At 43.0% G+C, this 54,125-nt stretch overlaps 1 protein-coding gene and 3 long non-coding RNA genes across 5 annotated transcripts in view; 3 read left to right on the plus strand and 1 right to left on the minus strand.

Moving 5' to 3' along the window:
* The first annotated feature begins 820 nt into the window (after positions 1 to 820).
* On the plus strand, positions 821 to 19,993 carry LOC122459985. The gene is made up of 3 exons (XR_006280985.1): positions 821 to 2,678; positions 19,200 to 19,209; positions 19,982 to 19,993. It is a non-coding gene; the product is annotated as an uncharacterized LOC122459985 (long non-coding RNA).
* Positions 19,994 to 25,870: 5,877 nt separating this feature from the next.
* On the minus strand, positions 25,871 to 27,840 carry LOC122460008. Its single transcript, XR_006281022.1, has 2 exons — positions 27,728 to 27,840; positions 25,871 to 25,916 (listed from the first exon to the last, which is right to left on the minus strand). It is a non-coding gene; the product is annotated as an uncharacterized LOC122460008 (long non-coding RNA).
* A 17,540-nt stretch (positions 27,841 to 45,380) lies between these two features.
* LOC122460010 lies at positions 45,381 to 48,326 on the plus strand. Its single transcript, XR_006281027.1, has 3 exons — positions 45,381 to 45,492; positions 47,439 to 47,441; positions 48,286 to 48,326. It is a non-coding gene; the product is annotated as an uncharacterized LOC122460010 (long non-coding RNA).
* Positions 48,327 to 48,661: 335 nt separating this feature from the next.
* The window catches only part of LOC119841601 (killer cell lectin-like receptor subfamily B member 1B allele C), a 19,216-nt gene continuing 13,752 nt past the window's right edge, over positions 48,662 to 54,125 (plus strand). Inside the window, exon 1 of one of the 2 annotated variants that reach the window (XM_038369163.2) lies at positions 48,662 to 48,955. In XM_038369163.2, coding sequence (XP_038225091.1) covers positions 48,874 to 48,955 — 82 coding nt within the window. In that variant the 5' untranslated portion in view covers positions 48,662 to 48,873. The remainder of the gene's footprint in view (positions 48,956 to 54,125) is intronic. The other variant, XM_043513626.1, reaches the window with a different exon arrangement.

Genomic DNA, 54,125 nt, shown 5'->3' on the forward strand with positions numbered 1-54,125 from the left:
GCAGAGAATGGGGGTGTCTGGCCCAGCCAGGGGAGCAGCTGGAGCAGCAGGGAGAGCTTAGGGCCTAGCAGCAGCAGGAGTAGCAGCTTCCCACCTCCCTCCAAGCTAGAATGCTATGGGAGAGCAGTGGCAGAGAGAGATTCGCTCCAGGCTAAACAAATCCCTGGCACCAGGGTAAGTGAAATGGCAGCTGCTCCAGGTCAATTAAGACACCTGGGGCCAATCAAGAACTTTCCAGAAGGAGGGGAGAAGGCTAGGTTGATTGGGACACCTGAAGCCAATCAGGGGCTGGCTGAAACTAGTTAAAAGCCTCCCAGTCAGTCAGGTGGGTGTGCATGTCAGGAGCTGTGGGATTAAGCTGGCCTGTTGGAGAGTTTGAGTAGTACACACCATATTATGCACAAGGAAGGAGGAACTGAGGTAAGAGTGAAGTGGAGCTTGAGGAAGTGAGGACTGCTGTGGGGGAAGTAGCCCAGGGAATTGTACATGTCATGTTTCTAAAAGGTCAGCTACCATAGCTGATACTATTAGGGTCCCTGGGTTGGAGCCCGGAGTAGAGGGTGGACCCGGGCTCCCCCCTGCCCTTTGCCCCCTGATTAATCACTGAGACTGGGAGACAACAGAGACTGTGCAAGGAAGGATAACGTTTCCTCACCTCCCTCGCTGGTTTACGATGAAAATGGCTCAGTAGACTGTGACCCTTATCTCTAGAGAAAGAAGGGTTACGTAGAGGGTCACAATGAGCCTCTGAGGCTAGTGAAATCTGCAAGGAAATGCAGGACTCACGGAGGCAAGGACAGAGCTTTGTCACAATATCTAAGACATCCTGGATGGTAGTGACAAATTGATTTAGAAGGTTTAACATAATTTCACATCAACTGCGATATTCCATGCAAAATGAAGGAAACACAACTTGAATTCTGGTGAAATTATACATAAAAGTATATTTAGGTATCAGACTCAGGTCTCACTCACAGCCACGCTTCCTTCCCTTATGAATGTGCCAAATCTGTGGGCATGACTGTGCTGCCCTTAACTACTAAAGCACACTCTCTTCCACAGCTGTGAAGATAACCCAGATATTCTGGTAACTTTCTACTATCTAGCATACAGTACTTAATAGTTGTGTAAGCCATTTGCAAAGCATGTGCAGTGCACCCTTCTCACAATTAGTCCATACGGAGGATAACAGCCTACCACTGTTATTAGTTACTTCTTTAGCTCAAAAGGTAAAGTTTTGTGCTGTGGATCTAAAACTCCTCTGTTGAAATCCTTTTGATGACCTATGTGTGAGGTCAATGTCATTCCAGATAATAAAAATTTAGTCTATTTTAATGTTTCTGATAAAATATTAAAATTACATTCAAAACCCACTACATTAAAAGTACATTAAGGTTTCAGAGTCCATCACTTAAATGGAAATGCCAGAAATTAGGTTATCCTGTAATTATGAAAAAATGTTTATTATTTGATCACATATTCTTTGTTCTATGGGACTCCAGACTCTTTCAATGCATATGCTAGACAGTAAATGAGGCAGAGTGTTGCAAAAAGAGAAAGGACTTTCTCCTGTGTTCAAAGCATGTAACTGGAAGGCAGAAGTGGGGGATTTTGGCTCTGCTACAGACCTCTTATATGATGATAGACTCATAATACATATGCCCAAGTGGGATAAATTAAGATTGCATGAGCAACTTTAATTCTGGCATTGCCCAATTTTTGAGTGCTAGACTTTGCAACCTTAACATTTATTTAATGTAGTGTTTTATATGTAATTGTAATTGTTGTATATAATAGAAATTCATAAATGCATTGCATTTACTATTCAGTGAAATTTTATTGCATAATCATTTAAATGAGAAATACTTATATTGCAGCATCCACCCAAACTCTGAAACATCAGAAGGTCCTTCATTACAATTACTGTTACATACACTTTTGCAGAGTCCAGGGAAAACTATACATGTAGGATCCAGAGCAGTGAATGGGTGTCATGTGCCCAGACTAATCAGACTAAGTTCAGCTGTCCACCAGCAGAACAAATGACTACACAAGAGCATTATTAAATGTACTTAGTAGACAAATTAAATGGAAAAATTAAGATTTTCTCTAATCCCACACAGTTTTACACCTCTTATGGGCTACTTGTTACAACATTAAATAAAAAAAAATTGGACAGAAATGTGATCAAGTTGAAAGTGTCCAGTTAAACAAAGAGTGCAAACCAGCCATCTCTCACACATTTCAGGAGATACGAGAAGTGTATATATACAGTCTAATACTTTACATTTTCACAGGTCAAGACCCTAGTCCATACAATGGATAGGTTCCCCTTTAGGTGCTTCCATTGGATATGATGGCAGTGAGCTGATCAGACATCTAGCAAATAGGAAAGCTGGGTCTATGGTAAACGGCACACTATGGCTTTTTTTGTTTAATGATACACTCCAGTTTAAGAGACTGTATGCTTAAATAATAACATTTTGTTAAAATGACACAAGTCCCTGAATTTTCTTTCTTGCATTCCGTGTTGAATTGCAGTGAATTCTGCTGCCCTGAGACTCATTATCAGATGTAATCCATGCTTGAAGAGGAATATCCTACTTCACAGGATTAATAATGCTGCTGCAAAAAAGGGAGTGAGAGAAGGTTACTAGATGATGGAGAAGAAAGGAGATGTCCAGGGACTTGCAAGTCAGCTTCTTATTGGAGGAGCAATCAGTGATGGAATCTCGGTACATACATTTACCGCAAGGTGATTATTTTTCACTGTGGACAGCAGTCCCTGAATAGAGGTGGCCATAACCAGCATCCAAGCAAATCCCTCTGCAATCAGTGCCGAGTTCCTAGAGAGCAAATCTACCTCAAGAATTGACTCTAGTTACAGAGATTAAGGCAGAGAACAAACTCCCTTGCTGCTCATAACAGCTCCCCCCGAAAAGAACAAACACGACAACATTTTCAAATACTGAACAGTGAACATACTAAGGCTTCTCACTATTCAAATGTGCTTACAAACCTCTGTTATCAGGAGCGCTAAATTTCTCGGAATGACCTTATGACGATTTGCTGTGGAGGGTGGGAGTGGAGAGAGGAGAGAAAGGTATTCAGCCATTCTTGGTTTTTTGGTTTTTTTTTTTTTTTAACCATTCATTATCAGTGGCACTAACTGCACTTATCGACTGTTATACAGCACCAATCCCTGCTACAGTTGGGGAGGGAGGTGCTGTTTATGCACAAGGTAGTGGCAGATGCTGCCTGAATTATAACTGGAATTGTGTTTTGATTGTTTGCATGCACACAAAGCCATAGAGACTTTCATCTAATCCTTTTCTGTGTTGTAGAGTTCTGTCGCATTGAAAACTAGCGTGCTTTCTGCATCAGTTTAACTGCATTTTCCCCCGCCCTCTTGTGTATTCCTGGGACTTGGATATTTCTGAAGTTGGGGGGTTGGGGTTGGGTGTGGGACCACCCAACATGCCATCTGTTTCTCACACTAGGAAGGAGGGTCCACACACAAGAGAAGGAAAAGACAATGTTTGTTAAAAGTACTACATAGAATGTGTAATTAAAATTTCTTTAAAAAGAAAGATCAACCAACCAAAAAATCTTCAAAACACTAAGGGAACTCATTCATGAACACCAGTCAGATGTTACTGTCTCTGCACCTGCCTCCTTGTCCTCCTCCTGACAAGGGGGGAATGACAGGGGAGAAAACTGGAGATGTTTCCTCCACAGGGCTTGGGGGGGCAGGTACTTGGTGGGGTTCAGGGACTACTGCAGGCTCATCGTTCCCCTACTGGATGTGAGGGGTTTTGGGTACCAGTGGAGGGTGTGGTCCCAGAAGTCCTGCAGGCTCCATGTTCTCCCCCTGGTCACTGGGATAGTTCTTGAAAGCTGATCCTCTGGCTTAGCAGCACCCTCAGAGGAGGTGGAGATTTATGGACATGTTCAGGGGCCTAGGCTGCAGGCAGATCCCAAACTCATTCAGCCACCAGTTCAATGAGCCTCTCCCTTAGGGAATGCTCCCAATTCCTTCTGGCGTGCCTTCTGCTCCAGGAACCGGTTCATTAGTGTCTCTTCTTGCTGAAAAGCGAAATCCTCCCATGCCCTGAGGAACTCAAACTTCTCCCAATTCCCTCCATCCCTATGAGCAGCTCTTCCAGGGTCCTTCTTCCTCTCCTGTCTCTGTAGTGCTGCTCCTGCCCCCCCCCCCGGTTGCATGGTTTCACCTCAGGAGCTGAAGATCCTGTCATTTCAAATACAAGGATAGCACTATATTTTTTTTTCCTTTCAAAGAAGCTGAGAAATCCCCCCATGTAATATAACTTTGCTGTAGAAAGCCAAAATTTTGATGCCTTTCAGCATTCCAGGAACCAACTGTTAGACTATCCTTGGCTCCCAGACAACTTCTGGCAGCCCATGAGGAAGGAGCAGAGGCTATTAATGGTAAGGAAAATTTACCAATATTTAAAAAAATAAAAATGTTGATAGGGTGCTTCAGAGGGTCCTGGGGCTTCATTACTGGTTGGCAATGTCTTCTTCTTTAAAGGCTGGCCAACATTTGGAAAACATAGTGGTTTTCAACGCACCAGAACGGAATAGAGGAGGAGATCCGGTGATCTATGCCAGCGAGATGCTTCTGCTGAAGGTCAAATTTTCAAATTTTAAGGCCATTGCTGAACGGAGGGGGTTGGTCAGCTCTGAAAGTGGACCAGGCAGATTTATGCTGTTGTTGAACTTCAAGACCCTGACTGGAGTTTCTGCTACACCAGACATTTGCTGAAATACATTTACAGCACTGGGAGGTAACTTGACTGGAAATTGACTATATTCTCAACTAGCAGGTGGAGTTTCCACACCAAGGAAGATGTGAACCATGAATACCGTCCGCACCCCACCCACCCCAGCATCATAGAAAATCCTACTCCTATGCTCACAACAGGGAAATGGACAGGGCAAGAAGGAGACACCCTCCACAACTTTTATTTGGTTCTCTTAAATTTCAGATCAGCACCACAAGTACCTCGGTTCTCCAAGGCAAAGGGACACTGCATTGTGCTTATCCAACTGCCAGACCAGCTCCTTCACCTAACCCGGTTTCCTATGGCATGAGCAGCATGGCTTGGTGTAAGAAGCCAGACACCAGAGTCAGGGGTGCTGCAATCTTCCAACAGAGCCAGGAATGCGGTGACTAACTTTCTGTCAGAGAGCCAAAGTGTTCCACAACCAGATTAAGTTCCTTTCCCAGGATTAACCCTTTGCCCACCTCAGCCACACCCTGGGAGGGATTGCAGGCCTAAATTATTTATCTCCTGTCTTAGAGCACATGGACAGCTCCCTTGGTCACAGAAAGGTTCTAAAGGACAGCAGATAACTTCTGCTCCTCCTGGGATCCCCATGCCAGAGCCAGACCTTTGTCAGCCTGGCTAGTCTGAGGACGAGATATCATGTAACAGGGAGGTGCTAAGGTCCCAGCATTCTAGTTAGGAGGCAAGTATCAGAGGAGTAGCTGTGTTAGTCTGTATCCACAAAAACAACGAGGAGTCTGGTGGCACCTTAAAGGACCTTTAAGGACCTTTAAGGTGCCACTGGACTCCTCCTTGCTTTTTCTAGTTAGGAGGGGCATTCCCCTGTCAGATTAAAGCTCTGGTTTTGACCACACTTATATCATTTTTACATCAGTGCAACTCCACAGATTTCAATAGTAACTTTGCTTTACACCAACATGAGAGAACAATCAGGCTTTGAAACTTTAAAAAATGAAACAAAAACATAAGCACAATAATTCTTGTATTAGTTTGCTGTTTGTCGGGGAAGATTATATTACACACTTGTAATTTTTGTGAACTGACACTAGAGAGAGCTGGTGATCAGGGGAAAGGAGGTTTTCTTTGTAGTCTCACTTGTCCTGTTTACCAAGGTTCCTGCTGGCAGGAGGCTGCTGTTTTCAGTGGGGCCTGGAGAGCCTAGGATGGAGAACAGCTGGACCTAGACTAGTTCAGTGGTACAGACAGATCTGGAAGCTCAGAGTTACGGAAAGGGAAGGTGTGGGAGAACTCTGAAAATGTTTTTAATTCATGGAAGACTCTTCATTTCACAGTCTGTATTTAGCTACAGTTCAATGGTATTTTTGTTCTTGTCTCACTGTTCCCTCCCCATTCCACAGATACATATATTCCAAATATCTCCAAAATATATTAATTGCTGTTTATTTTTGTCTAATTGTTTATTTGGATTAACACATCAGACTACTAGCAGTTCAGGTCTTTGGACCCCAAAACCTTGCAATCAGCATACTTTTAGTGACATAGTCTTCTATTTTTAGCTGTCCATAAACTATTAGCAAGTATTTTATTTATTGTCACTACTCCTTACATGTAGGTTTTCTTTCTCTCCCCACTCCAAACACTCTGATTGGGTATGTACCCCACGCAGGCCCTGAAAGGGTTAATGTGGGCCTGAGAGGCTAATTAACACATCTGGCAGCACCTGAGAGAGAGAGCCAGAGAAAGAGCTCGCCTCCCGATTTCACTGATAACCGAGCCCAGTGTGGAAGGGGCTGGGTGGTGATTATAAAGCCAAAAAGGTTGTAGTAGAAAGAGGCTGAAAGAAAACAGAGAACATGAGAATTATAATTAAAGCTGCTGAAAAGTGTTATGAACGAATGACTTCCATATTTTCTGAAGTGAAGGAAATAGTGAAGGTTAAAAGAACGGTAGTGACTGTTTTCAGCTGGAATGCCTACAGTCTACTAGCAGATGGGCAGGAATTAAATAAAAATATTACTGATATGAAAACCAAGCCTGATGTAATGTGGACACAAGACACTGGGTCAATAGAAAAGCTAGACTATAAAATCCAGGGATATGGTGTGTATATATAGACCTCAGAGAGAAATAGGAAAGGGTGGTAGTGTCTGCACCTTCATGAAGTAGATCCTGAGCTACTTTGAAGCAGAAGCTAAGTATCGAGTATACTGCTACTGAGATACTGATACAAAGCAATTCTGCTCCTCTAAGACTTTATAATGTCTATAACCCATGCAGGAAACTTGAAACTATGGAACTGAAAGAATTAATTGTGGATGTCACATGCCTGCTCATGATCTGTGGTGATCTGAATAGTCACAACAGATTATGGGGAAGTAAGAAAAATGATAAAAATGGAAAATGTTTAGAGCTATTCCTTGAAGAGAATAATTTAGTAATATTAAATGATGGAGCACCTACCAGATTCAATGCAGTTGATGGAAGCTTCTTTAGCTTCTATACTATAAAATTCAGCTGGGAAATTTACCGAGAGAAGGGAATTAATTACATATTAAGGAAATAGGAAATACCAAAGAGGAGGATAATATCCATAGGCGTAGTTTGACTTCTATATCTGGGAGGGAGACAGCTCCTGTCGGGCCATGGGGCTGCATGTGAGGGCCACTATGTTTCAAAAAGTCAGCAATGACAAGGATCAGAGGATAGAAATTAGGAAGAGGAAAAGAACATTCATTAAGGATAATTATGAGAGGATGAAGAGGTGGGAGGAGGATGTGGATATTATTTTAATGAAAACTTTAGTATGAGAGAACTCCAGAACATGATAAGGAATAAAAGCACCTAACCAGGTAAGGATGGATTAAGCTTGAAATGCTTTAACTTCTTAGTGAAGGAAGCATGAGTGTGATACTAAAATTCCATAATATCATATGGCTAAAAGGCGAAATAGCTAATGACTGGAAACATGCAATTATTGTCCCAGTGAGGCAATTGGGTAAGATGTGCTCAGGTCCTGAGGCATACAGACCAATTGGCAAACCAAAGTATTCATGATACATAGACATGGAAAAAGCCTACGATGTGTCACGGAGAGAAGGACTTCTTCATAAAGTGGCCTCCATGTGTGTTCCAGGAAAATGTACAGATGGAAAAGGGACTTCTTGAGCAAAAGAACTATACATCTCTGAATAGGGAAACCTTTTTCCAACATATATTCAATTGCAAATAGAACTCCACAGAAGAATGTAATTAGGCCAACCCTTCTTAATATCATGATAAATGACCTCCTTAAGATGAGATGAGTACAGGAATAGGGATCATGTTATTTGCTGATGATTGTGCCATACGGACCAAAAGCAGAAACCATGAAAGCACCTCCAAAAGATTCAATGATGCACGTGAGAGAAGTGCAGAAAAGAGAAACGGGTGGGGGCTTCAGTTTCTCCATAGACAAAACTAAGGGAATGATTTTCACAAAAAAGGAAAATCCAGAAAGATGTAAAGTTATATCTGTATGACCAACAGATAAATATAACGAAAAACTACAAATTCTTAGGTGTGATATTTGATAACAAGCTCACTTGGAGGGACCACAATGAAAATATTAAAGATCAGTCCAAAGGCAGAATTAACTTACTTAAAAGTGTCTGTGGAACATCCTGTGGCGTGGATAAGAAAATAGTGGTAATGCTAGAAAGTTAGTCCAATTATTGAGTATGGATGCCAGGCCTTTGGGTTAGCAGTGAACGTAAATCTAAGAAAATTAGACTATGTCCAAGCATAGGCAATGTATATTGATGTGGTGCATTTATTACTATGCCACTGTATGTACTACAGATAGCAGCCTGTGAAATGCCCATCATGCTTACAAGGAAGCTTTTGGACTTAACCTTTGACTAAGTAATAGTGAAGATGACATCACAAAGCTAATATATAATGATTGTTGGGAATTAAGTGGAGATTGGGTAAGACAAAAAAAATCAAAATTCCCAAGGTAAGTAGAGTACAGATGTGATAAGGAATATTGATGGAAATAGAAGATTGAAAAATCTATAGCTATGGGGAAATACTCTTTATCCCCCCGAGAGAAACATGGAATTATATAATGAAAGAAATGCAACAAGAATAATGATAAATATACAAGATATAGCAAATCAATAAACTGGTGATAAGTGTGAACACTACTGCCAAATATATACAGACAGCTTCAAAGAGGAAGAAACAGGAAGAGTGGGAACAGCTTTCTACATGCCTTCACTCAGACTCAAGAAAACCATAATGCTATCTAACTTCGTAGCTATCTTTACAGCTGAGCTAAGAGAGACTATTCTAGCCCTAAATTGGGCTTTAAATGTGTGGCTAGCTGCCGTAACCATCCTGACTGATCCAGACAGCAGGCAATATACAGTGGTAAATCTGAGAGCAGAAATTATATTCTTAATGAAATATTACTGCTAACAACCAAACCGTTACAATTGGATATAACCATAGTAATAGCATGGCTCCTGGCACATGTAGGGATAGCAGACAATGAACTGGTGGACAAACAGGCAAAAAGTGCTATTAATCATGAACAAGTTGACCTAGGAATCCCCTTAAGCAAACTGGAATTTAAACATCTATTCAAAAATGAGCTAAGGAGGGAAGGGCAAGAACTGTGGGCAAATGAAAGAAAGGGGAAAAATTCTTAGACCTTTGCTCACCAGTTGAAAATGTTGATATGACCCAAGCCCTGAGAGGAAGACTGAAGTGACTCCATTTAGAATTCTAACAGGACATTGCAGGCTAAATAGTAATTTATTTCTAATTAACAAGTATAAAGATGGATTATGCGTAACATGTAAGGTCCAGGAAATGATAGATCATATTCTCTGGGATTGTAAAGACTGTACCAGTGAAAGGAAGTATTTATATAGAAAAGTCAGAGGTCTTAAAGTAACAAAATTTTGCTTGCAACATCTATCAAGTTTCAGAGTAGCAGCCGTGTTAGTCTGTATTCACAAAAAGAAAAGGAGTACTTGTGGCACCTTAGAAACTAACAAATTTATTTGAGCATAAGCTTTCGTGAGCTACAGCTCACTTCATTGGATGTAGCTTATGAAAGCTTATGCTCAAATAAATTTGTTAGTCTCTAAGGTGTCACAACATCTATCAAGAATACAAGGAAAAGGGAGCCTAATAAAAAAAAGCTCTTCTGCAATTCTTGAAGGATACCAGGAAAGATGCAAGACTCTAAGTCATGAAGAAGATACAAAGTACAGTGCATGGTGGTAAAACACTCAGGAAGTGAGTCTTGTATGCCACAAAAGCCGGGAAGAAGAAGAAAGAAGCTACAAGCAGAGTCTGCAGTCATGCTCTGGGGGATGGAAGCGGTTCAGGGAGGCACCAAGGAGTCTGAGGGAGAAGACCTTAGCTGCCAGCTACAGGGTCCCGGACTGTAATCTGAGTAGAGGCAGAGCCTGGGTTCCCCTATCAGCCACCAAGAAAAGTGAGGTGAAACCCCTTGAGATAAGGGAAGTAAGGACCATGGAGCCGAGAGAGAGACATAAGACCTGCCGTAAGGTCACTGGACTGTATTACTCTGGAAGGTGCCCTAACAGGGGTGGACTATAGCATGACCTGGCCAGAGGCCCAAGTTGCAGGAAGAGAGACTGCCACAATAATGGAGCAACCATTGGTATGGGGTGCTAAATGGTGACATACCCACTATGCTAAGCGTGGCCATGAGGAGGTGCTCATGTGGTGAGTGAACCCCATTACAAACACATATACACCTTCTCTTGCCTTCTCACTATATTTCTCTTCTGCCTTCTTAGACCCCAAATTCCCAATTTTGCGACCTAAACTAGTCTCGGATTAGCCCTGTTGTGTTCCTCTCCCTGTGATAGTCCTCCATTCAGGAGCCAGTCCCTGTCTGCTTCCATACAAGAGGATGCAGCTTCCCTCATTGCTGCTTTCTGGCCCTACTTCCCCAAAACTCCTCCCTCCCCATGGTTATACCTGCCTGCACTGGGAAATGGTAAAGACTGAGATTTTCTTTTCACTGACTTTCCTCCGACCCTGGGTTTCTCTCTTCCTTTTAAAAACATTAGCAGGGAACAACCCATATCACTCTTCTTAAACAGAGCCAATGACTGCCTCTGCTTCCAATGGGTTTAGGTAATGTCAAGGCTCAAAAATTCAGGAACGGTCTTCTAGCCAGGGGTGAAAGTAACTTAAAGGACTTACCAGTACTCCGGAGTCCTGAGCAGGGGGGCATGGCCTTGACCAGAAGAGGCATGGCCTCAACCGGAAGAGGCGGGGCCTTTAAATACCTGGGTCCTTTAAATCAAGATTTAAAGGCCCCAGGGCTGTGGCTGGGAGCCCCCAAGCCTTTAAATCACCCCCAGAGCTACCAGCTGCAGAGGCAGCTGGGAGCCCTGGGGCTCAGAGGTGATTTAAATGGCCCCGGGCTCCGGCCACCGCTACCACAGCAGAGCTCCAGGCCCTTTAAATCACCGCTGGAGCCCTGCCGCTGCTACCCCGAGGCTCCGGCAGCAGGGCTCGGGTGGCGCTTTATAGGGCCCGGGGCTCTGGCTGCTGCAGGGAGCCCGGGGCCCTTTAAAGCACCAGCCTGGTCCAGCCCGGCAGGGCGTACTGGCTCTTGCTGGTATGCCATACCGGACCAGACCAGCTTACTTTCTTCTCAGCTTCTAGCCAGCTGGCTGCTCCCCTGGAGTCAGAAAGGGAGAAACAGGAACAGAGAGGGCTTCTGCTCCAATGGCTCAGCTGTGGTTCACCAAAGGGAGTTCTGCTACACCCTGATTTTCCTTCTCCAGCCCTCTCCACGCAGCCGTTATTCTCCTTCCTCCACATATTGTTCCCCATATTCTGTCTTTAGCATGCTCCCCTCACATCTCCAGTCCACACCATAAAGGCTAATGGTGAAATTGAAAAGTCGGAGTTTTGCTATTTAATTCAACAGAGCCAGGATTTCACTCTGAAGGTAGTAAGGGGACACCTTGAATACTGTGTGCAATTCTGGTCACCCCACTTCAAAAAAGATATATTAGAATTGTAAAAACAACAGAGAAGGGCAACAAAAATGATTAGGGATATGGAACAGGTTCTGTACGCAGAGAGGTTTAAAGAACTATAGAGGTCTATAAAACCATGACTGGTGTGGAGAAAGTGAATAGGGAAGAATTATTTACCTCTTCACATAACACAAGAACCACGGATCACCCAATGAAATTATAGGTACTAGGTTTAAAACAAATACACAAGGAAGTACTTCACACAATGCACAGTCAACCTATGGAACTCTGTGCAAGGGGAAGTTGTGAAGCACAAAAGTATAACTGGGTTAAAGAAAAAATTAGGTAAGTTCATGGAGGTCCCTCAATGGTTGTTAGTCAAGATGGTCAGGGACACAATCCCATGCTCTGGGTGTCTCTAATCTTCTGACTGCCAGAAGCTGGGACCGGACAACAGGGAATGGATCATACAATAAATTGCCCTGTTCGGTTCATTCCCTCTGAAGCCTCTAGAGCTGGCCACTGTCAGAGGACAGGATACTAGGCTAGATGGACCATTGGTCTGACACAGTGTGGGCTATTATTATGTTCATAAATAATCGCCAGGTAAATTCTCTCCCACACATACATAAACTCCCCTGCGCACAACTCATTTATCATATTCACCTATACTCATCCCCCACCATCAACACACCTACATTCCCCATCACATTCACCAGTCAATGTGCAACTGAATATGGTCCATGCTGTTTATAGAGATAAGAGATAAGCAGGTGGTGGTATGGTAATAACAGTTGTACTCAGGGTTTGTGTTTTGTCTTGTGCTGTCTTCATCTGGATATGTGAAAATTGTATTATTATGATGGAAAAGTGGGAACAGAAGAAAAAATGATGGTGAGAAAATTCTCTAAAAATTCAGCTCAGGTGGAGACCCAGCATGGAATATTTCAACCCAAAAGGTTAAAGTTTTGAAAAATTATGAGCAACTGAGGATAGGGAGGTGGTAAAAGTTATAATGGAAACCAGATTGCTACCTTGATTATAGAAGGTGCATCTAAAACTTCTATAATATCCAAATGATGTAGCATTCATTAAATCAGAAAGTTATACTCCAATACTACCCTCAAACAGTTTGTTTTGCAGGCAGCCTGGCCTAGTGGATAGCACACTGGACTGGGCCTAAGGTGACCTAAATTCTATTATTCCCAGCTCTGCCACTGGCCTGCTGGGTGACCTTGGATGAGTCACTTTGCATTTCTGTGCCTCAATTTCCCCATCTGTAAAATGACAACACTGACCTTCTTTGTAAAGCACTTTGAAATGAACTCTGAGCTATATCAAAGCCATGTATTGTTATTGTGTAGGATGAGACCTACTTATCAAACCAAATTGGAAGAAAATCAGTTTAGAAATTTCAAAGCTATGAAAGATTGAATTCAGCATGCCTCCACCAAACATGCCTCAAGTCACAACGGGCACAAATTCACTACTAACCAAGTATGATCATTTATTTTCAGATGTTCAGAACTTAACTTACAACCACAAGTTTTGAAAACACACACGCACACCCCCCGAAGCAGGGGGTGGAGTGGGGAATAACTGTGTGCTGGAGGGGGCTGTCATCAGCTGCTGGTTAAAACTATGTCATCAGTTTGAAAAGAAGTGTGGGCTGGTTCCTCTCTCTCTCTCTCTCTGACTCACCACATCACTGTATACTGTTAAAACAATCATCTCATAGAACTTGGGGATCATCATAACCATAGAAACCTATGGCTGGAAGGGACCTCCAGAGCTCATCTAGTCCATTCCTCGCTGCTGAGCCAGGATTAAGTGTACCTAGAACATCTGTTCTTAAAAAGCTTCACTGACTGTGTTTCCACAACTTTCCTTGGTAACCTGTTCCAGTGCCTAACTACACTTATAGTTAGAAAGCTTTTTCTAATATCCAACCTAAATCTCCTTTGCTGCAAACTAAACTGATTACCTCTTGTCTTTCCCTCAGTGTATATGGAGAACAATTGATCTCTGTCCTCTTCATAACAGCTATTAACATATTTAAAGACTTTTGAGATCCGTCTTCAGCCATCTCTTCTCGAGACTAAACATGCCCTATTGTTTCAAACTATTCTCATAAGTCATGCTTTCTAAATTTTTTATTATCTTAGTTGCTCCCCTTTGGATTCTCCCCAATTTGTGTATGTCTTTCTTAAAACAAGGTGCCCAAAACTGGACACAATACTCCATCTGAGGTCTCACCAGTAGTAGTAGAGTAGGAAAATTACTTCCTGTGTCTTACAGATGATGCTCCTGTTGGCACACCCTGGAATGATATTTGCCTTTTTGGTAACAGCATCACTTTGTTTACTCATTCGATTTGTGATCCACTGTAATGCCCAGATCCTTTTCAGCAGCACTACTGCCTAGCCAGTTATTCTCCATTTTGTATTTCTGCACTTAATTTTTCCCTCCTAAGAGTAGTACTTTTCACATGTCTTGACTGAATTTCATCTTGTTGATTTCAGACCAATTCTCCAGTTTATCAGGGTCATTTTGAATTCTAATGGTGTTCTCCAAAGCAAACCCCTCCCAGTTTGGTGTCATCATCAGATTTAGAAACATATTCTCCACTCCATTATCCAAGTCATTAATGAAAATAGAGACTAATACTTGAACTGGATGCTGGCTAGTCTCTGCAAGACCCCTACTAGATATTTTTTCCCAATGTGACAGTGAACGATTGATAACTACTTTAAGTACAGCCTTTCATCCAGTTATGCACCCACTATATAGAAATTTCATCTCTAAACCATATTTCCCTAGTATGCTTATGAGAATGTCATGTGGGATTGTGTCAAAAGCCTTACTAAAGTCCAGATATCACATCTACTACTTTCCCCCCTATCCATTAGGTTGGTTACCCTGTCAAAAAGGGAAATTAGAGTAGTTTAGCATGAATTGTTCTTGATAAATCTATGCTGGTTATTACTTATCATCTAATTATCCTCTATGTTTTAATAAATTGATTGTTTAACAATTTGTACCAGTATCTCAGTATCAAAGTTAGGCCAACTGGTGTATAATTCCTTGGGTCCTCCTTTTTCCTTATTTTGAAGATAGGTACTATGTTTGCTGTTCGCCAGTCCTATGAAGAGCAAATTTATGGTCTTTAGGGAATGTACCTGATAGCTCCAAGGATCAGATACTTAAAAAAATACATGGAAGGGGAACATTCTTACCGGCTCTTACATCCCATCTCAAGCACCTTCACACATGCACTTCAATTCACACAAGTCGAACACCACTACACTTTTCAGAGTAGCAGCCCTGTTAGTCTGTATTCGCAAAATGAAAAGGAGTACTTGTGGCACCTTAGAGACTAACAAATTTATTTGAGCATAAGCTTTCGTGATCTACAGCTCACTTCATCGGATGCATCATGAAAGCTTATGCTCAAATAAATTTGTTAGTCTCTAAGGTGCCACAAGTACTCCTTTTCTTTTTACTACTACACTTGTCAATATACTCAGTATATAAAGTATAAGGATTTTCAGCAAACCAGTAGTTCATTATACGTTTCTTTGCCTCGTGCTGCTGCTTCTTTTTCTGGTTAGGTGACAGAGAAATTTTGTTTCAATGGGAAAAAATATCCATAAACAGGGCCTAGACTCCATTGATTTTTCTCTGACCTGTGTTGCTCTTCCCCCTGCACCACACACAAGGCTGTTCTACTACAGATGGGCCTGAAGTGCAGCCCCAGGAAGGGAGAAGTAGCATTAGGATCCAGCCTTTAAAGCTTGGGTCTTTCTCTCTCTCTCTCTCTCTCTCTCTCTTTCAGCTCATTAACCAGGAAGCAGAAAATTTAGTTATGTTTTCAGAAAAGCAGAAGAAACCTGGAGTGATGGGCTCACCAGACACTAACCACAGTTTCTGTGACAGCATGTGTTCAACTTCACATCTCTGCTCACACTCTGCTCTTCTCACACAGTGAAAGACTCGCTTTTACACCCACAGAGGATGGTGTCACTTGCAGGCACTAACCTCACTTCCTGTGAGTCTTTTGCACACCAGTTGGAGCTGTTCAATATGCTAAAGCTAGAGAACTGTTAGCTGACAACTCGTATAACCGTTGATGCTTATCAACAAAATCACAGACAAAAAATCTGCTAGATATTAACCCCTATAGCCCATCCGTGAAGCAGTAAAGATTGAAGTGTTTTGCCACTTGGGCATAGGCCTGAGACAATGTGCTATCTGCTCTGGAAATGTCCACCTGTATTTCATTGTTTCAGAGTCATAGCATATTTTTCTACAGCTTTACACTCTTCTGAAGACACATGAGCACTGTCCCTTTGTCCCACAGCTGCAGAGGATTTTAACTCCAGACTAAGAAATTGTTTTTAAATGGAAAGTCACATCTTTTGCTTTTAATAATGACATTGTTTTGTCCAATAATGGTTTATTTTTAAAAAATGGATGTGAGGTGTATTGAAAACTGAATTAAAATTATAAGCTATCACTTAACATCTGTAAAGAGCTTTCAGCTCATGCTTGCAGGCTTGGGGGTTCTGTAAGGAAGCATGCAATCTGAGCCTTGAGTAGTTAGTCTGCAGAGAGCCAGCCAACAGTCAGGTGGAGTGAGTTGTGCCTCACTGATTTAGGGAGCAGCCTGCTTTGTTTTTCTCTGTTTTGGGTTCTTGTGTATTATCATTCAGAATTCTAAGAAATAAAGTAGTGTTACATTCCAACCTTCCAGGAAGAGTATTTGTTTTTAATCTAACTTTCTTGTATGTACCCCACAAACATAACAGGGTGCATAAAGCTGAGCTCCTAAATCCATGCTCAGGCACTCAAGTAAGTGGCCTGCTTTTCAAAAGTGCTGTACTTTCAATAGCTCCAGAGGAAATCATACTGACAGAGAGCAACAAAGAGCCCAGCTGTGAGTTTTTCACTGGGTTTCTTTGTGCTGGAGGAAAAGGGAGATTTACAATTGGATTGTTCCCTTCTGGGGAAGAAGGGAATAGAAAGACACTATTTTGTTTGGTTTCAGAGTAGCAGCCGTGTTAGTCTGTATTTGCAAAAAGAAAAGGAGTACTTGTGGCACCTTAGAGACTAACAAATTTATTTGAGCATAAGCTTTCGTGAGCTACAGCTCACTTCATCAGATGCATCCAAAAATGCTCACGAAAGCTTATGCTCAAATAAATTTGTTAGTCTCTAAGGTGCCATAAGTACTCCTTTTCTTTTTACTATTTTGTTTGTTTTGCCCTCCTCAAACAAGAAAAGGATTTACAGACCTGGGTTCCTCTCCATTCTGGAAAAAAGAAAAGGAGTACTTGTGGCACCTTAGAGACTAACAAATTTATTAGAGCATAAGCTTTCATGAGCTACAGCTCACAGCTCACGAAAGCTTATGCTCTAATAAATTTGTTAGTCTCTAAGGTGCCACAAGTACTCCTTTTCTTTTTGCGAATACAGACTAACACGGCTGCTACTCTGAAATCTCCATTCTGGAGCGTCTTTGTTTTTGTGTGTTCAGTCTGCTTGAGGACACTAGGCTCTTCTTAAATGAAAGGAGCTAAGGACTGAGGGCTAGATCCACAAAGGGACTTAGGCACCTCACTGCCACTTTAGGTGCCTAAGTCCAGCATTTATTTGCCACTGAGATCCTCAAACTCAGCTGCTACCTAAACCTGTAGGCCTCTAAATTGCTTCTAGATGCCTAAATTTCTGCAGGTGGACATGTGCACAGTCACCTGAGTCCTGATTTTGCTGAGCTGCTCAGCACCCTAGCTCACACCAAAGCCCTGGAAGGATTCACAAACTAGGCATTCCTCCACCTATCTCACCTGCAGGGCTTCATCCAGTAGCGGTTTTCAGAGCACATCTAAACCACACAAAAGACAGAGGAAAAGGAGTTGATGTTGGTTGTGCCAATTGCCCCATAGTTCGAGCACTCACCTGTAAAATAAGAAACCTGAGTTCAAGTCCCTGCTCCATGTCAGGCAGAATGGATGCTTTGAACTCAGGTTTCCTACATGCTGGGTGAGTGCTCTGGATATAAGGCGGCAGTGGCATCACCACTGCTGCCTCCTCTTCCTTTTGTGTGTGTGAGAAAGGACTGACTTGGCCGACGTGACTAACTCCAGAAGAAAGTTCATGGCTGCGAATCCCAAGCAGAAGTAGTCTCCTTTGGGGGGCGGGGGCGGTCTTAGGCCTGGCCTCTCCGCATAGCATTTCCCACTGGTTAGTTCAGGCAGCTCCCTGCTCAGTGTGCTGGTTTTGGAGGATCCCATTCTTAGGCACCAGCTCTCCCCATGCTTTGTAAAGGGAGTTTGGACATCTAACTAAGGGATGTGGCTTCCACCAGGTGGTAGGTGCCTAAACGTTCTGAGGCCCCTGAGGCTTTTAGACTCAGATCCTCAAAGGTATTTAGGCACCTTGCTCCCACTGAATTCATTGGATCTGGGCCTTAAAAGTACTGGATACAGGAACTGGGTGGTCCAAATAATGGAAAGTTTGGCTGTGCTCTAGGGCTTTCCTCAGGGAACATTGTGGTTATGAGGAAGAAGTAGGACTCTTGAGAACCCATAAAGTTTAGGAGGCCAACCCAGACTCTTGCTGTATTCCAGGGAATGCAGCTGGAACTCATGGAGCGGAAATGGCTGAAGTAGTGCTTTTTTCCTATAAGCAATGAACCAAAAATTGACCCCGTGACACACCCAGTAATAACAAACACTAACAAATAGTTTGAGACAAATGGCATGAACATCTTGTCTGACTTAACTTTTGTGTATATATATAATAAAGCCATACAACGGTAAAGCTTTAAAGTCATGCACTGACCTGAGCCAAAGCATTTGAATTCTGAGCACATTAACACTATGGAAGAAGGCTGCCTAAGCTGTAGATAGGAGTGAGATTTCCATGGACTGAATATTCCATGGGCAAGGCACTATCTGCTATTGTGGCTGGTAAATCAGGGAGTCAGACCTGGTGACCAGAAACTGATTGAGGACAAGGCCAGGATTGGCCATGAAGGGGTTGAAAAGTACGAGGAGAATCATGAAGGCAGAAGCAATTAAATCTCAAGAGAAATATTTATTGCATGGAAAAATCTGCAGCCATACAAACCTGTCCTAAACGTAACAGGAATCCACTTTTTCGTTGTGCAATGCATCAAGCACAATACAAGAGCGTTGCAAAAATTATATTCACCTCTTACCCTGAGGTGAGTAATATTGTCTTTGTTTTCCAGTATCTGTCATAACTGTAAGTGCAAAGTGAGTAGATTTTACACCTGGGCTGCTAAATATTCCTGACAGTCTTGCAAGTCTGCTTTATGAAATAAGTGTAACAGATAGTGTGAAACAGCCACTTTCTCAAGATATGTGAGAATCTGCTCCATTGCAAGGCATGTGACAGTTTGACTATGTTGTAACTCAATAAAAATGTGCAAAAAATTACGTATTTTATACCACTTCCCATAAGGCAGCTTTTTTATCCTACCTCATGTATATGGCCTTTGGACTCCAGTACACCTTCTAGTCTCTCAAAGAGCCATTCCTCTCACACATCATGAAAAAATCAGTCACCTGACTTTCTCCCTTTGCCCTCCCCTTTTCTGCAGACAAGGGACTAGATTCTCACTGGGTAATGACTCTTTTGCACCTCTCAGGAGACACAAAATAGCCTTAATTCAACCATAAATGCCCAGCAGACAATTCCGCTGGCATAGAAAAACTGCCATCTGGTGTATGTGTAGCCAAGTCTTGGGTCTCTATCCCCACATCCTCTGCTCCACCATAGCAATCCTCCACTGGTGCAGCGTCTGTTAAGGACCTATGAGATCGGTGGAACTGAAAGCCACCTACAAGCAGCATTGAGTTCGGTGTGGGCTGGAAACACCACCTAATGCCTCCCACACTTTGTCCTGCATCCAGGAATTTTTATCTGAAGGATGCATTCAATTCCCCCTGTGATAGAGTCAGCTAGAGCCGGAGCCAGGGAGTGGGGGCTGCAGGGAAGCCTACTCTTGCTGTCAGCCTGTATTGCACAGTATTACCATAAGTACACACCATGGTGAAAGATAAACAGCCCAGTGTGTGTGTCTGTGAAACCATCTGAACTGGTCAGGCAGTGTGGTTGATGACGTAGCAAGGGAGCTGCCCTGTGGGCTTGTTCAGAGTGAGTAAGTCCCTCAGCTGATGAGCATACATATGGGACACCTGCGTGACGGCAGGAGATGTGGGCACCATGGACAAGATGCTGTCCTGACTAGTGGAACAACAAAAGGAGATGCAGCAGACCCAGCAGGTGGAGAGGCAAGCACTCCCAAATTGGCAGGCAGTTGCAAGAATTCATCAAGTGGCAACGAATGTTGCAAGAATTCATCAAAGAGCAGGGCCAGTTATAGCAACAGCTCCTGCAAAGGCTGGTGAGTGCTAGTGAGGGGACTGGGAATCAAATAGTGGACCTGGGACTATATAAAATGGCCCCAAGGGATGACTCTGATGCCTTTTTATTAATGTTTGAGCAGTGCCGGATGGGACAAGGTTGCATGGGCACTTCAGATGGTCCCTTATCTGGCCAGCAAGACTCACGCAGGCTATATGGCCCTGAGCGAACACCTGTCGAAAGACTATGATACACTGAAGGCTGCTACTTTGGACAGAGTTGGCCTGTCAGCTGAGAAATACTACCAAAAGTTCAGGGCAGCCATGTGAGATGGCAGGCTATGCCCCAGCAGCTTTGAGCAGAAATTGTCAGACTGGGCCACACGATGGTTGCAGCCAGATAGATGGGACACTGAAGTCCTAATGAACTCCATTACTCTGGAGCAGATTATACAGAGCCTTCCTGAGACTACAAGGGTCTGGGTTCAGAAGCACCAGCCAGAATCACTAGAGGCAGCAGTGAAATTAACAGAGGAGTATGTGGAGATGGACTTTCCATTAAAAGAGCTCCGTACCCTGATGACCGAGAGCAGGAGAAAGAAGGTTGAAGAACCCCATGCAGCGAAGCCCAGAAAGGAGATGTAGGGGCAAAAGAGGTACCAGTAGTCTGCTACCAGTGCCGGCCGAAGGACACATAAAGAGAGACTGCCCTTACAAGGACTCCAGGTTCATGGAGTTCTGTGAACAGGCATAAAAGGGGAAGTAGGGATAAGAATGATTCCAGTCAATGTAGGCCAAAGAACAAAGAGGGCCGTTGTGGCTTCAGAAGCAGCATTTTCCCTCATATGGAATGCCCAGGTGGCAACAGGAGGGGGCAACGCTAACAGTCTATTGTATACATGGGGAAAAGAGCACTTATCCTGTGGCTGTCATCCCCTTAGAAGTAGAAGGGAAGTTTTGATGGCAGTGAGTAGGGATGGTAAAGTCATTACCTTACTCAGTAATGTTAGGGACTGACAGGACCCCATTTTCCTTAGGTAAAAAGGGTAGGCAGTGGGGAAATGGACCCAACTGGTGGGTCCACATGAGAAGCCCACAAGTGTAGATCCTCCAGGGAGTCCTCCAAGTTCAGTGTGTGATGACCCTATGCATAAGGAAACAAGCTCAGAAAGAGGTGGCACACTGGAGGATTTGTGGGGAGGAGAAAAATCCAAGATGGGGGCAATGAAGCAGGGAATGACAGAACAGGGATACTGGAAGACAAGAAGGGTGGAGGCTCAGCAAATGTCCAGAAGGAATAAGCCCTGGACCAGACACAGGGTAATAAACAAGCTGAAGAGAGAGATGGGGTCCTGACATGGAAGTTTTGCTGGGCGAACTTAACCCAACAGTCCCAGACCAATGGCAAGATAAGTCAGGGGAAGAGAGAGGTCTTGAAATTGTGGCCCTAGAGGGACAGTGCACATGGGTAGATATAAGCCCAGAGCCAAGTAAACTGGGAGGAAGACCAGTGGGATGTGATGGGTGTGATGACCTATGGGCCAAGGCCGAGCTGTGGAGGCAACCTCCACCCTCAAAGTGTACTTCTATGGGTGGAAGGCAGGAGACCCTCACCCGTGGTCCAATGAGAGCCATCCCCAAAGAGCACAGGAACTCCAGTGGAATCCCAACCTCATAATGAGGCATGAGGGTAAGATATGGGCAGCAAAGAAGGCCTCATTTAGAGGCAAGAAAGGGCCTCAATTGAAATAAGGAAGGAGGTATGTGACAGGGAGCTATCAGCAGCATCCTGATCACTGATATTGCTGTAGTCTAAGGAAGGCTGCAGGCTGAGCTGAGGGCACTTATACACCTGTTCAGTTGAGGAGTGAGCACTTGGGTGACAATCACTAGCTAACAAGGTAATTGGGGAGAATATAAGGGGAGGAAACAGGAGGCATGGGGCAACTCAGAAGGAGGCTTGTAAGGGGGTTGCTGGAGCTGGGGAGTGGGGACTGCAGGGAAGCCTATCCTTGCTGTAAGACTGTATTACATAGTATTACTATGTAAGAGGCGAATAAATACACACACCTTGGTGAAAGATAAACAGCCTGATGTGTTTGTGACTGTGAAACCATCTGAACTGACCAGGCAGTGAGACTGAGCTGCCCAGTGACACGCTCTCCCACCCCCATAGCCATATGTGCTGAGATATAGTCACACTAAGTCCCAGCCACCCTCTCTGCTCCCTTTTAATGCTGCATCAAATAATGCTTTGTTTGATCAAATATACTGTGGTTTAAACATCTAACAGCAAGGGAGTTCAGGTATTACAATGCCCAGCTGCCCCTAATACAGTCAGTGATACACATCACTGCTGAGTATTTTAGCTTCTGTGGAATCTTGTTCTAAGGCTTAATCCAAAGTCTATTTTAGGGAGCGTGGTCATTTCATCTACTTCACTGGACTTTGAATAAAACCCATTATTATTTATAGTCAAATATCTCAAAGTCTAAGAAGATGTATCATTCTATAAAACACATTTTATCATACACACTGTAAGGAGAGGGATCACTTAAGATGAGCTATTACCAGCGGGGGGGGGGGAGGAAAACCTTTTATGGTGATAATCAAGGTGGGCCATTTCCAGCAGTTAACAAGAACGTCTGAGGAACAGTAGGGGGGTGGGGGATGGGGGAATAAACATGGGGAAATAGTTTTACTTTGTGTAATGACCCATCCACTCCCAGTCTCTATTCAAGCCTAAGTTAGTTGTATCTAGTTTGCAAATTCAGCAGTCTCTCGTTGGAGTCTGTTTTTGAAGTTTTTTTGTTGAAGAATAGCCACCCTCAGGTCTGTTATCGAGTGACCGGAGAGATTGAAGTGTTCCCTGACTGGTTTTTGAATGTTATAATTCTTGACGTCTGATTTGTGTCCATTTATTCTTTTACGTCGAGACTGTCCAGTTTGACCAATGTACATGGCAGAGTGGCATTGCTGGCACATGATGGCATATATCACATTGGTAGATGCGCAGTGAATGAGCCTCTGATAGTGTGGCTGATGTGATTAGGCCCTATGATGGTGTCCCCTGAATAGATATGTGGACAGAGTTGGCAACTGGCTTTGTTGTAAGGATAGGTTCCTGGGTTAATGGTTCTGTTGTGTGGTCTGTGATTGCTGGTGAGTATTTGCTTCAGGTTGGGGGGCTGTCTGTAAGCAAAGACTGGCCTGTCTCCCAAGATCTGTGAGAGTGATGGGTCATAGAATCATAGAATCATAGAATATCAGGGTTGGAAGGGACCCCAGAAGGTCATCTAGTCCAACCCCCTGCTCAAAGCAGGACCAAGTCCCAGTTAAATCATCCCAGCTAGGGCTTTGTCAAGCCTGACCTTAAAAACCTCTAAGGAAGGAGATTCTACCACCTCCCTAGGTAACGCATTCCAGTGTTTCACCACCCTCTTAGTGAAAAAGTTTTTCCTAATATCCAATCTAAACCTCCCCCATTGCAACTTGAGACCATTACTCCTCGTTCTGTCATCTGCTACCATTGAGAACAGTCTAGAGCCATCCTCTTTGAAACCCCCTTTCAGGTAGTTGAAAGCAGCTATCAAATCCCCCCTCATTCTTCTCTTCTCCAGACTAAACAATCCCAGCTCCCTCAGCCTCTCCTCATAAGTCATGTGCTCTAGACCCCTAATCATTTTCGTTGCCCTTCGTTGTACTCTTTCCAATTTATCCACATCCTTCCTGTAGTGTGGGGCCCAAAACTGGACACAGTACTCCAGATGAGGCCTCACCAGTGTCGAATAGAGGGGAACGATCACGTCCCTCGATCTGCTCGCTATGCCCCTACTTATACAACCCAAAATGCCATTGGCCTTCTTGGCAACAAGGGCACACTGCTGACTCATATCCAGCTTCTCGTCCACTGTCACCCCTAGGTCCTTTTCCGCAGAACTGCTGCCGAGCCATTCGGTCCCTAGTCTGTAGCGGTGCATTGGATTCTTCCATCCTAAGTGCAGGACCCTGCATTTATCCTTATTGAACCTCATTAGATTTCTTTTGGCCCAATCCTCCAGTTTGTCTAGGTCCTTCTGTATCCTATCCCTCCCCTCCAGCGTATCTACCACTCCTCCCAGTTTAGTATCATCCGCAAATTTGCTGAGAGTGCAATCCACACCATCCTCCAGATCATTTATGAAGATATTGAACAAAACGGGCCCCAGGACCGACCCCTGGGGCACTCCACTTGACACCGGCTGCCAACTAGACATGGAGCCATTGATCACTACCCGTTGAGCCCGACAATCTAGCCAGCTTTCTACCCACCTTATAGTGCATTCATCCAGCCCATACTTCCTTAACTTGCTGACAAGAATGCTGTGGGAGACCGTGTCAAAAGCTTTGCTAAAGTCAAGAAACAATACATCCACTGCTTTCCCTTCATCCACAGAACCATCCTTCAGGATAGGTTGTAGATCCTTGATGATGCGTTGGAGAGGTTTTAGTTGGGAGCTGAAGGTGATAGCTAGTGGTGTCCTGTTATTTTCTTTGTTGGGTGTGTCCTATAGTAGGTGACTTCTGGGTACTCTTCTGGCTCTGTCAATCTGTTTCTTCACTTCAGCAGGTGGGTACTGTAGTTGTAAGAATTCATGATAGAGATCTTGTAGGTGTTTGTCTATGTCTGAGGGGTTGGAGCAAATGTGGTTGTATCGTAGAGCTTGGCTGTAGACAATGGATCGTGTGGTGTGATCTGGATGAAAGCTAGAGGCATGTAGGTAGAAATAGTGGTCAGTAGGTTTCCGATATAGGGTGGTGTTTATGTGACCATCGCTTATTAGCACCGTAGTGTCCAGGAAGTGGATCTCTTGTGTGGACTGGTCCAGGCTGAGGTTGATGGTGGGATGGAAATTGTTGAAATCATGGTGGAATTCCTCATTCCATCATGTGCCAGAAATGCCCCTCTGCCATGTACATTGGTCAAACTGGACAGTCTCGACGTAAAAGAATAAATGGACACAAATCAGACATCAAGAATTATAACATTCAAAAACCAGTCGGAGAACACTTCGGTCTCTCCGGTTACTTGATTACAGACCTGAGAGTGGCTATTCTTCAACAAAAAAACTTCAGAAACAGACTCCAACGAGAGACTGATGAATTGGAATTAATTTGCAAACTGGATACAATTAATTTAGGCTTGAATAGAGACTGGGAGTGGATGGGTCATTACACAAAGTAAAACTATTTCCCCATGTTTATTCCCCCATCCTCCACCCCCCTACTGTTCCTCAGACGTTCTTGTTAACTGCTGGAAATGGCCCACCTTGATTATCACCATAAAAGGTTTTCCTCCTCCCCCCCGCCCCCGCTGGTAATAGCTCATCTTAAGCGATCCCTCTCCTTACAGTGTGTATGATAAAACCCATTGTTTCATGTTCTCTGTATGTGTATATAAATCTCCCCACTGTATTTTCCACCGCATGCATCCGATGAAGTGAGCTGTAGCTCACGAAAGCATATGCTCAAATAAATTTGTTAGTCTCTAAGGTGCCACAAGTACTCCTTTTCTTTTTGCGAATACTGACTAACACGGCTGCTACTCTGAAACCTGTAGGGTCTCAGCCAGCCAGCAGGGTTGCATTGTTTCTTGAAGATCCATCCATTTAAAATGGCAGCTATCGTGGAGGATCTTCTCCTTCCTTTAGAAAGCAGCACAGTTCTTGCCATCTGCATTTCCTCTTAATGCCAACCTGAGGAGAAAAATTAGTTTAGAACTTTGTATTAAATAAAAACATAGGGGACAGAGTTGGGGGTGAGTGAACCAGTTGTTTTTTGTTTTTTATTCAGGTGCTTCGCAGGTGCAGGCACTTTCAGTTCCATTTAAGTGGATGGTTGATGTGTTCACAAGGGATCTGGGAGCCCAGGGTACTTGGAGGAGGAATGCAGCAATTTCTATGCCCATATGGATCATCATTAGAAAGAGGAGAAATAACTTATATGAAGCAGAAATGTTGAGCCTCAGTAGTGAAAAGGTGGGGAGGGGCTGTTCAGCCAAATCAGTTCCATTGCTGGTTCGCACAATAGGCATGAGGTTCAGCCCAGATGCTTCCTTCTTTCAAAAAATGCCAAGTTCACAATGGTGATATTGGAGATGAGCAGATGAGGTTGTTCCATGACTACAAATTCAAGTGCTCTCCTCTACTAATAGCAGGTGGCATCAGGACCATTCTAAAGTAATATTAACTTTGGCCTGATAGCCACCAAGTAGGGATGGTATGCATGTGGTGGCTCTGAACAACCATAATCCTTTGACCATATGTTAACGGAGACTAAGGCTCAACCACTAGCATTGTATAGATCCGCCAATGGAGTGGGCTGAAGAATTTAACAAAATTAATAGTATTATTCAGCCATCTCTATCCTCCAATACACTTCTGCATTTCTCTCTCTGTTGCTTATTCTTTTCAAAAATTCATAGATCTAAGGCCAGAAGGGACCACAGTAGTCATCTAGTCTGACCTCCTGTATAACATAGGCCATAGAACTTTCCCTAAATAATTCCTAGAGCAGATCTGTTAGAAAAACATCCAATCTTGATTTTATAATCATCAGTGATGAAGAATTCACCACACCCCTTTGTAAATTGTTCCAGTTGTTAATTACTCTAGCTGTTAAAATTTATACCTTATTTCCAGTCTGAATTTGTTTAATTTCAACTTCCAGCCATAGGATTATATTATATCTTTCTCTGTTAGATTGAAAAGCCCATTATTAAATTTTTGCTCCCCCATGCATGTGTTTACAGACTGTAGTCAAGTATTAATATTTAATATTAATATTAATATTCTCTTTGTTAAGCTAAATAGACTCAAGAAACTCAATCTATCAGTATATAGCATGTTTTCTAAGTCTTGAACCATTCTCATGGCTCTTCTCTGAACCCTCTCCAATTTATCAACATCCTTCTAGAACTGGAAACAGTATTCCAGCAGTGCCAAATACAGAGATAAAATAACCTCTCTACTCCTACTTGAGATTCCCTTATTTATATATCCAAGTTGCCCCTGTTTATGCATTCCATTAGCTCTTTGGGCCACACCATCACACTGGGAGATCATGTTCATCTGATTATTCATCATTACCCCCAAATCTCTTTCAGAGTCACTGCATCCCAGGATAAAGTCCCCCATCATGGCCTACATGGAATGCCCACCTTGCCCAAAGCTATCTGATTTCTAAGGACTTATAAAAAGATAATTAACTCCACTTTAATACCAATTAAAGAGCCATGGAATGCAATGATCAGAGCCTGGGGAACAGGTTTTAGTTGTCATTGTTGCTTTTCAAAGATCCTAGCTTTACTTAGTACAATCAGTCTTTGGGAGATTGGCCATGCTGTGGATTTTGGAATCTAAGCTGGATCTAAATGCAATACTATTATTGCAATACTAGATTTGTGATTTGGAATATAGCCAGCACAGGGCTATGGAGTCCAAGGTGTATCCGTATTTAAAATAAAAAGTAACTTCACACTTAAAAAATATCCTCCAGAAATCTCCACCTATATCCTTTTCATTGGGAGTCATCAAGCCAAATCTGTCTTTTCTCCATCTCCGTTTAACCCAATCCAGAAATATTTAGCCTTTTCTTATCTGGTATCTGTACATTCCTGTGGAGTAACCAGAAATACATTACTCACTGATGAAGCATTTCAGCTCTGCTTCATTCTTTATCATATCATTTGCTCAGTTTTAACTCAGACCATTAATATGCATGAAGTCAAGAACATTGTCTCAATCATAGCAATAACTAATTTGGTTAAAACAACATTAGAAACACATGGCAATCCTTATAACATCTTTCATACTGTCCCCAGGGAAACCTGACTCATACAAAAGGGCATTTCCAAAAGTCCAAGGTTTAGATAAAAAATCTGTTCTCCAGGGCTTTGGGTTCTCAGGTCTTCACAGAATTCTGAGGCAGCTTTTAGACTGCTATATCAGATCACCTTCTGAAAGGAATCTGCCTTCTATAATCTGAAGGGGACAAATGATTGATGCTCTGTTGCAACAAACTCCCTTCCAGCAGCAGAAGCAAATCTCTTCATCCAGAATGGCTGAGGTGGGTAAAAGGCTCCTGACTCCTCCACCAATCTTCTGCACCTATCAGAGCTGAGCGTGCTTTCCAGAGATTCCATTTGCACCAGATCACAGCCAGAGAGACAAAAGGCCAGACTGAGTTGGTATCCTCCCAAGTGGGGCTCCTGTTTGCCAGGAGCTAAGGGCCCATTTACATCCTGTTTCTCAGAGTGAACCTGCTTGCTCAGAGGTTCATATAAAATCTAGAACATATGTGTTTTTCTTAGTGGTTAAGGAGGTGAGCCCTCTCCAAAACGCTTCATAGGATTATGAGAGGATTTGTGGCAGCCCCAGTGGATCTCAGCCCACTTTCTCTTTCACCTTTAAAAAGACAAGCCCAAACCCACGAAAGTTAAATGCAAAATATCCTATCTTAATGTAAAATTGAGGCTGAGAATTTAAATTTAAATTTAAACTCAGTCAGGAAATTCAGAGTTAAATTATCTAATAATAAATCATTCAGAGCACACACACATACGCTGCAGTTCTGATTACCAATTAGGTTATCTTCATGGGTGCTTATAGGATATGGGAATGAGTTAATGCTCCCAGGAGAACATTACTATTTGAATTTCCTCATTTATGAGTTTAAATTCTCAACCTTAATGTTGCATTGATGCCATTTTTTGCATTTAGTTGCCTGTTTGCAAGGTTCAAACAGCTACATAATTGAATGAATGAAGCTTAATGCTGCCCTCTAGATAGTGGCATTCATGTTGCTGAGGTAAGGTGATTACAGTACCCAGCAGAATCAGTGCAGTCACCACCAGAGCAACTTAGAACCAGCATGAATGCTGAAAGCCAGGGCCTGCAAATGAGAAAAATGGGATGTATGGCCACTGGGAGGCATTCACGGACAGAGGACAGTTCTCTCAGGATGGACTTCATCTGAGTAGGGAAGGAAATAGACTTCTAGGATCGAGGCTGGCACAACTGATAAAGAGAGCTTTAAACTAGGAATTAGGGGGAGATGGATGGGAGATGTCCAGGAAATCTCTACGCCAGATTTTAGCATTGAGAGGGAAGAAGACGAAGTAAGAAAGGATACAGCCGTGGGTAGGAGAATGTATATAAGGAACGAGGGTGGTGTGGATACTAGTCTAATAGGTTATACTGGCTGTAGAATGACTGTGCCTAATAGGGTACAAAATGTGAGCAAGGCCAAACAGCAAAAATTAAGATGTTTGTACACCAATGCGAGGAGCCTAGGTAAAAAAATGGAGGAACTAGAGCTACTGGTGCAGGAAGTGAAACCAGATATTATAGGGATAACAGAAACATGGTGGAATAGTAGTCATGACTGGACTACAGGTATTGAAGGGTATGTGCTCTTTAGGAAAGACAGAAACAAAGGTAAAGGGGGTGGAGTAGCATTGTATATCAATGATGAGGTAGAATGTAAAGAAATAAGAAGCGATTCAATGGATAAGACAGAGTCCGTCTGGGCAAAAATTACATTGGGGAAGAAAACTAGTAAAGCCACTCCTACGATAGTGCTTGGGGTGTGCTATAGACCTCCGGGATCTAATTTGGATATGGATAGAGCCCTTTTTAATGTCTTTAATAAAGTAAATACTAATGGAAACTGCGTGATCATGGGAGACTTTAACTTCCCAGATATAGACTGGAGGACCAGTGCTAGTAATAATAATAGGGCTCAGATTTTCCTAGATGCGATAGCTGATGGATTCCTTCATCAAGTAGTTGCTGAACCGACTAGAGGGGATGCCATTTTAGATTTAATTTTGGTGAGTAGCGAGGACCTCATAGAAGAAATGGTTGTAGGGGACAATCTTGGCTCAAGTGATCATGAGCTAATTCAGTTCAAACTAAATGGAAGGATTAACAAAAATAAATCTGCAACTAGGGTTTTTGATTTCAAAAGGGCTGACTTTCAAAAATTAAGGAAATTAGTTAGGGAAGTGGATTGGACTGAAGAACTTATGGATCTAAAGGTAGAGGAGGCCTGGGATTACTTTAAATCAAAACTGCAGAAGCTATCGGAAGCCTGTATCCCAAGAAAAGGGAAAAAATTCATAGGAAGGAGTTGTAGACCAAGCTGGATGAGCAAGCATCTTAGAGAGGTGATTAAGAAGAAGCAGAAAGCATACAGGGAGTGGAAGATGGGAGGGATCAGCAAGGAAAACTACCTAATTGAGGTCAGAACATGTAGGGATAAAGTGAGACAGGCTAAAAGTCGAGTAGAGTTGGACCTTGCAAAGGGAATTAAAACCAATAGTAAAAGGTTCTATAGCCATATAAATAAGAAGAAAACTAAAAAGGAAGAAGTGGGGCCGCTTAACACTGAGGATGGAGTGGAGATTAAAGATAATCTAGGCATGGCCCAATATCTAAACAAATACTTTGCTTCAGTCTTTAATAAGGCTAAAGGAGATCTTGTGGATAATGGTAGCATGACAAATGGGAATGAGGATATAGAGGTAGATATTACCATATCTGAGGTAGAAGCAAAACTGAAACAGCTTAATGGGACTAAATCGGGGGGCCCAGATAATCTTCATCCAAGAATATTAAAGGAATTGGCACCTGAAATTGCAAGCCCATTAGCAAGAATTTTTAATGAATCTGTAAACTCAGGAGTAGTACCGAATGATTGGAGAATTGCTAATATAGTTCCTATTTTTAAGAAAGGAAAAAAAAGTGATCCAGGTAACTACAGGCCAGTTAGTTTGACATCTGTAGTATGCAAGGTCCTGGAAAAAATTTTGAAGGAGAAATTAGTTAAGGACATTGAAGTCAATGGTAAATGGGACAAAATACAACATGGTTTTACAAAAGGTAGATCGTGCCAAACCAACCTAATCTCCTTTTTTGAAAAAGTAACAGATTTTTTAGATAAAGGAAATGCAGTGGATCTAATTTACCTAGATTTCAGTAAGGCGTTTGATACCGTGCCACATGGGGAATTATTAGTTAAATTGGAGAAGATGGGGATCAATATGAACATCAAAAGGTGGATAAGGAATTGGTTAAAGGGGAGACTGCAATGGGTCCTACTGAAAGGCAAACTGTCAGGTTGGAGGGAAGTTACCAGTGAAGTTCCTCAGGGATCGGTTTTGGGACCAATGTTATTTAATCTTTTTATTACTGACCTTGGCACAAAAAGTGGGAGTGTGCTAATAAAGTTTGCAGAAGATACAAAGCTGGGAGGTATTGCCAATTCGGAGAAGGATCGGGATATTATACAGGAGGATCTGGATGACCTTTTAAACTGGAGTAATAGTAATAGGATGAAATTTAATAGTGAGAAGTGTAAGGTTATGCATTTAGGGATTAATAACAAGAATTTTAGTTATAAGTTGGGGACACATCAATTAAAAGTAACAGAAGAGGAGAAGGACCTTGGAGTATTGGTTGATCATAGGATGACTATGAGCTGCCAATGTGATATGGCTGTGAAAAAAGCTAATGTGGTTTTGGGATGCATCAGAAGAGGCATTTCCAGTAGGGATAAGGAGGTTTTAGTACCGTTATACAAGGCACTAGTGAGACCTCACCTAGAATACTGTGTGCAGTTCTGGTCTCCCATGTTTAAAAAGGATGAATTCAAACTGGAGCAGGTACAGAGAAGGGCTACTAGGATGATCCGAGGAATGGAAAACTTGTCTTACGAAAGGAGACTTAAGGAGCTTAGCTTGTTTAGCCTAACTAAAAGAAGGTTGAGGGGAGATATGATTGCTCTCTATAAATATATCAGAGGGATAAATACAGGAGAGGGAGAGGAATTATTTCAGCTCAGCACCAATGTGGACACAAGAACAAATGGGTATAAACTGGCCACCAGGAAGTTTAGACTTGAAATCAGACGAAGGTTTTTAACCATCAGAGGAGTGAAGTTTTGGAATAGCCTTCCAAGGGAAGCAATGGGGGCAAAAGATCTATCTGGTGTTAAGATTCTACTTGATAAGTTTATGGAGGAGATGGTATGATGGGATAATGGGATTTTGGTAAGTAATTGATCTTTAAATATTCAGGGTAAATAGGCCAAATTCCCTGAGATGGGATATTAGATGGATGGGATCTGAGTTACTATAGAAAAGTCTTTCCTGGGTATCTGGCTGGTGAATCTTGCCCATATGCTCAGGGTTTAGCTGATTGCCATATTTGGGGTCGGGAAGGAATTTTCCTCCAGGGCAGATTGGAGAGGCCCTGGAGGTTTTTCGCCTTCCTCTGTAGCATGGGGCATGGTTGACTGGAGGGAGGCTTCTCTGCTCCTTGAAGTCTTTGAACCATGATTTAAGGACTTCAATAGCTCAGACATGGGTGAGGTTTTTCATAGGACTGGGTGGGTGAGATTCTGTGGCCTGCGCTGTGCAGGAGGTCGGACTAGATGATCAGAATGGTCCCTTCTGACCTTAGTATCTATGAATCTATGAAAAAAGAATTGCTTTGGGGGGAAATGCAAGGATGGATATACAGGGCCAGGTTCACTGTACACTTTGCCCTGCTCTTATTTCACCTTCTGGTTTTATATGATACACGGTAAGTTTATTTTGATTTTAGTAATACAGGAGAAAGATTGTGAATGTTTATGTTAAGGTCCATTTCATATGGAACTCAGAGAGCTGGGCGATCTAGAGGTTAATGCACCCAACATCCAGCCTCTTGTCCCTCTGTCAGGATGGTAGCAATAACTGATCCTGATCTTAAGCTCAGAAGTTTGGCTTTCCACCTGCATCTGGGCCTCAGCCCTTAAGGGGTTGTGATAAGGGGACCTGGGCTCTCACTCTTCACCAGGTGCCAGCTCAGGGCCCTGTGGAAAACAACACCAGCAGGGTCCTCACTGCTGTAAGTCCAAAATTGCTTCCCTGAGTACTTCCTACCAAGAGGTCCCTTAGAATCATAGAATCATAGAATATCAGGGTTGGAAGGGACCCCAGAAGGTCATCTAGTCCAACCCCCTGCTCAAAGCAGGACCAAGTCCCAGTTAAATCATCCTAGCCAGGGCTTTGTCAAGCCTGACCTTAAAAACCTCTAAGGAAGGAGATTCTACCACCTCCCTAGGTAACGCATTCCAGTGTTTCACCACCCTCTTAGTGAAAAAGTTTTTCCTAATATCCAATCTAAACCTCCCCCATTGCAACTTGAGACCATTACTCCTCGTTCTGTCATCTGCTACCATTGAGAACAGTCTAGAGCCATCCTCTTTGAAACCCCCTTTCAGGTAGTTGAAAGCAGCTATCAAATCCCCCCTCATTCTTCTCTTCTGCAGACTAAACAATCCCAGCTCCCTCAGCCTCTCCTCATAAGTCATGTGCTCTAGACCCCTAATCATTTTTGTTGCCCTTCGCTGTACTCTTTCCAATTTATCCACATCCTTCTTGTAGTGTGGGGCCCAAAACTGGACACAGTACTCCAGATGAGGCCTCACCAGTGTCGAATAGAGGGGAACGATCACGTCCCTCGATCTGCTCGCTATGCCCCTACTTATACATCCCAAAATGCCATTGGCCTTCTTGGCAACAAGGGCACACTGCTGACTCATATCCAGCTTCTCGTCCACTGTCACCCCTAGGTCCTTTTCCGCAGAACTGCTGCCGAGCCATTCGGTCCCTAGTCTGTAGCGGTGCATTGGATTCTTCCATCCTAAGTGCAGGACCCTGCACTTATCCTTATTGAACCTCATTAGATTTCTTTTGGCCCAATCTTCCAATTTGTCTAGGTCCTTCTGTATCCTATCCCTCCCCTCCAGCGTATCTACCACTCCTCCCAGTTTAGTATCATCCGCAAATTTGCTGAGAGTGCAATCCACACCATCCTCCAGATCATTTATGAAGATATTGAACAAAACGGGCCCCAGGACCGACCCCTGGGGCACTCCACTTGACACCGGCTGCCAACTAGACATGGAGCCATTGATCACTACCCGTTGAGCCCGACAATCTAGCCAGCTTTCTACCCACCTTATAGTGCATTCATCCAGCCCATACTTCCTTAACTTGCTGACAAGAATGCTGTGGGAGACCGTGTCAAAAGCTTTGCTAAAGTCAAGAAACAATACATCCACTGCTTTCCCTTCATCCACAGAACCAGTAATCTCATCATAAAAGGCGATTAGATTAGTCAGGCATGACCTTCCCTTGGTGAATCCATGCTGACTGTTCCTGATCACTTTCCTCTCCTCTAAGTGCTTCAGGATTGATTCTTTGAGGACCTGCTCCATGATTTTTCCAGGGACTGAGGTGAGGCTGACCGGCCTGTAGTTCCCAGGATCCTCCTTCTTCCCTTTTTTAAAGATGGGCACTACATTAGCCTTTTTCCAGTCATCCGGGACTTCCCCCGTTCGCCACGAGTTTTCAAAGATAATGGCCAAGGGCTCTGCAATCACAGCCGCCAATTCCCTCAGCACTCTCGGATGCAATTCGTCCGGCCCCATGGACTTGTGCACGTCCAGCTTTTCTAAATAGTCCCTAACCACCTCTATCTCTACAGAGGGCTGGCCATCTCTTCCCCATTTTGTGATGCCCAGCACAGCAGTCTGGGAGCTGACCTTGTTAGTGAAAACAGAGGCAAAAAAAGCATTGAGTACATTAGCTTTTTCCACATCCTCTGTCACTAGCTTGCCTCCCTCATTCAGTAAGGGGCCCACACTTTCCTTGGCTTTCTTCTTGTTGCCAACATACCTGAAGAAACCCTTCTTGTTACTCTTGACATCTCTTGCTAGCTGCAGCTCCAGGTGCGATTTGGCCCTCCTGATATCTTTCCTACATGCCCAAGCAATATTTTTATACTCTTCCCTGGTCATATGTCCAACCTTCCACTTCTTGTAAGCTTCTTTTTTATGTTTAAGATCCGCTAGGATTTCACCATTAAGCCAAGCTGGTCGCCTGCCATATTTACTATTCTTTCGACTCATCGGGATGGTTTGTCCCTGTAACCTCAACAGGGATTCCTTGAAATACAGCCAGCTCTCCTGGACTCCCTTCCCTTTCATGTTAGTCCCCCAGGGGATCCTGGCCATCTGTTCCCTGAGGGAGTCAAAGTCTGCTTTCCTGAAGTCCAGGGTCCGTATCCTGCTGCTTACCTTTCTTCCCTGCGTCAGGATCCTGAACTCAACCAACTCATGGTCACTGCCTCCCAGATTCCCATCCACTTTTGCTTCCCCCACTAATTCTACCCGGTTTGTGAGCAGCAGGTCAAGAAAAGCGCTCCCCCTAGTTGGCTCCCCTAGCACTTGCACCAGGAAATTGTCCCCTACGCTTTCCAAAAACTTCCTGGATTGTCTATGCACCGCTGTATTGCTCTCCCAGCAGATATCAGGAAAATTAAAGTCACCCATGAGAATCAGGGCATGCGATCTAGTAGCTTCCGTGAGTTGAGTTCCTTAAGCTTCAAGCGTGGGCCCTACAGTCCAAATAGTCTGTCATAAATATAAAGGGAAGGGTGAACACCTTTAAAATCCCTCCTGGCCAGAGGAAAAACCCTTTCACCTGTAAAGGGTTAAGAAGCTAGGATAACCTCGCTGGCACCTGACCACAATGACCAATGAGGAGACAAGATACTTTCAAAGCTGGGGGGGGGAGAGAAACAAAGGGTCTGGGTCTGTCTGTGTGATGCTTTTGCCAGGGACAGAACAGGAATGGCATCGTAGAATTTAGTAAGTCATCTAGCTAGATATGCGTTAGATTATGATTTCTTTAAATGGCGAGAAAATAAGCTGTGCTGAATAGAATGGATATTCCTGTTTTTGTGTCTTTTTGTAACTTAGAATAGAATATCAGGGTTGGAAGGGACCTCAGGAGGTCATCTAGTTCAACCCCCTGCTCAAAGCAGGACCAATCCCCAATTTTTTGCCCCAGATCCCTAAATGGCCCCCTAAAGGATTAAACTCAGAACCCTCGGTTTAGCAGGCCAATGCTCAAACCACTATCCCTACCTCAAAACACTATCCCTCCCCCCAAACTTAAGGTTTTCCCTAGAGGGATTCTCTATGTTTTGAATCTAATTACCGTGTAAGGTATTTACCATCCTGATTTTACTGAGGTGATTCTTTTTACCTTTTCTTCTATTAAAATTATTCTTTTAAGAAAACTAATTGCTTTTTCATTGTTCTTAAGATCCAAGGGTTTGGGTCTGCGTTCACCTATGCAAATTGGTGAGGTTTTTTACCAAACCTTCCCCAGGAAGGGGAGTGCAAGGTTTTGGTGAAGATTCTGGGGGGAAAGACGTTTCCAAACAGCTCTTTCCTAATAAAAAAACCCAGTTAGACGTTTGGTGGTGGCAGTGAAAGCCCAAGGGCAAAAGGTAAAATAGTTTGTACCTTGGGGAAGTTTTAACCTAAGCTGGTAAAAGTAAGCTTAGGAGGTTTTCATGCAGGTCCCCACATCTGTACCCTAGAGTTCAGAATGGGGAAGGAACCTTGACATAGTCAATCTCTCAAGAACAGTGTAGCGAGGGGGCGTGGTGAGGAACCCCTGCCCACCCCCTGATGGGTGGAGCCAGAACACCAGCTCCCACTCTGCCAGAAGCAGAGGGGCAGGACAGGAAGTATAAAAGGTGGGCCCTGCAGCTCAGTTGGGCTGTAGCTGCTAAAGGAGACAAATGTCTTCTGTCCACTGCTGGGGCTTGAGCCTGAAGAGTATCCCTGCTTCGCTGAGGACTTACCAGAGCTACTTGGGCTGCTGGCCGACCAGGGCCCCGAGGAGCTGCTGGGACTGCCATGAGCAGTGTACCCTAGGGAGACAGAGCCCAAGCCACAGATACACTGTGATGGGACTGTAGAATGTAGCCCAGGGACACCAGACAGTAGTTTGGTTGTGTTGTTGCCTGAACCCCAGTTAGTGTGTTTTGGGTGGATCCCTGCTGATTCAGTGGTGGAACACTTTGCCACTGTTAGGGCTTTGGGCTTGAACCCAGTGGAGTAGGGTGGGCCTCGGTCCCCCCTCTCCCCTGCTGTCAACCCCACCCCTGAGATATCAGCCTCCCCACCTTAGGCCAAGAGGCCTGCATTTGTCTGCCATCTGCCAGAGCTAAGATGTCAAACTGTCTATTTGCTGCTCTGCCCTGTCTGAGCTTCTAGGCTGCTGGGGCTCTGCCCTGCCTGAGGGTCTGTGCCCAGAGACTCTTTATTTCTCTGCCCTACCTGCAGCCTGGGCCCTGGACTACCTGGTGCCGTGCCTTGCCTAGAGCATCAGGGCCATTCAGACTGCTAATCTCTAAATAATCCTTGCCTTATTAAGGACCTGAGAGTGAGGGGACATGGCTTCCCTCTGAGATTGACAGGGAGGGACAGCCAGGCACTTCTACAAACAACAACAACAAAAAAGTCCAAAGGATCAGGGCCCTGCAGGACCTGCTGGTTCTCAAAGCAGGTGCAGGTTGGAGAAGGCATTGCCCGTGGGTCTGAACCATTCTGTGTCCCCTCTCAGGTTCAGCCTTTCATCTAGGTCCTGGAGAAGAATTCCTGTCTCCTGCAGCCTGTTCACCTCCCTTTGCCTGGCTTCTGAGCAACTTTTAACCCATTCCTCCAGCCACAGCATGCTCGGCAGGTCTGGAGGGTGAGGCTACCTGAGCTCCGTATAGTCTTTGGGCCCAGTGTGGGGTTTGTATACCCCATCACACACCCTCCCCCTCAGCCCCTGAGTTGTAGTGTCACTGGACTGATCCTGATCTCTCCTCTCATGAAAAGAAATCAGCATTTTTATTTTCCTGGCCTGCATGGTGGGACACCTGAAAGGTATATGACTCCAATGAGAGGTATGTGTGGGTTGCGGTCTTTCATAGAGTTCAGCCATCGGAGTAGTTCACGGTCCGTTACGAGGTGGAAAGGTTGCCCTCATAAGTAATATTGCAGGGCATTAACACCCTATTTTAATGACAAGGCCTCTTTTTTGATGACTGAGTATGCTACCTGCTGAGTATACGGGACGGGACACTCTTCTCTGAATTCTTGAGACAGCACTGTCCCGAGCCCAACATCTGATGTATTGGTTTGTACAATAAATGATTTCATGAAGTCCAGGTGGAACAGTACCGGCTCCTGGCTCAAACAGTCTTTTAATGCCTCATCACAGCTTTTTGTCCAACAGATTTTTGGGGCACCAAATCCTTTACCAGGTCCAACAAAGGAATGGCAATGGTGGTGAAGATGGCGATGAATTGCCAATAGAGCAACCGACACTAGTCCCAAGAAACAGCAAACTTGCTTCTTGGTGGAGGGGATGGGGCAATCTGCTAGGGCTCGGACTTTGTCCACCAGGGATCATAAATGTCCCCCTCTTACTGTATACCCCAGGTAAGCGACTTCCTGGGTGGCCAGGCAGCACTTGGTTGGCTTGACCATCAAACCTGCCTCCTTAAGAGCTTGTAGTATTGCAGTAATGTGCTTTATATGGTCAGCCCACCCTTCACAGTATATAACAATATCATCAATGTAGTTGCAGCACCTTATCCCTCAATCACTGAAAAGTGGCAGTGGCCCCGTGGAGCCTGAAGGGCATGGTCTTAAATGGATATAACCTGAATGGGGCAGAGAAAATGGTCTTCTCTTTAGACTCTGATGTCAAGGGCATCTGCCAATCGCCTTTAATTAAGTCAAGAGTGGATATATACCTGGCTGCCACTCAAACTACTAGAAAGATTGTTGACCCTTGGCATAGGGTTTGCGTTAAATTTTGAAATTGCGTTCAATCTTGGGGAAATTGATGCCAAACTGTATTGACACATCCTTTTTGGGCTGGAGAATAATGGGGCATCTCCACTCTCTGTGAGACTCTTCTATGACCCCTAGGTCTAACATGGCCCAGAGCTTTTGGCATACTGTCTCCCACAGCTTTGGAAGGGGTTGCAAACCCTCATGCACCTTTCATCTGTGTTCAATGTTGATATGGTAGGACACCAGATCTGTTTGCCTGGGCAATGTTGAGAATATCTCTGGGAATGAGGCAACAGGCTGACAAACTTGTTGCTCTTGGTCAGGCTGTAGATGTCTCCCAAATGGCACAGGGATTGGATTTTAGGGCATAGGAACCCGCAGGTTCAGTTTGAGGTCAGGGAATGAGGTGATGAGCAGACCCGCCTGTCAATCTTTCTCACTCATTTCACCACCTAGAAGGGGCCCTGCCATTGGGACAATACCTTTGATTCCAACATTGGCACCAGGAGCAACACTAGGTCTCCCAGCTGGAACTCACATACATGGGTCCTCTTGTTATAGGTCTGCTCTGAGTGGTGCTGCACCCTTTGTAACTTTTTCCTTGCAAAGCCACCCAGAGTCTTCAACTTCTGGCAGAACTCAATAACATACCGCATCACAGTCTGATTGTTCTGAAGTCCTGCTTTTCCCATGTATCTTGGAGAAGGCCCAGAAATCCCTATGGCTGCCTCCCATACAATAATTCTAATGGGGAGAAGCCTGTGGATGCTTGAGGCACCTCATGGATGGCGAACAGGCGAGGTGGGAGCAGGGGGTCCTAGTATCAGGGATCAGTGGTGACAAACATAATGTTCTTCAATGTCTTGTTGAACCATTCTACCAATCTGCCCGGTTTGAGGGTGGCATACCAATGTTTTAAATGACTTGACCCTTAGCAGGTCCCATAGTTCCTTCATTAATTTGGAGGTGAAATTGGTTTCCCTAATCCAGCAGCATCTCCTTAGGGATCCCCACCTTCAGGAGTTCACTGGTGACAACAACTACTGTAGCTAAGTGGAGTGGGATGGCTTTGGGTTATTGGGTGGCACAATCCAGGATCACCAAGATGTATTTGTACCAACTACAGACTTTTCTAACCACTGGGTCCACAACTATCCTTTCAAAGAGCACCCCTATGATGGACAGTGGCTTTTGGGAACTTTTTCTGACCTGTCCACTGGCACTCAGGGCAAGATGCACAAAAGTCCCACACCTGTGAGTGGACGCACAGCCAGTAGAATCACATAGCCACTCTGTCAAGTGTCTTTTCTCTCCCCGAGTGGCCCCTGCACAATATTGCATGGGGAAGTTGAAGCAACCTCCTTCAGAACTTCATGGGGAGTAGCAGCTGCATCCTCACTTGCCCCATCTTGGAGACTTCATGGCCTGATTTTCCCTTTCTTCAAACAGCTCAGAATGGGACCACTGTTTCAAGAGCCCAGGGTCTAGAACTGTGTCAGCCACATGATTTGTTCACAAACCTGACCCAAGGTTGGGTCATAGACTTAAGAGAATAAAGCAATCGCACCAGACATCAAGCTGAGTGGTGGTGGTGGGCCCTTACTACTCCAGTTTGGCTCTGGTGCATGATCATTTACCTGCAATGATTGTCCTGCCTCTGGGTCCTCAACTTCCTCTGTGGCACTCCCCTCATGGTGCCCTTCCTTGGCCACCATGGTCATCTCCCATTTTCTGGGGTCTTTAGGTCTTGACTCTATGTCTGCTGGGGGTGTGCCACCCCACGTCTGGACAGCCTCTTCAAAAAACCTCCAGTCAAGCCCCAGGATGACTGGATAGGCCAGGTCTTTGGCCATCTGGCGTGCACCCCCATCTTGTTGTGGTTTTGCATGGTCAATCTCACTTCTCTTGTTGGGCAGGGCTTCCGAGCCCACCCAATCTTCACTGACCAGGGTCTGGCTGCAGCCAGAATCTGAGTCCTTGGATGGTTAGTCATCCACATGTACAGAGCCTAACATTTTCCTTGGGCCGCTCTTCTGAGCCTGGCTGTCTGCATACGGGCCTGCCCATAATTATAACCCATGAACAGGCAGTCTCCCTGGAAATGGCATTGTTGCCCACAGGCAAAGCAAGCCCCCACAGGCTACCTGGACCCAGTATGGTCTTTTATCCCCTTTGGGCTCAGTGTGGGGTTTGTATAACCCATCACAATCCCTCAATAGGTAGTTCAGTGCTTGAGTCCCTGGGTTAACTTCTGAGAAAATGGGTCATAGTTGGATAAAAGAGCCAGCTGGAGGTTTCCCCCATTGTTGAGGGAATCCCCATGTAGCATATCATGGGCAAGCAGATTGTGGCAGGGGGCCTGGCTGGAGGGCAGTGCACTCTGACAATCCCCAGCTGCTAGACACCCATTTGGAAGTCATTACAGCAGGGATGTAGTTTAGAGCAGCCCTTAAGCTGTTCTAAACTACACTGGGTACGAACTGGTCCCTTGTTAACCTCTGATGCCTGCAACTGGCTCCCTTGCAGCTCTCTTGTCTCTTCTGCACATGGAAGATACTGAGTACAGTAAAGTTCTGAGCCCTTTGTGTGATTGACTGAATTGCCCAGAATTTAACAGCTAAATACATTTGCCCACACAGTCACTGAATTACCAGTATGCACAGCAATGAACTATAAAGTCATTTATAACACAAAAGGTGTAAGAGATGCTCTAAAAAATAAATTCCAGTCTAATGAATTATATTCATTTCCTTCTTGTTGTTCTCATTACAATTTGTTTCTTATTTGAAAGCACTCCCCCACCCTTTTGTAGATACAAGTAATTTCAGAACAAAGCATATTTTAGAAAAACTGAGAATGCAAATTTAAGACTACTTCAGAAATTGCTGTCCGAAGAGCAGGGCCTTGTCTAAACAGACACACAGTGGGTGTCAAGCTTGAGTATAAATCTACCTCACACTAGCCTGCCACACAGTAAATGTCCATTCAGATCCTGCTGCCATGCACTAAAAATTCTCTAGTGTGCTTTGATTGACTGTGCTTGAAATGGGAATAGATTAACATGCACTAGGTGCTGTTAAGTGCTGAAGGGTGCAATATTGTTGTTGTGGTAACACTGTCCAGGAGCTGCTTTGAGCTGTTATAGCAGCTAGTGTTTCTATTCCTGGAGTGCCAAGGTTATTAACACAAGCATAGAAGGCTGCTTGCTAATTCAGCAGACCTCGATATTATTAATAAAAAAGGACCACCAGCATAAGTTGGTGACAAAGGCACTCGGACAGGTTTATTGCCCTTAAGGCACAGTCCTAGCTTTCCATAGGATCTCCAGATACACTAACACATGAGTGCCAAGTGGCAAAGAATGGCTCAGTCAGCAGCAGGAAATTCTGCTGTCCCCTAGGCCATGTGAAGGATTAAGGCAAGGTATCCTGACATTTATAGACTGAGACAAACAATTTACATACCACCTCATGTGATTTATGATCTCTTCTTGTTACCTCCCTTTGTATCATGCTCCAGGTGTCTTAGGCAAAACATCCTCTTATCTGGTATTAAGTCAGGATGTCCCTGGGCTAAGCTTTTGGCGTGAGTTCTCACACATACCCACTGTCTGTTGCTTCTTAGGAGTGCCAAGTTTTAGCAATGCTAGCAATACTTTTGTCAAGGTCATGTGTTGGACAGTGAATTTGTAGGTTTCAGAGTAGCAGCCGTGTTAGTCTGTATTCGCAAAAAGAAAAGGAGTACTTGTGGCACCTTGCTCTAATAAATTTGTTAGTCTCTAAGGTGCCACAAGTACTCCTTTTCTTTTAGTGAATTTGTAAACATCTGTTTTAATACATGGCCTAACTTTGCTTCACAGCCTCTGGTTCAGGCCTCAGGTCTTGCACCAGGCCCAGTGCTCCAGGCTCTCTCTCTCTCTTACACTAGGGAACTCTTAGTATGTGGCAGGGGGGTCCACAGGGATAGTTAGTGCATGGCACGCTGATGTGAGGTAGATTTACACTCCAGCTTGCTGCGTAGTAAGTGTTCGTCTAGACAAGCCCAAGTTGTCATAAAGCTCACCAATTAATAGAAATGTCACAATTTAGAATGCTCAAATCATTGTCTTCATTGAAAAGATGCACAGTGTACAGACACAAATATTATATTTACTATTTGCTAAAACGAGGAAATAAATTAACGAAATCACAATGAAGCACCACAATACCAGAGGAGAAAGTCTTTGATCTGTTGCTCTTGTTAGATTTCTGATGTGCTTGGACATTGACATATATGGCCTCTCTGCTATACGGAGAAAGGAAATGATGACAATTGCAGACATATGGATTATTAAATAGAAAAATTAACAAACTAGTACAAGAAATGCTTTTTCTGAAAAGAACACAGATTCTTCATGCACTGGAGCTGTTCTTTGATAGACAGAAACAATGCCACCTGGAGAAATCGGGGATTGAATTCTACATTGCTTCAGCATCTGAGACTTCCTATGAAACCCCAGACCAGGAAAGTCCATTTTCAGAAACACAGGGCTAGTCCATGAGACAAAATGAGTATTAGATCTGAGGCCTGATATCTCACCTACCCAGCTCTTAAATGGCATGTTTAAAACTTTTGTTTCTAACTCAGTTAGGCTAGGAGATACCAGATCTTATAATCAGGGCCCTTTGTTTTGTGCAATTTCATCACTGAGGAATTTATTATGGAATTCATCCCTCACAACACAATTGAGCCACAAAAGACAATCAACACGCCCTTCCTTTCTCCCTGCCTGCCAGAGCCTAGCCGTGGCAGCAGAGAGTGGCAGAGAAATCTTTCCTCCTTCCCTGAACTAAACTCCCCAATTCAGGCACAACCTCCACATGCTTTGTGAATAGTGGGGAAGGATCCCAGAGGTTTTCTTTGCCCTGCAGGTCCAATCATCAAACATCCCTCCCCCATGGAGATGGGGGTTGTATGATTCCAGTTCCACTGATCATGAAAGAGGCTGTGTTCCCTGGAGGAGCTGTGATTGAGGGGACACCTGGGGAATAGGAAACAGGTTGAGTTGGGCTGGAAGCAACTCAGTCACATTTACAGAGCAGTGCATAGGGCTTAATGAAGGTTCACTTGGTCAAATTAACCTGCATTCAGCTTCACTCATTGGTAATGAAATTGGGGGAACATTCACCAGAAGTCACACTCACACCATGTGCCTTTTCAGAGACTTTGTGTTTGTTCTTGTTTTTAAACTTGAAAAAAATCAATCCAGACTGAAAGTGCATGTTTGCTCTCTGTCAATGGAGAAACATGACACATTTCTTTGTATAAGGATGGGATTGTAAAAATTCAAAAAGCTCAGAGGAAGAAGAGAAAAATATAAATCTGATTTTACACAGACATATAGTTAATATAAGGTGTAACCACAAAGCTGCATGTGGTTGAAATCCCAGTCCTGCATTTCTAAAGTTATGTCAAGTTACTAATGTTTTATGGCAGTGGTTCTCAACCAGGGGTCCACAGAGGTCTTCCAAGGGATACAGCAACTCATTTAGATATTTGCCTAGTTTTACAACAAGCTACGTAAAAAGCACCAGCGAACTCAGTACAAACTAAAATGTCATACACATAATAACTTGTTATATACTGTACACTGAAATATAAGTACAATATTTATATTCCAACTGATTTTATAATTATATGGTAAAATGAGAAAGTACGCAATTTTTCAGTTATAGCATGCTGTGACACTTTTGTATTGCATATCTGAATTTGTAAGCAAGTAGGTTTTAAGTGAGGTGTAACTTGGGGGTACCCAAGACAAATCAGGCTGCTGAAAGGGCTACAGTTGTCTGGAAAGGTTGAAAGCCACTGTTTTATGAGAATCTGTGCAAAGGTAATCAGCAGAAGTGCAAGAGCAGACATATTAAATTATGCACAGAGTTCAGCGAATGGGCTGTGGTGATTGTGTGTCTTCCAAAAACTAGTGCAAGTTTAATAATTTGTGAAGGTGATAAAGTCACCATAAACCTTTGAATGGAGGTGGATCAGTATCCTATTCCAGTAGTTATTTGATAAATTGATAGGATGGGTGATATATGCAAAAGCTGACCAATTTGTCCTAGCACCAGCAAGTGGCATCAGAGCCAGAATCGTAAAAAACCTTGCTGCAAACACACACAAAGGCCTGTTGAGGTATGAAAGGTCACCCTGCGGTGGTGGGCATTAATGTGTCTGAAGTGATCCTCACAATGGAGAGAAGCCCAATGGAGAGCGTGGTCACTATTACAAACTACCTTGAGAGGAGCTCTCAGTCCCACAACCTGGTGTATTCCTCTCACTCTCTGATGCTGGTGGCAAGCTACAGTCCTCTGGCAGGTGCTGCACTTACATAGACATTCACAGACAGGGACACATCCAACTGAGTTACATGAATGATTTCCCCAGACACTCATGTACCAACAATAGAGAGGCCAATTCTGCCCCAGCCTTGCACAGCAGAACTGTACCATCTTACACTGGTCAGAAACCTGACCAGTATAGGTTCATTACCCAGTCCTCCACCCCTTGATGTGGAGAGGACACACACTAGCCTTTGTAAACTGAGCTGAGATTTCCCAAGCACTTGAACCAAAACACACTGTTTTAGGTAAAATATAAAACAGATTTATTAACTACAGAAAGATAGATTTTAAGTGATTATAAGTAGTAAGTGTAGAGATCAAAGTGGGTTACCTAAGAAAAGTAAATTCGCAATCTGAGTTTTATAAACTCAACAGGATTTGAATCAAACAGTGTCTCACCCTGATAGATGGTACAAACAGGTCACCGATCTTCAATATACAGGCTGGAACAACCTTCCAGCCTGAGACCACTCCCCTCCAGTTCAAAGTCTTTGTCTTTCAGATATTCCTCCAGGTATTGCTGTGGGGGAGGGAGGGTGAGAGGCCAAGTGATGATGTCACTTCCCCTCTTTTATAGTTTCTTCCAGCTTGCTGGAAAGATCTTTTGCTTGTGACATGCATGTCCACCTCCATTAGTCAAGCAATCTCCATTGTCTCCATGCTTTCTCTGAGAAGTCTTCTGGGATGACTACTGGGAAAGTAGATTCCCTGTAATGGGCCATCAACTCATCTGGCTACTCCATTGTTGTACCTGAAAGGCTGGTTGTGGATGTTCCCAAACTCACAACGTATTTCAGTAATACACACATAGCAACATTTCATAACTCCACAAACAATGATAGCCCATACAATCCAACATGATATTAATGTTCAACAGATCAAGACTTTTAAAATGATACCTCACAAGGCATACTTTGTACAAAACATATCATAATTATATGGGGGTTCCAGGGTGCTACTTTAAAGTACAGAGAGCTACAGTGGATTTGGTATGCAAAAGGTATCCACTTTATGCATGTAGGGACAATGTCACAGGGTACTTTGCTCACTACTGGAGCATCTCCTTGTTGCCATGGCTGGGGATTAGCCCTGCCAGTCTGATGCCTCTTCCTTCAGTTGCTCTCTCTCTCGCTCAGGACTTGACTGTTCCCTCTCCATGGCTTGGCCCTCTGGCCAGATCACTGTAGTTTTCTCATTTGGGGGTGTGGGAAGGTGGGGAGTGTACCAAAGTCTCTGTAACAACTGTCCCAAACAGTCTTCCTATTCACTGCCCCTCAATGGTGCCACTTCCCCAGTTGCTGGTAGAGGAACCCAAACCCGTCCTATTCCCTGGCTTCCAAACCCAGGAACCGTACAATGCTAAGCTCTGCACTGTCCCACACCTTGCTGCTGTTTCCCTGGACTGCTTCCTACCTTGCCTTTATCAGACTCTTTCTTCAACCTCCTCAGGGTATGCCCTTCCCTCCGAGCCAAGCTCCTTTTTCTCCCTAGCCTCAGAGTGACTGCAGACCTCCTCCCTGCAGCCTCCTTTTGCTCTCAGCTACCTGTATACAAGCCCCGCCTGTTCCTGTCCAGACGAACTTCATCCTTTAATTAGCCCTCATTGCTTCCTGACTCCTCCAGGTGCAGCCTAGGTGGTCAATTGGCCCATCTAGCCACTTTAACCCCTTCAAGGGCTGGGTTTGGGGTGCACACCCCATCAGAGACAGGATATTGTTGGACGTAACATCTGGTGGGCAGATCTGGGAGGAGAATTTTATTCTTAAACTCCATCCACATTATAATATAGTTCCAGATTATTTCCCAGTATTTCATCATACAATACTGTGGTTTCTGTAACACAAAAGGTTGAAATTCTACAGAATCTTAGGGCTTGTTGATGTGCAGAACTGCGCTGGTTTAAGTAAAGATTTGACTTTAGACTAATTTAATTAAACTGGTGCAAAATACTGTGTGGACACTCTTAGTTCAGTTTAATTGTTTATTTGGGATCATTTAAATTGAGTAGGAACAGATACAAGCAGAGGCGGATTAAGCTTTTGTGGGGGCCTGGGCCAGAGCAAGTCGGGGCTCCTCCCCATGCCTTCTGCTTGCAGTCCCCCTCCCCGACCCCCCATCCCATGCTCCTGCTGAGGAAAGGGGGTCAGGGTGCGGGGGCTTGCCCCACCCTCCCACCTGGCCCTCCTGCCAGGGAGCAGTGTCGGGGTGCAAGGCTTCCCCCTGCCTCCCCACGCTCCTTCCGGGGAGCAGATTTGGGGCATGGGAGCTTCCCCCACTCACCAGCAGGAGTGCCGGGTGGGTAAAGTGGGGCAAGCCTCCACACCCCATCCCCACTCCCTGGCAGGAGTGCTGGGCAGGTGAAGTGGGTCAAGCCCCCAAACTCCATCCCCACTTCCCAGCAGGAGCGCCAGGTGGGTGGAGTGGGGCAAGGCCCTGCACCCCAACCCCGCTCCCCGGCAGGCAGAGCAGGTCAGGGTGTGGGGACGCCCATTTTTCCAGGGCCCCCCAATTGACCAGGGCCCCTGGGCATGGGCCCCATTGGCCCAGTAGATAATCCGCCACTGGATATGAGCTAAATCTAAAAATCCACTCTCTTAAAATGAAATGAGAGTGTTAACTTAGTCTTTTTGTATGGTTTAACTATATACATTTAAATTACACCTTCAGTTAAACCAGTAAAACTAAAACCTGTTTTACACACAATTTTTCTACCAGTATAACTATGTCAGTGAAGGGTGTGAATTTTTACCAAAATAGTTATTCTGGTAGAAGCCCTGGAGTAGATGCAGTTATACAAGTTTAGAAGTGCCTTACACTAATATAGTTTATTCACTTTCCTGAATGGGAATATCTATACCAATATAGAACACCTTTATATCTATGCCTTGCATAATGACTGGTTTCAAAGTAGCAGCTGTGTTAGTTTGTATTCGCAAAAAGAAAAGGAGTACTTGTGGCACCTTAGAGACTAACAAATTTATTTGAGCATAAGCTTTCGTGCGCTACAGCTCACTTCATCGGATGCATTCAGTGGAAAAACCGAATGCATCCAATGAAGTGAGCTGTAGCTCAGGAAAGCTTATGCTCAAATAAATTTGTTAGTTTCTAAAGCGCCACAAGTACTCCTTTTCTTTTTATATCTATATAACTGCATCCATCCTTGGGGTGTTGTACAGTTTTAACTATATCAATATAATTAAAATGGTACTACTTTTGTGTGTAGACAAGCCCTTAGATAATTAATTATATTGTCACCAAAAAAAAGTGTTTCCTCAAGACCAACTCCCCCGCCCCAACCTTTTCTACTTTTAGTCATTTATATTTTATCCTAAAGGCAAGATCTCACATTGCAAGAGGCAGAATGATGGCTGAAAAGTGCCCAGTGAGAGGAAGCTGTGAAGCCACATTTAACAGAAATAACTTTTTTTTAACCTTCCCTAAACCCATCATGCTGTGTGTGTGTGTGTGTGTGTGTGTGTGTGTGTGTGTGTGTGGAGGCAGGTGAGATTAATGCAGGATACAACCTACTCTGTTAAGCAACTGTTTCCAACACTCAGACAGAATTTTATCACCAATGGCAAACCAGGTCACATACACAGATGTAAAGATTTTACCCAGGGAAAGAGCATGTATTGCTCCTCCGACTTCAAATCCAGGTAAAATATTCTTAATAGTTATCAGATTCATATTTGCATGTTGTCTTTTCTTTAAAAAATGTCATTTCAAAAAGCTTTAAATAATTGTCATGACATTTTGTCAGTGAAGGCAATGTATTTGAGGACAAAATTGCACACACATTGTGCCTGATCCTTAGAAGATATCAATCTGCAAAGCTTTTTGAAATCAGTGTTGTCATGCTCATTTACCCCCTCTGAGGATCTGGCCCAGAGTTTCTAATAAGAGAATAAAATATACTTTTAGCTAAATTATAAGTTAGCAGAACAATAGTTTATTTTTTAAAATGTCTTCGTCTGATCAGAGGGTTACTATGGCTTAAGTAAGCCATGATCTGAACAATTAGCTAGCCTGAGAGGCCAATTATTGCATTTGACCATGTCTGCAATGTGCTAATTCTGGCAAAATGGTTGCATATAATCCCCCTGAAATCACAAAAGATAGTTGAAAGTTCAGCCAGTGCTGCTGCAAGGAAGGCACCAGATGGACCCCATCTGACCACAGTTCTTTTATATTTGGTTTTTAAATAATGACTTTCCTATAACCAAACTATCAAATCTGTAAACATATCATACGCTTATCATAAAAGACAAAAGTTTAAGTGAATATTAGGGGAAAAGAGCTGACTTTGACAATATTTCTTTGTGAATAATATTCCCAGCACTTGAAAACAATCGATGAATTCATTCTTTAGTACATTTTGCGAAAATGATGGACTGCCACTAACATATGTTACAATGATTAAAAGTAAATATGAAATACATGGTGTTCAGAGTAAGTTGGCTAGTTCATAATATTTTCAGGGTACAATAGCTATTAATTAATTATATTAGCAACCACTGATGTAATTATTTTACAGTCTGTATTATTAGAATAAATAATATATTTACTATCTAATTTGATTCTTGATTGTTGAGCTCTGATTTAATGTAACTGAATGGTAGAAACAATATTTTGATATATATTTACAAAACTATTTCTCATCATTTAAATTTCATTTCATTTATTTATCTTAATTGAATTTACAATTAGAATAGTGATAATATATGCTACAGGGCTAGGTTATTATTATTAGTCTGACTTCCTATATATCGTAAGCCATAGAATTTCAACCAGTTACTCCTTTATGGGGCTGAATAACTCCTTGTTTACCAAAAGGCGTCCAGTTCTGATATGAAGAAAGAGATGGAGAATCTACCATTTCCATTAGTAGTTTGTTCTAGTGATTAATTGCCCTCACTGTTACAAAAAATTGGGTCTTATTTCTAATTTAACTTTTTCTGGCTTCAGCTTCCAGCCATTGGTTCTTGTTATGCCTTTCTTTTCTAAAGTAAAGAGCCCTATAATATTTTCTTCCTATAAAGGTTCTTATATATTGTAATCAAGTCACCTCTCAGTCTTCTTTGTGAGAAGAAGAACAGATAGAGCTCTTTAAGTTTCTAATTGTAAGGCATTTTCTCCAGCCCTTCAATAATTTTTGTGGCTCTTCTCTGCATCCTCTACAATTTTTTGGTAGCCTTTTTGTAATGGGGACACCAGAACTAGATGCAGTATTCCAATGGTGATTTTCCCAATCTCGTACTCAGAGGTAAAGTTGCCTCCTTATTCCTACTCAATACCCCCCAGTTTATACATGCAAGGATAGTATTTGTCCTTTTCCCACTGCATTGCACTGGGATCTCATATGGAGTTGCTTGTCTACTGACCCCTAAATCTTTTTCAGAATTGCTGTGTGGGTATGGTCTATATTCTTTGTTCCTAGATTTATGAACTTGCATTTGAGTGTACTAAAACACATTTTGTTTGCATGGGCCTATTTTACCAAGCAATCCAGATCACTCTGTATCACTGCTTCATCATTATTTACCATTCCCTCAATTTTACTTTTAAGTCATTGATAAAAATATTGAATAGAATCAGGCCTAGTACCAATCTTGCAGAACACCTCCATTTGATGGTCATTCTCCATTTACAATTACTTTTAGAGATCTTTCTGTTAGCCAATTTTGAATTCATTTAATATATGCTAATATTTGAATCAGAATGTGTGCTACTAAGTTCAGTTATTCCTACCCTAAAGTTTTAATATTTTGGCTGACATTTGGTACACAAGATCTCAGTCAAGGAGGAAATTTTTCTGAAAGTTTAAAAAAAAAAAGATGAGCTTTTTAAATGCAAAAAAGGTGGAAGAAAATGGAGATTTTCTGCAAACAAAATTTTTAAACACCTCTTGTGACTCAGTAGAAGATGGAGGAACCTGACATTTGGAAGGTACATAGCTGTTTGATGAAAATTGGTTTTGGTTTGCCCAAGTTATGTGGGGTTTAAAAAATGTATTCTGCATGCATGGCGTTTTTTTGCTATATGATAATCCAAAGTGGGGGAGGGTTCTAGTGAGGTGCCCCAAAGATCTGTTCTTGGCACAATGCTACTCAATATATTTGTCAATGATCTGGGAGAAAACATAAAATCATTCTTGGTAAAGGTTACAAATGACATATATTTGTGGAGTGGTGAAGAATAACTGTCCTCATCATTAAAAACTGATCTGGATCACTTGATAAGATGGATGCATTTGAACAATATGTCCAATAGCCTAAAAGATATTTAGGAGTTTCTAATGCCAATTGAAATCTGTGGGAATTAGGCACCTAAATACCTTTATCTGGGCTCATTTTATTAGTACAGTCAAATACAATGTCATACATTTAGGAACAAATAATGTAATTCACCCTTCAAAATGAGGAACTGTATCCTGGAAAGCAGTGACTCTGAGAGAGACTTATACGGGTAATGGTAGATAACCAGCTGAACATGAGCACTCAGTGAGATGCTGTGGCTAAGAGGATCAATACTATTCAGGGACATGTTGAGTAGAAGTTGGGAAGTAATATTATCTCTTTTTACAGCATTGGTAAGACCATTACTGGAATACAGTGTCCAATTCTGATGTCCACATTTTAAGAAGAATGTTGAAAAATTGGAAAGTGTTAAGAAAAGAACTACAAGAATAATCTGAGGTCTGGAAAGCCTGCCTTACGGTGAAACACTTAGAAAGTTCAATCTACTTAGTTTATGCAAGAAAAGGCTAAGACATGACTTGATCATGGTATACAAGTACATGGGGAGAAGATTTCTGACAATAGACAGTGCTTTATTGTAGCAGACAAAGGCGTAACAAGATCCAATGGCTTAAAGTTTAAGCTGGTTAAATTGAAACCAGAAATAACGTGCAGATTTTAAACAGTGAGGGTGTTAACCATTGAAAAAATTTACCAAGAGCTGTGGTGGATTTTCCATCACTTAAAGTCTCTAGATCTCTGGATGTCTTTCTAAAAATACGCTAGCTCAACCACAAGATATGGGCTTTGATACAGGAATTAATATGTGAAATTATATGGCCAGTGTTATATAGGAGATGAGCCTAGATGATCATAATGCTACCTTCTGGTCTAAAAATCTATGAATCTACAAAACTAAGGATCTGCCAAAGTTGCATTGACACTCCGCATGTTCGTTTATATACACTGAGTAGAAATTTCCATTTAATAGAAAAAATATCTCTATACTCCATTGGATTTGCATATACAAGTATAACAAAGTTGAGTAGAATTTCACTTTTAATATGTGGCATATGATCTGTGAAGATCTGTATCTAGTGAGATAGGGCTCTTTTATATGTTGCATATGTTTATATGTTTGCAGCTGGTAGAATTCAGGTTGCAGGGGTAACCTGGACTTTGCCATCTGCTGATTTCTGAGGACTTTGCATTCTAACTTCAATGTTCATTTATGTAGATATCTTTAAATACAGGCAATGAACTTATTTGGGAAAAATTCTGTTTCCATGATACAGGGTCACTTTTTTCATACAGCCAGATAAGTTGTGTTTAATATTTTAAAAAAGTAATGTGTAGTTATGTGGGGATGGAGGGATTTTTTTTATATTTACAGGTTTTCTAAGTCAATATGGTTAAATGAGTTTTCCTATTTATACAGCAACTGAATTTTAAAATTTACAAGCCTCCATTACTTCTTTACCATAAAACAATATTCAGATTTTAAATAAAATATATATTTGAACAATGTCTTCCTGAAAACACTATCAGAGTTATCTCTCTGCACAATAATTATATCTATATAATTCTTCTGGGATCAATAACATTTGAAAAACTTTTTTTAAGAAAAATTATTTAATTACAGTTATATATAATAAATATAAATGTGCATATTTTCTACATTTTATTGGACTAATCAATTAAGAAAGAATAAAACAAACAGCAAAATGTCTGTACACCCACTGAGTCACAACACAGGGGACCTAAAAGCATAGATGTGCCTCATTTATTAACCATATCCCCAATATTTTGCTTGTGATATTTACCTTTGTAAAAAGTTGGAATAGTTCAGACGGAACACTCTACAGATCAAGTGTGCTCAGATATTTTTTCTAACAGCTAGACTGCTTATCTGACCGTCATGCATCATTACCTTTCCTTCTCATGCAGCATTACCAGTTCTGCTGACCAAATTCTGCCCTCAGCAACACTTGTGCACTCACATTGTAGTCAATGGTTTTCACATGTGTAATTAATTGGAATTAGTTAACTATTCTCTTGATGTTACACAGAAAGGAATAAACAGCAGGAACCTCCCTCTGAGTTGTGTTGGCTCTGCAAAAAAACATGAGGAATTTATTTTGTCATCAACCAGCATTTTTTATTCAGAAATGGAATCACACTTTAAATTCACAGTATTCTTATTAAAAACATGAACTACTCACGACAGCAGCAACACAAGCCGCATCTTATATCTCACCCTTTCCTGAGTGGGGCAAAGATGCAAATATTATACTCTGTAAAACTAGTGAGATGTTTTACCAAGGTAACATCTGGTGTCCCAGCAAAAATGTTGAAATAATGATTAATAACTGAGGTACATGCATGCTTTAAAGTTGAGTTATTTTGGCTACCATTTTAATCTCCTGCTTAAGTTTCAGCAGCTAATATCTCAGGAGACTCTACAGTTAGGGTTTGATGCTACATAAAATTTTATAGTTGCAGTTTCAAGTTGTAAGTGTACGTATTTATTGGTTCTTTTCAAGATAGTTGCCACCAAATCCAGGTCTGAATTGGAACGTAGGGAGAGGGC

Source organism: Dermochelys coriacea, chromosome 1 (genome assembly GCF_009764565.3).
Source record: "Dermochelys coriacea isolate rDerCor1 chromosome 1, rDerCor1.pri.v4, whole genome shotgun sequence".
Taxonomy (NCBI): domain Eukaryota; kingdom Metazoa; phylum Chordata; order Testudines; family Dermochelyidae; genus Dermochelys; species Dermochelys coriacea.